The sequence below is a fragment of the Oncorhynchus masou genome, chromosome 31 (genome assembly GCF_036934945.1).
Source record: "Oncorhynchus masou masou isolate Uvic2021 chromosome 31, UVic_Omas_1.1, whole genome shotgun sequence".
Lineage (NCBI taxonomy): Eukaryota > Metazoa > Chordata > Actinopteri > Salmoniformes > Salmonidae > Oncorhynchus > Oncorhynchus masou.
The window spans coordinates 55,088,914-55,161,002 of record NC_088242.1 but is presented as its reverse complement, the minus strand read 5'-3'; the positions used below and the strand labels follow the sequence as shown (position 1 = coordinate 55,161,002).

The window sequence follows — 72,089 nt, the reverse complement described above, 5'->3', positions numbered from 1 at the left end:
CAAAAGATTCAAGTCTCTCGGGGTGCACATCACTGAGGACCTGAAATGGTCCCTTCACATTGACACCGTAGGGAAGAAGGCACAGTGCCTCTTCAACCACAGGAATCTGAAGAAATTCATCATGGCCACTAAGACCCTCATGAACTTCTACAGATGCACCATTGAGGGCATTCTGTCAGACTGAATCACCGCCTGGCTCTTTCGGAGGGCAGTGCCATCAGCCCTACGCACCATCGGGGCTCCCTGCCTGCCCACGTTAAGGACTTCAGCCACCCAGGCCACAGTCTGTTCACTGGGCTACCATCTAGCAGACAGACGGTACAGGTGCATCAGATCCTGGACAGAGAGACTGAGAAACAGTGACGTATATAAGGCCCTCCCCCACCCTCCTTCCGGAAAAGCTGACCACGACTCCATTTTGTTGCTCCCAGCCTATAGACAGAGACTAAAACAGGAAGCACCCACACTCAGGTCTGGTCAACGCTGGTCTGACCAATCGGATTCCATGCTTCAAGATTGCTTCGATCACGTGGACTGGGATATGTTCCACATAACGTTGAACAACAACATTGATGAATATGCTGATTCGGTGAGCGAGTTTATTAGCAAGTGCATCGGTTATGTTGTACCCACAGCGTCTATTAAAACATTCCCCAACCAGAAACCGTGAATTGATGGCAGCATTCGCAAAAAAATTGAAAGTGCGAACCACTGCTTTTAATCAAGGCAAGGTGACCGGAAATATGACCGAATACAAAGAGTGTAGCTATTCCCTTCGCAAGCTAATCAAACAAGCTAAGCGTCAGTATAGGGACAATGTAGAGTCGCAATTCAAAAGAAAAACAAGCCCTGTCGCGGAACCCGATGTCTTGCTCCCAGACAGACTAAACAACTTCTTTGCTCGCTTTGAGGACAATACAGTGCCACTGACAGGGCCTGCTACCAAAACCTGTGGGCTCTCATTCACTACAGCCAATGTGAGTAAAACATTTAAACGTGTTAACCCTCGCAAGGCTGCAGGCCCAGACGGCGTCCCCGGTCCTGTCCTCAGAGCATGCGCAGACCAGCTGGCTGGTGTGTTTAAGGACATATACAATCAATCCTTATCCCAGTCTGCTGTTCCCACGTGCTTCAAGAGGGCCACCGTTGTTCCTGTTCCCAAGAAAGCTAAGGTAACTGAGCTAAATGACTACTGCCCCTTAGAACTCAATTCCGTCATCATGAACTGCTTTGAGAGACTAGTCAAGGACCATATCACCTCCACCCTACCTGACACCCTAGACCCACTCCAATTTGCTTACCGCCCCAATAGGTCCACAGACGACGCAATCGCAATCACACTGCCCTAACCCATCTCGACAAGAGGAATACCTATGTAAGAATGCTGTTTCATCGACTACAGCTCAGCATTTAACACCCTGGGTCTCGACCCCGCTCTGTGCAACTGGGTCCTGGACTTCCTGACGGGCCGCCCCCCAGGTGGTGAGGGTAGATAACAACATCTCCACCCCGCTGATCCTCAACACTGGGTCTCCACAAGGGTACGTTCTCAGCCCTCTCCTGTACTCTCTGTTCACCCACGACTGTGTGGCCATGCACGTCTCCAATTCTATCATCAAGTTTGCAGACGACACTACAGTGGTAGGCATGATTACCAACAATGACGAGACGACCTACAGGGAGGAGGTGAGGGCCCTCGGAGTGTGGTGTCAGGAAAATAACCTCACACTCTATGTCAACAAAATAAAGGAGATGATCGTGGACTTCAGGAAACAGCAGAGGGAGCAGCCCCCTATCCACATCGACGGGAAAGAAGTTGAGAGGGTGGAACGTTTTAAGTTCTTCGGCATACACATCACGAACAAACTGAAATGGTCCACCCACACAGACAGCATGGGGAAGAAGGCGCAGCAGCGCCTCATCAACCTCAGGAGGCTGAAGAAATTTGGCTTGTCACCAAAAACACTCACAAACTTTTACAGATGCACAATCGAGAGCATCCTGTTGGGCTGTATCACTGCCTGGTATGGCAACTGCTCTGCCCACAACTGTAATGCTCTCCAGAGGGTAGTGAGGTCTGCACAATGCATCACTGGGGGCAAACTACCTGCCCTCCAGGACACCTACACCACCCGATGTCACAGGAAGGCCAAAAAGATCATCAAGGACAACAACCACCTGAGCCACTACCTGTTCACCCCACTGTCATCCAGCAGGCAAGGTCAGTATAGGTGCACCAAAGCAGGGATCGAGAGACTGAAAAACAGCTTTTATCTCAAGGCCATTAGACTGTTAAACAGCGATCACTAACATTGGGTGGCTGCTGCCAACATACTGACTCATCTCTAGCCACTTTAAAAATGAAAAAATGTATGTAATAAAGGTATCACTGTGGCACTGTACACAATGCCACTTTATATAATGTTTACATACCCTACATTACTCATCTCATATGTATATACTGTACTCTATACCACCTACTGCATCTTACCTATGCCGTTCGGCCATCACTCATTCATATATTTTTATGTACATATTCTTATTCATTCCTTTACATTTGTAAGGTAGTTGTTGTGAAATTGTTAGGTTAGATTACTTGTTAGATATTACTGTATGGTCGGAACTAGAACCACAAGCATTTTGCTACACTCGCATTAACATCTGCTAACCATGTGTATGTGACAAATAAAATTTGATATTACCAGGGCCCAGTTTTTCAAAGGTTATCTATCCGGATGAATTATTTCGGCTATCGGATAGGATTAAATGCATAGAAATACAATGAATAGAATGGGCGTACCCATTCAATTCAATGATTTGTCCATTCTATTGATTCTATTTATATGCATTAACCCTATCTTATAGACGAAATACAGATAGATAACTTTAAAAAAACTTGGCCCAGGCCATTAGATTGTTGAACAGCCATCACTAGCCGGCTACCTGCCCGGTACTGTCCTGCACCTTAGATAATTTCTTGCACACAAACTCCCAGTCACACACAAGTTCATACACACCTCATACACATGCAGACTCCTGCACTCACATAAACGCATATGCCCATACTCACAACACACAAACATACTCATGCACACAGCCAACGCTGCTGTCCCATGTATACAGAGACATTAAACACTGGACACGTTCCATTTCTTTTATACTGTTTTTCACACTGTATTTATATACTGAATTCTCGGCATAGCTCATTCTAATAAACTCAGCAAAAAAAGAAATGTCCTGTCAGTGTCAACTGCGTTTCTTTTCAGCAAACTCAACATGTGTAAATATTTGTATGAACATTAGATTCAACAACTGAGACATAAACTGAACAAGTTCCAAAGACATGTGACTAACAGAAATGGAATAATGTGTCCCTGAACAAAGGTGGGGTCAAAATCAAAAGTAACAGTCAGTATCTGGTGTGGCCACCAGCTGCATTAAGTACTGCAGTGCATCTCCTCCTCATGGACTGCACCAGATTTGCCAGTTATTGCTGTGAGATGTTACCCCACTCTTCCATCAAGGCACCTGCAAGTTCCTGGACATTTCTGGGGAGAATGGCCCTAGCCCTCATTGCACAACCTTCAATGTATTGTCATAATTATGGCAAATTATTTACGGTCTTTGTTAGGAAGAAATGGTCTTCACAGTTCGCAATGAGCCAGGCAGCCCAAACTTCTGCATATACCCATAATTTGCTTGCACTAAACGCAAGAGAAGTGACACAATTTCCCTAGTTAATATTGCCTGATAACACAAATTTCTTGTAACTAAATATGCAGGTTTAAAAATATATAGTTGTGTATTGATTTTAAGAAAGGATTGATGTTTATTGCTAGGTACATTGGTGCAACGACAGTGCTTTTTTTGCGAATGCGCTTGCTAAATAATCACCTTTTGGCGAAGTAGGCTGTGATTCGATGATAAATTAACAGGCACCGCATTGATTATTTGCAACGCAGGACAAGTTAGTTAAACTAGTAATATCATCAACCATTTGTAGTTAAACTAGTGATTATGTTAAGATTGGTTGTTTTTTATGTCTTAGGCGTCTCACCGTAACGACATTGAAATTTATTGCCCTGGCCACATCTGCAGTCCTCATGCCTCCTTGCAGCATGCCTAAGGCACGTTCACACAGATGAGCAGGGACCCTGGGCATCTTTCTTTTTTCAGAGTAAGTAGAAAGGCCTCTTTAGTGTCCTAAGTTTTCATAACTGTGACCTTAATTGTCTACCGTCTGTAAGCTGTTAGTGTGTTAACGACTGTCCACAGGTGCATGCTCATTAATTGTTTATGGTTCATTGAACAAGCATGGGAAGTGTTTAAACCCTTTACAATGAAGATCTGTGAAGTTATTTGGATTTTTACAAATTATCTTTGAAAGACAAGGTCCTGAAAAGGGACGTTTCTTTTTTTGCTGGGTTTATATCTACTTTACATTGCATTTTCTGTTACACTGTTTGTACACACCGTGTATTTACATACTGGATTCTTGACATAGCTAATATATCTACTGCTGTAAATACTGTATCATTTGCATAGCTTGCATTTGGATTACTGTTAGTGTTATTTGTATTCTTTCTGACATTTCTTGTTTGAAATTTTACTGCATTGTAAGGAGCTAGTAACTCAAGCATTTCGCTGCACCCGCTATAACATCTGCCAAACTGTGTATACGACCAATATACTTTTATTTAATTTTGCATTGCAGGTATCACGGTAAAGGCTAGCCCTGGATCATGACTCTCAGTTCCATTACATTACAAATAAGTCATTGTGCGATGTCTTCTGTACAGGGGAGTTTTGTTAAGCCCCGACACTTGGTCTGAACATTAACACGCATCACTTGAGGTAAGGTTTTGGACGCATAAAGACCTTATCTTTCATATCAGCGAGAAATAAAAATAACACATTTTTAAAAAGTTAAAGTGAAAAGTAATGTAATTGAAAATAATAATTTGTTCTTAACTGACTTGCCTAGTTGAATAAAGGTAAAATAAAAAATAAATGAAATTACCCACCGAGTTCTTAAACTACGACAAGCAATATGGTTCATTGTGACATTAAATCAGTACAATCTACTTTTTAGTTTTATCAAATTACCGCCTTCTTGGACCAATAATTGGGATCATGTATACTGTGCAAATGCCTATACAAATAAAATAGAGCAATGTACAATACAGCGAACTTGGCAAACGAGGCATTTGTTGTATGCACACGGGGGCCGCCATCTTTATTAACTTTCGCCTTTTAGCTATCTAGCATGCTTTGACACCTGTGTGTAATGGAAGCCCCAGTAGGGTCGAGCTGTACCATCATCTCTCAGAGTAGTCATCCCTCAGGGTCTCTAATGCTGCCACCTACTGATATGTCATCTCTCAGTGCAGTGGATCTCTCAGGAAAAGTGGGGGTGTCGATAGGTGAGAGCGTTTAGAAAGGAACCATTATAAGTGGGGGTTTTGAAAGGCGTCTTTTAACACTAGAAGCGCTGGAATTCCATAACTACTAGCACTGCCATGACTTGATATTTCTATTATTATTATTCCAAATATTCAATAATACATTAATGTAAAAAAATACAATTATAAGTTAAGGTAGCCCCGTGTAGGTCAGGTGATAGAGTATTTTGGAGGCGCATGGGCGCCAACGTCGGAGAGTTCTTTTCCCACGAGGGACCAATAATGAAACAAGTATTCAAATGTGTGCACTCACCACTGTACGTTTGTTAAATTACGTAAATGTAACGTTGTCTAGCATTTACATTTTTTACATAACTGAAATTCCTCACTGTCGTCTCTGCAGACCATTACTAATGTCCGATAACCCAAACGGCATATTGAGTGAAACGTGTCGAAACCCCCACTTCTCCATATAGTTAATTTGAAACGTTCACTCTTCGAAAATTCCACTTTTCCTGATAGATGCACTGCACTGAGAGATGACATAGCAGTAGGTGGCAGAGACCCTGAGGGACGACGACTCTGAGATGATGTCGCAGCAGCTGGAACCCTCTCGCCAGAAACGTGGCGTCACTGAAACATACTCTCGGCTGCAACTAAAACAGTGTACAGTAATTTAATATTTTGTATTTGTGAGATTATTTTGATGTGATATGAAAGTATAGGACTTTATGTTTCTATAACCGTATCGCAATTGAGAATCGATTCACGTTTAGATGGAGTATTTGGCTGTTTTGGTCCTTGGACCTTAAGGCTAACAGTAAACTCCATCTTGGGCTAGATTAAGGCTTATCAACATGGTCATGAAAGGAGACACTGCAAAATACACAGTGCATAGGAACATTTACTGAAATAATGCCTATCAGCATTGCAAAGTAGCCTACTGCACCAAATACCTGTTGGATATTGACTCACTGTACATAATATTATGAAATGCTCAGTCTTCTGACTGTACTGCTCTTCTCCTGAAACTACGTATCCCATTATTCTTTTGAAACGCATGCGCACATGGGAACAGGAAGACAATTGTTTGTTAGCAACAGTCGCTGAGGAGTAAAGTGTTTATGTGAAACGGTAACAAATGTGTAGGAAATGAATAGTTAATGGTAAACATTATGCATGCATGCTTTACTATTGGATAGACACTTTTAAACTGGACGATAGCTAACTTGTTAGCTTGCTTATCCACTCTAAAACTAACGTTAGCTAGTTCATTGAGACTTGGCTTCAGACGAGCAGCTTGTTTTTGTACGTACGTAGCCTATTTTAACCTAGCTAGCCTTTGTGAGCTATTTTAACCTAGAAAGAAACATTTAGCTAAGCTAGTAGAACAGTAATAATATGTACGCCTATTCTAGACATTGATAGCAACTAGTTAGTACTGTTAGTTGCATGGTTTTCATCCGACCTTCCTAGCTAAAACAAGCCACAGGAGGCTGTCTTGTTAGTCTTTCATTGATGGATAGCTGTGATGTCTCAACCTTTTGTTTCCAGATTGAACCATGTCAACGTTTGCTGACGAGACTGCAGCAGATGTGCCCGTTAAAGACATCACCCTAAACCTCACTAAGGTTGGAGTGGGATTATCAGGTTATTAATGCCATTACTTGACTTTAGTTTACTTTACTCTACCCTATGGACCTTAACAATTGGGTCTAAACTGGTGGTAACTTACTGGCTCTGTTTGCAGAGATGCTGGTAGCCCAGAATGCCCGGGCGAGGCAGGCGATCTTGCGGGTGAGCAGGGAGGAGCTGGAGGACAGGTTCCTACGGCTCCATGAGGAAAACCTGCTCCTCAAACAACACACACACAAACAGGAGGACAAAATCAAGAGGTGGGAACTGCACCTGGATGTATGCACACACATGCAACACACGCACACACATTTAGCTAAGGTTTCAACCTCAATGCATACCCCTACAGTATCAAACCTTAGAGTTCAACAACTCTTCATGTGGATTTCTGACCCTTGCCTCTGCTCCCATTCTATTGAACTTCAAACTTCTCTTGGCTTTTCACAGGATGGCCACCAAGCTGGTGCGCTTGGTGAAGGACCGTCGGCGTGTGGAACAAGTGGCTGCAGGTGGGGTGCGACCAGGGAGCCGGGACGTGGAGCTGGAGGAGATGATGGAAGAGCTGCAGGAGAAGGTGGACCACTTTGGAAATAAGTGGATGCGTCCGAAATTGCACCATTATTCCCTATATAGTGCACTAGTTTTTACAAGGGCTCTGGTCAAAAGTAGTGTAGGGAATAGGGTACCATTTGGGACATAACCAGTGTTTTCATGAATGTTTTTGTGTGTTATCCTCTAGGATTTCAAATGCGCATCTTGTCGATGTACGTTTTGTTTATTTGCAACCCAAAATTGAGTGTAATTCAATTGTAGGTCCAGGAGCTGCAGATGCAGAATGAGGGCCTGAAGCAGCGCCTGTTGGCCGCCAAACAGCAGCTACAGACGCAGAGCAAACGGCCCACCCCCTATGGCCATGTCCAATCAAGAGTCAATACAGGCCTGCGGAGGCTGAGGGAGGACACGTTCAGCCTGGCTCAGCTACCCCCTGCTGCCCCCAGAGGTGACCTTTGACATTTTACTTTTATACTCTGACACTGAATCCCAAAAGAACTCCTAGTCTTTACTCCCTAGGCATAGATTGGATAGGAAAGCAATATGGCTTTAGCCTCATGTTTGAATTTTGGTGGGAGTTTTCTGTTAGCCTTAACTTTTGTGTCTGTTTGTGTCTCCCAGGCCCTAGAAGTGTGGAGGTGGAGATGAGTGGCAGGGCCCCTCAGGGTCTGCTGCCCAGATACGGACACAGTTTGCTGGACGACGCCAGAGCTGAGATCCGCAACCTGTATGTAATGTTTTTATCAGCTAGCTAGACTGTGAGGGACTGTACTTTTTGCACCATATTAGCAACATCCCCTCCATGATTGCAATGCTCTCTCTCTTATTCTCTTTCTCTCTCTATCCTCCCTCTCTATCTGTCTTTTCCCTCTCTTCACTCAGTCTTTTTCTGTTTCTCCAGTTTTCTATCTCCCCATCTCTATCTCTCTCTCTCCCCTTCCCTCTCGTTTGTCTTTTTTAAAATTCATTTTATTCATATATTTGAATACAACTATTTAAGTGATAATGCACAAGAAGCCGGTGTTTGGAGGATATATTGGCACAGGTGCTGTTAGGGTCGAAACGAAGTCTAGAGCCGGCAAACCATACCAATATATCCTAAAAACTGGTTTCGAGGGCATTTTCACTTTTACATATTGAAATAATTATTGACATTTTTGTAAAAAATGTTATTTTGATGAATTTATTAATGCTATTTCATCCTTCCACAAGATATAGTCCCAACACAAATCTAGGGTTGATACCCAAGCCGGCTGGTTGTTCGTTCTATCGGTCCGGTTGCGAGACAGTCGTTCAGTCTTCTTGATCTGTATCTATTGACGCGACCCAGTCGTTCGTTATAAATGTTCCATTGCCATACTGGCTGGCAACATTCTCATCCCTTGCTTGCTAGCTAGCCAACTACTGCTAACTTAGTCATATCAAAAAATGCAGCCCAAATAACAACAATAGCTGCATTTGCATTTGTTTAAGCTGTTTTCTAGTGACCTTTATTTGGATGCATCCATAACAATGAGCTAATGAGGCATGATTTCACCTGGCATTGAACAACAGTGTCCTGACATTTTCTGAGGAGCTAGCCAACAACACAGCTAACACAATCACTTCAAACTGAAGGTGGAAAGACTGCAAACTAGCTGCACTTCATTTCGTTGGAGCTTTTTTCAATTTACATTTCTTTGAATATATCCATAAAAATTATGCCAGCTGATTCACGAGTTCGACTGGCTGAGAAACACTGCCTGTCGGTCTCGTCCCGACTCCCGACACGTTCATTACTATGGGACACACGGAGGTCAAATTTGAATATTGAAACAATGTTGCAAATGACATGAGAGACAGACAGCAAGGTTTATAGAAATCTCCACTGTTGAAAACTAGATGCTTTTTATAGTGGAGATCAAGTTTATAAATTGTTTGGCTGAGTTAATGAGACATTGGATTGCGCAGTCAGATGGAACAAAGTAAATAGGCATTTTAACATCATATGTTTAGCCGGTGGTAACTTGTGGAATAGACACAGGCTGGAATGTGGTTTTAACCAATCAGCATTCAGGAATAGACCCACCCGTTGTATAAATTATAATAGAGCCCCACAGTGGTGTCATAAAACCTAGTGGTCAAACAGGACAATGGTTCTTATTTATTTGAAGTGTTTCTAAGTGTTTCTAAAATCCCCTATGGGAAAAATCTATGGTGGAAAAATGATTGGAACCATTTCTCTGTTTGACCACTAGGTTTTATGGGTATTTTGACTCATGCTGTGGATCGCCTACAATTTTACACCGAATTTCTTCATTTTTGGCTCTTACATCCTTCTGGCCACTTTTTATATTCTGCTGTGTTTTGTATTATTTACCCATAATGCTCATTGAATTGACTTTCCAAATGACCATTAAATAAAGCTCTGATTGATTAGTTCTACCATGATTCATTGTGTTGGCCAAAAAAACATAGCAAAAAAACAAAAACATCAATACTGCTATTTTACTTTTCAAAATCCATACAGTCTAATTATTGCATCATCATTTATCCCATGATGACGTCACTCCGCCCCCCCGGCCCATCTAAAAGTCATTCATAGTCTTATCTATCAATCACAAAGCCCAGAAGAAGCAGAGTAGCCACCCTGTCCGCAGGCAACACCGCACCAGGGTGTCCTGGCGTCGAAGGAGAGGAGGCCGCAAGTGATAGACAGGCTAGGTAACCTACCTGACTGAACCTCCCGTTTCTCCCTCCCGACAGACCCCTGGTAGTGTAGAAATGTTAGTCTGCTTAAGTTAAAGAGGGCTTTCAACTACACTGAACTAAAATATAAAGGCAACATGTAAAGTGTTGGTCCCATGTTTATGTGCTGAAATAAAAGATTCCAGACATTTTCCATATGCACAAAAAGCTTATTTCTCTCATTTTGTGCACAAATTTGTTTACTTTCCTGTTAGTGAGCATTTCTCCTTTGCCAAGATAATACATCTACCTGACAGGTGTGGCATATCAATAAGCTGATTAAACAGCATGAGCATTACACTGGTGCACCTGGTACTGGGGACAATAAAAGGACACTCAATGTGCAGTTTTGTCACACAACACAATACCACAGATGTCTCAAGTGTTGTGGGAGCATGCAATTGGCATGATGAATACAGGAATGTCCAGCAGAGCTGTTGTCAAATAATTTGATGTTAATTTCTCTACCATAAGGCACCTCTATTGTCGTCTTAAAGAATTTGTCAGTACGTCCAACCGGCCTCACAACCGCAGACCATGTGTAACCACACCAGCCTAGGACCTCCACATCTGGATTTTTCACCTGCCGGATGGTCTGAGACAAGCCACGTGGACAGTTGATGAATCTGTGGGTTTGCACAACCAAAGAATTTCTGCACAAGCTGCCAGAAACCGTCTCAAGGAAGCTCATCCGTTTGCTCGTCGTCCTCACTAGGGTCTTGACCTGACTGCAGTGAAGTAAATGCTGTCCCACTTCATGTGACTAACAGAAATTGAGAAGTTGAGTTTGCCTGCAATGACAACAAGCTCAGTCCGATGATGCTGTGACACACTGCCCCAGACCATGATGGACCCTCCACCTCCAAATCGAATACTGCTCCAGAGTTCAAGCCTCGGTAAACGCTCATTCTTTCGACGATAAACGCGGATCCTACCAGCCCTGGTGAGACAAAACCACGACTTGTCAGTGAAGAGCACTTTTTGCCAGTCCTGTCTGTCCCAGCGATGGTGGGTTTGTGCCCATAGGCGACATTGTTGCCGGTGATGTCAGGAGAGGACCTGCCGTACAATAGCCCTCAGTCCAGCCTCTCTCAGCCTATTGTGGACTGTCTGAGCACTGATGGAGGGATTGTGCGTTCCTGGTGTAACTCGGGCAGTTGTTGCCATCCTGTACCAGTCCCGCAGTTGTGATGTTCAGATGTATCGATCCTGTGCAGGTGTTACACACAGTCTGCCACTGCGAGAACAATCGGCTGTCCGTCCTGTCTCCCTGTAGCGCTGTCTTAGGCGTCTCACAGTAATGACATTGCAATTTATTGCCCTGGCCACATCTGCAGTCCTCATGCCTCCTTGCAGCAGGTCTAAGACACGTTCACGCAGATGAGCAGGGACCCTGGGCATCTTTCTTTTGGTGTTTTTCAGAGTCAGTAGAAAGGCCTCTTTATGTCCTAAGTTTTCATAACTGTGACCTTAATTGCCTATCGTCTGTAAGCTGTTATTGTGGTAATAACTGTTCCACTGGTCCATGTTCATTGAACAAGCATGGGAAACCGTGTTTAAACCCTTTACAATGAAGATCTGTGAAGTTATTTGGATTTTTATGAATTATCTTTGAAAGACTAGGTCCTGAGTTTAGAATATTATATACACACTGCTCAAAAAAATAAAGGGAACACTAAAATAACACATCCTAGATCTGAATGAATGAAATATTCTTATTAAATACTTTTTTCTTTACATAGTTGAATGTGCTGACACAAAATCACACAAATTATCAATGGAAATCAAATTTATCAACCCATGGAGGTCTGGATTTGGAGTCACTCAAAATTAAAGTGCGAAAACCACACTACAGGCTGATCCAACTTTGATGTATTGTCCTTAAAACAAGTGAAATGAGGCTCAGTAGTGTGTGTGGCCTCCATGTGCCTGTATGACCTCCCTACAACGCCTGGACATGCTCCTGATGAGGTGGCGGATGGTCTCCTGACGGATCTCCTCCCAGACCTTGACTAAAGCATCCGCCAACTCCTGGACAGTCTGTGGTGCAACGTGGCGTTGGTTGATGGAGCGAGACATGATGTCCCAGATGTGCTCAATTGGATTCAGGTCTGGGGAACGGGCGGGCCAGTCCATAGCATCAATGCCTTCCTCTTCCAGGAACTGCTGACACACTTCAGCCACATGAGGTCTAGCAATGTCTTGCATTAGGAGGAACCCAGGGCCAACCGCACCAGCATATGGTCTCACAAGGCGTCTGAAGATCTCATCTCGGTACCTAATGGCAGTCAGGCTACCTCTGGCGAGCACATGGAGGGCTTTGCGGCCCCCCCAAAGAAATGCCACCCCACACCATGACTGACCCACTCCCAAACCGGTCATGCTGGAGGATGTTGCAGGCAGCAGAACGTTCTCCACAGCGTCTCCAGACTCTGTCACGTCTGTCACGTGCTCAATGTGAACCTGCTTTCATCTGTTAAGAGCACAGGGCGCCAGTGGCAAATTTGCCAATCTTGGTGTTCTCTGGCAAATGCCAAACGTCCTGCACGGTTTTGGGCTGTAAGCACAACCCCCACCTGTGGACGTCGGGCCCTCATACCACCCTCGTGGAGTCTGTTTCTGACCATTTGAGCAGACACATGCACATTTGTGGCCTGCTGGAGGTCATTTTGCAGGGCTCTGGCAGTGCTCCTCCTGCTCCTCCTTGCACAAAGGCGGAGGTAGCGGTCCTGCTGCTGGGTTGTTGCCCTCCTACGGCCTCCTCCACGTCTCCTGATGTACTGGCCTGTCTCCTGGTCGCGCCTCCATGCTCTGGACACTACGCTGACAGACACAGCAAACCTTCTTGCCACAGCTCGCATTGATGTGCCATCCTGGATGAGCTGCACTACCTGAGCCACTTGTGTGGGTTGTAGACTCCGTCTCATGCTACCACTAGAGTGAAAGCACCGCCAGCATTCAAAAGTGACCAAAACATCAGCCAGGGTGCATAGGAACTGAGAAGTGGTCTGTGGTCACCACCTGCAGAACCACTCCTTTATTGGGGGTGTCTTGCTAATTGCCTATAATTTCCACCTGTTGTCTATTCCATTTGCACAACAGGATGTGAAATTGAGGGTCAATCAGTGTTGCTTCCTAAGTGGACAGTTTGATTTCACAGAAGTGTGATTGACTTGGAGTTACATTGTGTTGTTTAAGTGTTCCCTTTATTTTTTTGAGCAGTGTATATATTTTTTAAATCATGCACACACTTTCCACTGGGATGTTGGGATGTTTTGTGTATGAAAATATGTATACTATATATATTGAAAAGGAAATGCAGAAACATCACATTTAAAACCCAAATATCACATTTTACCTAAGTGTTTCGACCCTTCACTCAGTACTTTGTTGAAGCACCTTTGGCAGCGATTACAGCCTTAAGTGTTCTTGGGTATGACGCAACAAGATTGACACCTATATTTGGGGAGTTTCTCCCATTATTCTCTGCAGATCCTCTCAAGCTCTGTCAGGTTGGATGGAAAGTGTTGCTGCACAGCTAATGCCAGGTTTCTCCAGAGATGTTTGATTGGGTTCAAGTCCGGGCTCTGGCTGGGCAACTCAAGGACATGTCCCGAATCCACTTCTGCATTGTCTTGGCTGTGTGCTTAGGGTCATTGTCCTGTTGGAAGGTGAATCTTTGCCCCCAGTCTGAGGTCCCTGAGCGCTCTGGAGCAGGATTTCATCAAGGATCTCTCGGTACTTTGCTCCGTTCATCTTTCCCTCGATCCTGACAAGTCTCCCAGTCCCTGCTGCTGAAAAACATCCCCACAGCATGATGCTTCCACCACCATGCTTCAACGTAGGGATGGTGCAAAGTTTCCTCCAGACATGAAGCTTGTCATTCACGCCAAAGAGTTCAATCTTGGTTTCATCAGACCGGAGAATCGTGTTTCTCATGGTCTGAGAGTCCTTTAAGTACTGTTTGGCAAACTCCAAGCGGGCTATCGTGCCTTTTTCTAAGGAGTGGTTTCCATCTGGCCACTCTACCATAAAGGCCTGATTGGTGGAGTTCAGCAGAGATGGTTGTCCTTTTGGAATGTTCTCCCATCTCCACAGAGGAACTCTGGAGCTCTGTCAGAGTGACTATTGGGTTCTTGGTCACCTCCCTGACCAAGGCCTCCCCCTCCGATTGCTCAGTCTAAGAAGAGTCTTGGTGGTTCCAAACTTCTTCCATTGAACAATGATGGAGGCAACTGTGTTCTTGGGGACCTTCAATGCTGAATAAATGTTTTGGTACCCTTCCCCAGATCTGTGCTTCGACACAATCGTGTCTCTGAGCTCTACGGACAATTCTCTCGACCTCATGGCTTGGTTTTTGCCCTGACATGCACTGTTAACTGTGGAACCTTATATAGACAGGCGTGCCTTTCCAAATTATTTCAGATCAATTTAATTGACCACAGGGGGATGTTTTTATTTATTTTTAATATATTTTCAAACATTTATAAAAAATAATTGTATTTTTGTCATATATTGTGTAGATTGAGATTTTAGAATAAGGCTGTAAAGTAACAAAAATTGGGGGAAATGAACGGGTCTGAATACTTTAAGCTGGAAAATATGCACTGTAAGCTGGAAAATATGGAGAGTTGTACTTAGTAATGTGTTGTATTGGATTTGTCCTAAACATAGCAATTTGTATTCAGGACAAAAAGTTTATTGCTTTGCCACATTTTTTGCAGTATTGATTTTGTGCCTGTTGCATTTTTTGAAATATTTTTATTCTGTACAGGCTTCCTTCTTTTCTCTCAATTAAGTACGTATTGTGGAGTACCTACTGTGTTGTTGATCCATTCTCAGTTTTCTCCTATAACAGCCATTCAACTCTAACTATTTTAAAGTCACCATTGGCCTCATCGTCAAATCCCAGAGTGGTTTCCTTCCTCTCCGACAACTGAGTTAGGAAGGACGGCTGTATCTTTGTAGTGATTGGGTGTATTGATATACCATCCAAAGTGTCATTTAATAACTTCACCATGTTAAAGGGATATTCAAGACTGCTTTTTTATTTTTACCCATCTACCAGTAGGTGCCCTTCTTTGCGAGCCATTGGAAAAGTTCCCTGGTCTCTGTGGTTTAATTCGTGTTTGAAATTCACTGCTCGACTGAGGGACCTTACAATTATGTGTGTGTTACAGAGAAATCATTTGAAACACTATTGCACACAGAGTGAATCCATGCAACTTATTATGTGACTTGTTAAGCACATTTTTGCTCCTGAACTTATTTAGGCTTGCCATAACAGTGTTTGATTACTGATTAACTCAAGACATTTCAGCTTTTTATTTTTAACTAATTTGGAAAAAATATTTTCACTTTGACATTATCGGGTATGCCAGTGACAAACAAATCTACATTTCATCCATTTTAAATTCAGGCTTTATCACAACAAAATGCGGAAACAGTAAAGGTGTGTGAATATTTTCTGTGGCACTGTGTATATAGATAGGTTGTGTGTGTGTGTATAAACACTCAGTGGCAAGTTTATTAGGTACACCCATCTAGTACCGGGTCGAACCTCCCGTTGCTTCCAGAACAGCCTGAATTCTTTGGGACATGGACACTTTGCTCAGTTGGTATCACGGGACCTAACGTGTGCCAGGAGATGCTGTTCTCTCCACCACCGTTGTACTGCTCCGTCATTTGCCTGCTTGTGATCTGCCTGTTAGTTTGCATGATTCTTGCCATTCTCCTTTGACCTCTCATCAACGAGCTGTTTTTGCCCACAGGACTGCCGCTGATTGGAATTTTTGTTGTTGTTGTTTGTCTTACCATTCTCGGTAAACCCTAGACACTGTCGTGCGTGAAAAGCCCAGGAGGCAGGTAATTGACAAAATAAAGGAAACACCAACAAGGTGTCTTAATAGGGCGTTGGACCACCACGAACCAGAACCGCGTCAATGCACCTTGGCATAGAATCTACAAGTGTCTGGAACTCTATTGGAGGAATGCGACACCATTTATCCATGAGAAATGTCATAATTTGGTGTTTTGTTATTGGTGGTGGAAAACGCTGTCTCAGACGCGGCTCCAACATCTCCCATAGGTGTTCAATTGGGTTGAGATCTGGTCACTTAGACGGCCATGGCATATCGTTTTCATCAAACCATTCAGTGACTACTTGTGGCCTGTGGATATGGTCATTGTCATCCTTTGGGTTCATAGCCTTGGTAGCCAAAATAATGGCCTGCCCAGCAATTTTATACATAACCCTGAGAATGGTGGGATGTTAATTTCTTAAATTACTCAGGAACCACACCTGTGTGGAAGCACCTGCTGTCAATATAGCTCGTCATACCTTGTATACCTTATTTATTCAATTGGTTCCATTATTTTGGCAGTTACCTGTAAAATGTATATTTTTTACTGTTATTGTTGTCATTCTCACTTTGCTTTAGCAACAGTAGCCTTGTCATTCATTCTAATAAAACTAATCTGAATCTTTGTCTGTCAGTGAGAATGTGATTGAGACTCAACGGTCTCACATAGAGGAGATGGACAAAGCTGCAGAGCTGCTGAGGGACCAGCTGAGGAGGAAGGAGAGAAAATTTGAGGAGTCGCTCCTCCACCTGCGAGAGCAGCAGACCACTGGGCAGAGGTAACACACCATGCAGAAGTAGCTACTCTGCATCCTAACAACACACTCCTCAATCAACCACATTGAGCACATACGTTTCAACTTTTGATTGATTTTGTTTTTGGTGGAGATTCACATCAACAATAAGTGGTAGTGTTCACGTACCTCTATATCTCCAGTTGTTTTATCCAGCAACGACACACACACACACACACACACACACACACACACACACACACACACACACACACTATATGGGAATAGTGATCAAAACCATGCCTCTGTGTTGTGGTGTCTCCAGATCTACTATCAAGGACAACGTGGAGATGATCAGGTTGCAGAAGCAGCTTGTTGAGAAGGGCAACGCGTTCACTGTGCTCGAGGGCCGATTCCTACAACTCCAAGAGGTAAAATACAACTGCATGTTCCAGGAGACACTAGTTCATTAGCAATACTCTAGCAATGTCCAGTGTGGATTATTTGGGAAATGCATGTGGCATTAGTACTGCACCAGATTGAGGATTTAAGAAAAATATTTGAGCTGATTAGAAATAAATGTGATTTAGACTATTTTTTTGGTCTCCACCGCACATTCTAATCTTTAGTCGACATGGAAACTTCAAATATCTTGTTCTTTCAGTCACATACTATTCAAACCCAGTCACCATGGAAATGACCACAGTGTTGTGATTGCAGAGTCAGAGGACCCTGAAGGTCAGTCATGAAGCTGTGATGGCCAAGGTGGATGAGTTAATGGGCCAGCTGAAAGACGAGCGACTGAGGAGTCTGGCCCTGGAGAGCCAACTACAGGCCAACTCATTCTCACAGAGAAGGACAGAGGAGGTAACCTTCCGATACATTTGGGGCTGGTTTCCCAGACCCAGATTAAGCCAAGTCCTCAACTAAAAAAAAGCACTTTCAATGGAGATTCTCCACTGAGCATGCTTTATAGTCCTGGACTACACTTAATCTGTCTGGGAAAATGGCCCTTATGGTTTAGTCATTTAGCAGGCACTCTTATCGAGAAACATCTCATGAATCTCATGAAACAATCTCATAACATTGTAGGGACACCCTTGGCTAAACTCTTGGCTAATAAACTATCCTCTTTTTTTAATGAAACACAGTTGCAGGAGCAAATCTTTGACCTGGAGAAGGAGAGAGTGTTGCTGAAGGAGAACTGTGATAAACTGGTGAACAGGTGAGGGGTTGGACACCACGTTTGTACGTTGCTTTGCGTGTTGAAATCCTACATGGAAAAACTCTTCTCTGTATGATCATTTTGTGGATGACATATGGCTTTGTGTTCCCAGTGCTTTCGATGTAAGCCAGGATCAGACATTTAGGATGCGGGAGCAGCAGCTGAAACTACAGATAGCCCAGCTGGAGTTGGCACTGAAGTCGGACCTGACGGACAAAAACGAGATTCTGGACAAGATCAAGGTTGAAAGAGGTAACTGTCGACCAGAACGTTTTGTGTACATTCAGAGACGTTTTTACATTGAAATGTTTTAATGTTGTTACTATTTTAGATATGAACGAAAAATTGAGCCAAGAAAAGGAAGACATTCAGCTTCGGTTCCTGGAACAAAAGCAGCAGTTAGATGAAATAAGGGATCGAATAAAGTTTTACACCAAGGTACAGGAGCCGGTTCTCACTCCATATAAAAATGAATGTGTTTTTTAATGTGTACAACATGGTTATAGATGTGCGTTCATGTTTTTTCTCTTCCAGGAGAGTGAGGTGGCAGAACTCAGTGAGGCACTGATGCTAATCAAGGTAATTGGTCATTTTACCTCAAATCAAATGTATTTAGAAAGCCATTTTTACATCAGTAGATGTCAAAGTACTTATACAGAAACACAGCCTAAAACCCCAAACAACAAGCAATGCAGATGGTAGTAGGTGGCTAGGAAAATCTCCCTATAAAGGAAGAAACCTAGAGGGGAACCAGGCTCTGAGGTGTGGCCAGTCCTCTTCTGGCTGTGCCGGGTGGCGATTAGAGTACATGGCCAGATCATGCTCTTAAGGCAGGGCTGCCCAACCCTCTTCCTGGAGATCTGTAATGTAGGTTTTCAGTCCAACGCTAATTTATCTGATTCAGCTAGTTAAGGTCTTGTTGAGCAGCTAATTAGTAGAATCAGGTGTGTTAAATTAGGGTTGGACTGAAAACACACACTGAAAACCCTAGGTCTCCAGGAAGAGGGTTGGGCAGCCCCAACTGTAAGGTCCACTTTGACCATATGCAGCATCACCATATGTTACTACTCCCATCCACAAGGGGGCACCGTGCATTACAGTTTGCACTGAAATGAACGCCTTTCCTGTTTGTCACTAGTTGCCACAAAGTAAAAATTGGCTATATTGTACAAATGTATGAAAACAAAAAATTGCTCATTTGGTTTTAATTTAAGGTTAGTAGTGTGGTTAATGTTAGGGATCGGGTTAGGTTTATAATCATTGTAAATTGTAGAAATAGGTGGGGTTTAGACAAAATGATGACTTTGTTGCTGTGGTAACTAGTGACAACCATTCTTCCCTCCCTCAGGTGCGTAAGTCCCAGAGGAGTGGTGAGTTGGGCTTCCTGGAGCAGGTGGAGGAGGAGGTGCGTAGTGACACGGAGCACTCCGTGAGGGAGCTGCAGGCCACGCACGCTGAGACCATCCAGGAGCTGGAGAAGACCAGAAACATGCTCATAGTCCAGCACAAGATCAACAAGGACTACCAGGTACGTGGTTATACACAGCATGAATCACTTGGACTACGGTTCGGAAAATAACTAGATATTCCATAACATTTGCAACAAGGACAATTGAATGGTGTCTTACATTACACATACTTTTAGAAATGGTCTTTATTCGTAGTATTTCACTTGATACGGTGACATACTTAAAAAAAAAAAAAAGTGACACCGTATTCTTGTGTCTCAGGCGGAAGTTGAAGCGGTGACGCGTAAAATGGATGACTCCAAACTGCAGTACGAGCTAAAGTTGGAACGCCTTGCCCAGCTGCTGGACATGAGGGCTGCCAAGATCAAGAAACTAGAGGGTGTGTATTTATTCTGTCACGATTATTGTGTGTTGTGGTGATTTTATTGTTATGTCTAGTTTTGTGGTGTTTGGTCGTGTCTGGTTTTGTCTTTATTGTCATTTTAACTGATTTTCTTGTTGTACTGTACTCTCTCCGTTCACCCCGCAGCCCAACTGAAAGACATTGCCTACGGCACCAAGTCACACGTTTTCAAACCCGAGGTCACCGACGACGACGTAGCCGACGAGTTCGACGAGACCGTACACCTAGAGCGTGGAGAGAACCTTCTGGAAATCCACATCGGCATGGCGACCCTCTCCCCAGTCGCCCTGGAGACACTGAGCGACCGCGAGCCCTCCACCTTCTGCACCTACGCCTTCTACGATTTCGAGCTGCAGGCTACACCCGTAGTCAGGGGAGCCCGGCCGGCGTACGGCTTCACGTCGCAGTACGTGGTGAGGGTGGACGATCTATTCCTGCAGTACCTCCACACAGGTTCGGTGACGCTGGAGCTGCAGCTGGCCCGGGGCATGGACTTTACGACTGTGGCTGTGGGGCAGCTCAGGCTGTCGCAGCTCCTAGAGAACGACAGCAAAGCCCATGGGATCGTACAGCTGGTTGGTGAGTGGAGGGGTTTTAATATGGACTTCTTTCTACCAGGGTATGCAACACAGATTCTCAGGTATCTACTGTATATCCAGTACCTACAGTAACTCTGCTCTCTCTTCTCTGTTCCTCAGGTGTGGCTGGCGAGGTGCAGTCATTTGGCTCTGTGGAGTACTGGGTGAGGCTGCGGGTGCCCATGGAGCAGGCCATTCGGCTCTACAAGGAGAGAGTGAAAGCCCTGGGCTACCTCAGCTCTGCTTTCAATGCGGAACAGCAGGTAGCTAGTGGATAATGTAACCAAACTAATCTTTCTTGGACAGACTACGTAAAAGAATTGTACCATACATGCACTACATGGTCAAAAGTATGTGGACACCCCTTCAAATGACTAGACTAGGCTATTTCAGCCACACCTGTTGCTGACAGGTGTATAAAATCGAGCACACCGCCATGCAATCTCCATAGACAAATATTGGCAGTAGAATGGCCTTACTGAAGAGCTCAGTGACCGTCATAGGATAACTCCTTTCCAACAAGTCAGTTCGTCAAATTTCTACCCTGCTAGAGCTGCCCTGGTCAACTGTGAAGTGGAAACGACTAGGCGCTATATCGGCTCAGCCGCAAAGTGGTAGGCCACACAAACTCACAGAACAGGACCACCGAGGGCTGAAGCGCTTAAAAATCGTCTGTACTCGGTTGCAACACTCACTCCCGAGTTCCAAACTGCCTCTGGAAGTAACGTCAGCACAAGACCTGTTCGTCGGTATAGCTTCATGAAATGGGTTTCCATGGCCGAGCAGCCGTACACAAGCCTAAGATCACCATGTGCAATGCCAAGCGTTGGCTGGAGTGGTGTAAAGCTCGCCGCCATTGGACTCTTGAGCAGTGGAAACGGACTAATCTAGGTTTGGCGGATGCCAGGAGACCCCTACCTGTACCAATGCATTGTAGCAACTGTAAAGTTTGGAGGAATAATGGTCTGAGGTTGTTTTTCATGGTTCTGGGCTAGGCCCCTTAGTTCCAGTGAAGGGAAATCTTTGCTACGGCATAGAACAACATTCTAGATGATCCTGTGCTTTCCTGTTTCAGCATGACAATGCCCCTGTGGACAAAGAAAAGTCTATACAGAAATGGTTTGTCAAGATTGGTGTAGAAGAACTTGACTGGCCTGCACAGAGCCTTGACCTCAACCCCATCGAGCCAGGCCTAATCGCTCAACATCAGTGCCCGACCTCACTAATGCTCTTGTGGCTGAATGGAATTAAGTCCTAGAAGCAATGTTCCAACATCTAGTGGAAAGCCTTTGCGGAAGAGTGAAGGCTGTTATAACAGGAAAAGGAGGACCAACTTAATATTAATGCCCATGATTTTAGAATAAGATGTTCGACGAGTAGGTGTCTACATACTTTTGCATCGCATAACGAGCAGCAGTATTTCTGGTGCTTGAACCCAGAACTTAATCTGACCAAATTCGATGAGATTTTAGTTCCGGGTAAACAAGATTCATAACCATACCACAACACAGAACTAGAAAAATGTAATGTCTACCCTATTTTGGTGCTTCAGTGTTGGTGCTTCAATTTCACAAAACTTTAGTTAAAATACTTATTTAATATTTGGCCCATAAATCCTCACTAACCCTACTCTGTTTTTCTATAATCCCTCAGGTGTCAACCTCAACCCTAACCCCCCATTCAGTGTCAGCCGACAGAGGCATGAACTTGAATGAGCTCAACGTCACCGTCCGATGCTGCAGCAACCTGACCTCCCTCCATGCCCACCCACCCAGCCCCTATGTGGTCTACCAGTTCTATGACTTCCCTGACCACGACACCTGCATCGTGAGCGACTGCAGCGAGCCTCAGTTTGAGGACAACATGTCCTTCCCAGTGGCCATGGAGGCAGAGCTGGACAGCTACCTGAAGGCAGGGGCTCTGCTGCTCTACGTGTTCGATGACCACGATACCCAGTGCGAGATGTACCTGGGCAAGGCCAGGGTGCCCCTCCTGTCTCTGGCCCACGACAAGGCCATCACTGGTTAGTTTGGTAGTTAGTCAGGGTGGTTAGTTAGAGCAACTACACTGGTAATTATTGACTTTGAGTGTGTTTGTATGGGTTTAGGTTTGGTAAGTACTTTTATCTATCTTCAAACTGCGTACATTACTTCCATGTTTTGCCTGTTTTATTGAATCTTAATCTCACAAACGACTATTTTTGTTTGAGTGGGACCAGTTGGGCCGTTCCAACCATCGACATCCCCCCTGTGTGTCCACATCTCAGGTACATTTGAGCTGACTGACCCGTCCGGCCTCCCCAGTGGCCATATTGATGTGACGCTGAAGTGGAAGTTCACCTACCTGCCTCCTCCTGGCTCTACCATGACAGTTGAACAGGCCAAGTTTGTACCCAAAGAGAGACCAGTGAAGCTAACAACACGAAAGGTAGAGGAGAAGAAGGTGGAAGTGGAGGAAAAGAGGAAAGAGGAGGAGGAGGGGAAGAAAGAGGAGTTGAGGATGGTGGTGAAGGAAGAGAAAAGGACCAAAGCTCTTCTTCCTCTTCCTACTACTTCAACTGCATCCGAGGTAAGTACAGGTACTATGAGGGTAATGTTAGTTTGGTCTGGGATGGTTTGATGGATTTTGAGGTGGCTTCCAGTACAGAAATAGTATTTACTACAATGTACCGTTTGAAAGGCAATTTGATGGGAAAGGATTGCAGTATGTTTTAGTTACCTTTTTGATTTGTCATGAAATTGTGTTTGATTCTTGTCTCCCAAGATGCCGTTACCAAAACCAAGACTACGGACCTTGGTGAAAGAAAAAACGGCAAGCAAAAAAGTCTCATTCGTAGATGTCACAGCACCCGGAAATCAAGAAGCTGAAAATGTTTCATGTCCCTCTATTTTGCCTGGAACAGAGAAAAGGGAAGTCTCAAAGTTACCGCCCCTAACAAAGGTACTTTATGTCTCTCGTCTCGGAGTTATATGTTATATTAAACACATACCTATTTCTGGGGTTTGGTGACTGGGGTTATTTTGCTTCATGTTATAGTTGAAATTTTAGCTTGTGTGTGTGTATATACAGTTGAAGTCGGAAGTTTACATATTCCTTGAGCCAAATACATTTAAACTCAGTCTTTCACAATTCCTGACATTTAATCCTTGTAAAGAAGTCCCTGTTTTAGGTCAGTTAGGATCACCACTTTATTTTAAGGATGTGAAATGTCAGAATAATAGTAGAGAGAATGATTTATTTCAGTTTTTATCACATTCTCAGTGGGTCAGAAGTTTACATACACTCAATTAGTATTTGGTAGCATTGCCTTTAAATTGTTTAACCTGGGTCAAATGTTTCGGGTAGCATTCCACAAGCTTCCCACAATAAGTTGGGTGAATTTTGGCCCATTCCCCCTGGCAGAGCTGGTGTAACTGAGTCAGGTTTGTAGGCCTCCTTGCTCGCACATGCTTTTTCAGTACTGCCCACACATTTTCTATAGGATTGAGGTCAGGGCTTTGTGGCCACTTCAATACCTTGACTTTGTTGCCCTAAAGCCATTTTGCCACAACTTTGGAGCTATGCTTGGGGTCATTGTCCATTTGGAAGACCCATTTGCGACCAAGCTTTAACTGATGTCTTGAAATGTTGCGTCACTATATCCACATAATTTTCCTGCCTCATGATGCCATCTATTTTGTGAAGTGCACCAGTCCCTCCTTCATTTAAGCACCCCCACAATATCATGCTGCCACCCCCATGCTTCATGGATGGGATGGTGTTTTTCGGCTTGCAAGCATCCCCCTTTTTCCTCCAAACATAGCAATGGTCAAACAATTCTATTTTTGATTCATCAGACCAGAGGACATCTCTCCAAAAAGTACGATCTTTGTCCCCATGTGCAGTTGCAAACGGTAGTCTGGCTTTTTATGGCGGTTTTGGCGCATTGGCTTCTTCCTTGCTGAGCGGCCTTTCAGATTGTCGATATAGGACTGGTTTTACTGTGGATATAGATCCTTTTGTACCAGTTTCCTCCAGCATCTTCACAAGGTCCTTTGCTGTTGTTCTGTGATTCATTTGCACTTTTCGCATTAAAGTACGTTCATCTCTAGGAGACAGAACGCATCTCCTTCCTGAGAGGTATGACGGCTGCGTGGTCCCATGGTGTTTATACTTATACTAATTTTCTGGAATTTTCTAAGCTGTTTAAAGGCACAGTCAACATAGTGTATGTAACCTTCTGACCCACTGAAATTGTGATACAGTGAATTAAAAGTGAAATAATCTGTCTGTAAACAATTGTTGAAAAAAATACTTGTGTCATGCGCAAAGTAGATGTCCTAACCAAATTGCCAAATCTGTAGTTTGTTTACAATACATTTGAGGAGTGGTTGGAAAATGAGTTTTAATGACTCCAACCTAAGGGTATGTAAACTTCTGACTTCAACTTTACACTGGATCTGTAATGAGGCAATTACTGTCTACTGTGAGATTAGGCAAGGGATACATGCATAAGAACGGTGATGTGCTCCACAGGTGGTCACAGGGTCAGCGGTAGCACCAGAGCCTCCTCAGAGCACCACAGAGGAAGAGGATGATGAGGAAGAGTCTCACTTCTCTGAGGGACAGGTGATCGTAGCCAGCTCTCAGTCTACCTCAGACGAATCAGACATTTCCGAGGAGATTCTCGAACAGATGGAAGGTTAGCACCTCACTGATATCAACAACAACACTAGCGGAAACATGTAACAAAAATAACAACCAGTTTCCTTGGTCCAACGATAATGCTAATCATTTGTATCGAGGTCCTATCGGAATTGGGAAGGATATGTTTGTTTTCCCTGCTCTCCCTGTCTTGTGGTTTGGAGTGCAGCTGCTACACTCTGTTTAGATTTGCAACCAATTTTTCTACTTCTTGCGTCAATCTTAATCATATTCCAGCAAGTCCTAATTTACAAACAAAACCCAAACCTGTACTGTAACTCTCTTAAGTATGACTTTAGTGTACAGTACCTACTTTTTAGTCTGAGTTCAGATAGGGTCAGGGCTGCAGGGCTCTTCAGCCTTAATAGCCAAATGTATATTCACATTTTAGTCATTCAGCAGACGCTCTTATCCAGTGCATGCATTTTTGTCCTGGTCCCCCATGGGAATCGAACCCGCAACCCTGCCGTTGCAAGTGCCGTGCTCTACCAACTGAGCCCCACGGGACCAAATCCCCTATGGATCCTTAGGAAACAAATACTTACTATTGTATTCTCATTCAAGTGCAAACAGTCCATGTTATTGTTTGCTGACGTGTTTCTTCACCAGAAAACTCATAAATATTTGAGTTCTGCTGCCAATAGTCTTCAGGCTGGGGATAGCTGAGCCCATCAATGTTAATGCTGACCTTGAGTAGTATGCGAGAGAGTCCCCCTGCCCCCTTTCAATGTTCAGCAGTGGTACATATTACTCAGCCTGCATCAATAAAACTTGCCGTCAACATGTCAATGCCAATAAGAATAGGTGATGTCATGTCAACTGTTATCACTCTCCCCAGTTTCTTTCAAAACACGTATGCAGTGTACACACATACACGCTCACAGCAACACTTATGAATCCCCTCCTTCTCTATTGCTCAGTACAACCCCCCCTCCCCCCATCCACCCTTGCTTCCTTCTGCAACACATCAAGCCTGAAGTGCTCTTCTTGGTTATGACTGAATATTTTTTCTCCCCCCCCCCCCCCAGACATGGAGGCGGCCCCAGTGGCGGAGGACGAGGAACAGAGTGAATCTATCCTCTCAGACAGTGATGACTGCATTGTTCCTGGCCAGTCCTCCATGGGACGGAAGGTGGGTGAAGCAGGGATAGAGGATAGAACCCAGCCTGTTTGCCTTGTACTCTGAGTCCATAGAGGATAGGAGTACAGTACAGTTGGATAGAAAGTACTGTATCAAGGTTATTGGGCTTGTTGTGTTTATATCATGGGAATATAACAGCAGCATCCAAGTAAAAGTTTTTACCCAACAAGTCTAGTTTGCTTTAAGTTATTTGTATTGTTTATGTTGCTAACCATTGTTTGGACAAACCTCTAGTGCTGTAAGTATATTTACTGTGCCAAGGTTCTCTACTGATCATCTTTAACCAGTTTGTCAGATGGGATTATTGATTCTTTATTGGAAGCACAAAACACAAGCATTCATTCATCATTAATGGTGTTGATTTGAACTGTACGGACATGATATCCAGTTCAATATTAGCTGCATTATTATTGTTGATGGATAGGAAAAAAAGATTTCTCACTGATCATCTATCTGGAAGGAGGTGGAGCGATTGTTCTGCAAGTGAGTTACTTGCACATTCCTCTCACATCTGCTAAGGATGTTATTTTAAAGTAAATGTACAATTTACTTCACTATTTTAGATGACTCATTATTTTAGTAGTTTATATTTCAGTACAATTATGTCGGACCCCTTCCAAACATATTAGGAGGTATAAGAAATCATCTCCAGTATATGATAATCTTGAAATCTTCAGTCATTACTGCCCTGGTAGGTTAAGATTCTACTGTGTGTTCTTATAGACCCATCAGCCTAGTAAATGGGATCCACAGCATGAATCTTAGCCAATAGACTTTCAAAAATCCCACCGCGGCTAAAGCCAAAATGATGACCCACCCTTTATTATTCCAGTGGCGTTAGGTTACCGAGTCTTATTACATTACAGCGTCCTGTTTGTCTCTGCAGCCTTCGGAGCGCGTGCGTGTGGAGATCGTGTCTCTGAGCCTGAGGCCTGAGTCGCGGGCAGCAGCAGACTGTTGTGTGGTCAGGTTGTTTGTAGAGTACTCCCTGTTGGACATGCCCTCTGAAGAGACGCCACTGTCCCTGCCCAAACCCTCGCCGGGTAAGACCAGCCACTACAACTACAGCAATGGTAAGGGAATACCAGAGAGTGCCTACACACACACTCACAAATGCTGAACACACACACACACACCGCAGGAGGTTGGTTAACCTTAATTGGGGAGGACGGATTTGTGGTAATGAGTGGAGCGGAATGGGTGGATTGGTATTGAAAGCCATGTGTTTGATGCCGTTCCAGACATTATTATGAATCACTGTCAGGAGAAACAAGGCATGGCTTACTGGAAACCATGTGTTTGATGCCGTTCCATTAGCTCCGTTCCAGACATTATTAAGAGTCGTCATAATGGTGGAAAATAAGTATTTGGTCACCTACAAACAAGCAAGATTTCTGGCTCTCACAGACATCTTTAAGAGGCTCCGCTGTCCTCCACTTGTTATCAGTATAAAAGACACCTGTCCACAACCTCAAACAGTCACACTCCAAACTCCACTATGGCCAAGACCAAAGAGCTGTCAAAGGACACCAGAAACAAAATTGTAGACCTGCACAAGGCTGGGAAGACTGAATCTGCAATAGGTAAGCAGCTTGGTTTGAAGAAATCAACTGTGGGAGCAATTATTAGGAAATGGAAGACATACAAGACCACTAATAATCTCCCTCGATCTGGGGCTCCACGCAAGATCTCACCCGTGGGATCAAAATTATCACAAGAACGGTGAGCAAAAATCCCAGAACCACACGGGGGGACCTAGTGAATGACCTGCAGAGAGCTGGGACCAAAGTAACAAAGCCCACCATCAGTAACACACTACGCCGCCAGGGACTCAAGTCCTGCAGTGCCAGACGTGTCCCCATGCTTAAGCCAGTACATGTCCAGGCCCGTCTGAAGTTTGCTAGAGAGCATTTGGATGATCCAGAAGAAGATTGGGAGAATGTCATATGGTCAGATGAAACCAAAATATAACTTTTTGGTAAAAACTCAACTCGTCGTGTTTGGAGGACAAAGAATGCTGAGTTGCATCCAAAGAACACCATACCTACTGTGAAGCATGGGGGTGGAAACATCATGCTTTGGGGTTGTTTTTCTGTAAAGGGACCAGGGCGACTGATCCGTGTAAAGGAAAGAATGAATGGGGCCATGTATCGTGAGATTTTGAGTGAAAACCTCCTTCCATCAGCAAGGGCATTGAAGATGAAACGTGGCTGGGTCTTTCAGCATGACAATGATCCCAAACACACCGCCCGGGCAACGAAGGAGTGGCTTCGTAAGAAGCATTTCAAGGTCCTGGAGTGGCCTAGCCAGTCTCCAGATCTCAACCCCATAGAAAATCTTTGGAGGGAGTTGAAAGTCCGTGTTGCCCAGAAACAGCCCCAAAACATCACTGCTCTAAAGGAGATCTGCCTGGAGGAATGGGCCAAAATACCAGCAACAGTGTGTGAAAACCTTGTGAAGACTTACAGAAAACATTTGACCTCTGTCATTGCCAAACAAAGGATATATAACAAACTATTGAGATAAACTTTTGTTATTGACCAAATACTTATTTTCCACCATAATTTGCAAATAAATTAATTAAAAATCCTACAATGTGATTTTCTGGATTTTTTTCTCTCATTTTGTCTGTCATGGTTAAAGTGTACCTATGATGAAAATTACAGGCCTCTGTCATCTTTTTAAGTGGGAGAACTTGCACAATTGGTGGCTGACTAAATACTTTTTTGCCCCACTGTACATACACACACACACACACACACACACAAATACTCAGTCACTCTTACTGAGCCCTTGCCAGTGTAGGATTTCAGCTACAGATTAAGTAGCTAAAGAGAAACTGACAGGCTTGATGGAGCAACTCTGACATGTTTCCTCCATTGAGTCTGTATGTGTGTGTGCTTGGAGTGTCAGATGTGATTCAGTAAGCCATGCCTTGTTTCTCCTGACAGTGATTCATGTGGACATAGAGAACAACAAGTCCAGACGGGAGATTCTAAGGGGGGTGCTCGAGGGACGCAACCCCCAAATGGAAAGGTAAGAAAAAGGTTGTTAAGAGTGTGTGTCGTTTGTCCATTGCATGCGCATGCATGCTGGTAGTAAAAAAGGAGGCGTAGCTGAGATTTCCCTTTAACATTATGCAACATTACTGTCAGCTAGAAAATAGCCTAAATGAATAGACCAGATAGTGATGAGTTATGTGCTTCTCTATGGTGTCGCTGGTCATGGAAGGCAAGAAGATGAGGACAGGACTGTTCTAGACGGAACGGTTCTAGAAATGACAGTCTGTAGCTCTAGAAATGTACACACCGTTCCAGAGATTACATATTAACCTTGCCTGATCACTAACCTGCTGTGATTGATCCCGTCTGACCTCTGGTGTGTTGTGATTGGCCAGTATCAGGTTCACGGTGGTGAGCGAGCCACCGGAGGAGGAGGAGCAGGAGAAAGAGTGTGAAGATGTAGGCGTAGCCTTCTTCAGGATCCCTGACATCCTGGAGCAACAGCAAGACCTGATTGAGACCAGCCTGAACAGTGAGTATTGTGTAGGAAACTGTGTCTTTATGTCAACTTGTGCAACAGGAAGTAAAATATTTGTGTTTTTCTCACCCCCAACCCCCTCTTTTTATGTGTGCATCTCTCTCTATCACTCTTTCGCTCCTTCTATTTGACTTTTACTTCCTCTCCCTCTCCACTCCCCTCCTTTGTCTCTCTTTCTGAGTGTGTAGTTGTGGATGTGCAGGACAGCAGTGTGGTGGTGGGCAGTCTGTGTGTGTCTGTAGAGGGACTGGAGGCACTACAGTCTATCATGGAGGACGCAGACCATGACTACACACCCCTCTCCTCACTGGAACAAAAGGCAGAGGGTTAACTCGCAACGGACATTTTACTAGTGTGAACGACTTGGGTGTTTAGCTTTGCACACCACAAGACTGCGTCAGCTCATTGAGCTACAGCCTAGGCATTAGCTAGCACAAGTCTTCTGGTCTCAGACAAGGTTACTCATCACATAAAAATGCTTCACCAAATCACAGCTGTGACACTAGAAATCAGTGGAGGCTGGTGGGCGGCGCTATAGGAGGACGGGCTCATTGTAATAGATGGGATGGAACGGAGTCAAACTTGTGGTTTCCATATATTTGATTTAATTCAATTCCAGCATCTACAGTGAGCCTGTCCTCCTATAGCTCCTCCCACCAGCCGACTGCTAGAAATACATTTTACTGCTGCTTACACAAGCATCCATCACTTCACTTATTTCTTCCGGGAGCAACAAGAAGTAAAACTTGGAATGTGTAATGGCTAAATGTGGTCTATGGAGACACTTTTCTATGTTCTAATACTGTTATGTATGCAAATGAGTCATTTGCAAATTATACAGTATTTAGGTATTGTATTTTATTTAAATATATTTTTTATAGTTGAAAGGGATTATTTTATGAGGCAGTATGGCACTCCATGCCAGTGGCGTGATGTGTGAAATTGTGTTGGTAAAAAACGGTGTATTTATATGGCCTTGTGACATTGGCTCTGGTTATAATTGGATAATTAGCACGAACCAGGAGTAATGTACGGACTGTGAAAACGTGTACCTCAAAAATATATTTTATATCTGAAATGAGGGTGTTCAGTAGAGTTATAGAATGTCCAAAGCATTGAGCAATATCTTATTTTTTACCTGTGTTAGAATAATAAAGAGTTTAGTTTCTAAATTACCTTATTTTGTTGTATTGATTCCTAACCTTCATTTGTTTAGTTTTAAAGATTGCCAGAACAACAACTATTTGCAAACATCCTTTTGGCATGTGAAGTATTTGGCAGGATTTAATATTGCAGGGTTCACTGGATCTGATAACATTTGCTCAATTTCCTGTGACATATTAAATATCTGCCCCCAGAGGTCAAGGCAATTGAGTGACCACTAATTTGTGTGTTATGAAGCCCTTTGAAAAGAGGATCATAGTCCTATAAGAAAAATCCTAACATCCTGCTCAACGCTTGTCGTTGTAAGCAAATTAAGTGTTGATTACACCATAGAAGAATTGTATCCAAAACCTGAAAAAGTATTTTGTGGTTATCAAAGGGATGTTGATTTACACTACAGTACCATCTAGTGTTCATTTGATGCATCTCATCTAAGACTATATTTTAAAAAGTAATATTTACATTTACATTTTAAGTCATTTAGCAATATGCATACACTGTGTAGAAAATGCAGTCAGTGACTGTCCTTTCCCATGCCACAGATTGCATAGGTATCTAATCTAGGGGGCAATGCTGTGTGCAGTGGCATGTTTTTCAACAAGGAGTTGCCAAAGAAATAAGATGCCATTTTTTTAACAATGTAGGTTAAATTGGAGGCAATGCTGTGCAACAAAAGAAACCCATATCTCTACAAGAGGATTCATTGTTTTTAAAGTTTTTTGTTACATCTACAATTCCAATCTGCCTAGCTGCATGTTGTTACAACATAGTTGTTAAAATGTGTTGACTGGCACGTGGTGGTAGTTGCTACAAATGAACACCAATCTGGTTTATTGGGCAGAAGAATTGGGAAAGTTATCGGATTTATATTTTACGCAGTGATGACCCGTCATTCAGGGCAGCTGGGGCAGTTTGCAAACAACGGGGAAAAATAAATCATAGTTATAAAGCCGCATACAAACATGGTCTAATTTTTGCTTTCTTGAGTAAGGCAGCAATTCCAGTGGGTCAGAAGTTTACATACACTAAGCTGACTGTGCCTTTAAACAGCTTGGAAAATTCCAGAAAATGTCAGAAATTATGTCAGAAGCTTCTGATAGGCTAATTGACATCATTTGAGTCAATTGGAGGTGTACCTGTGGATGTATTTCAAGGCCTACCTTCAAACTCAGTGCCTCTTTGCTTGACATAATGGATAAATCAAAAGAAATCAGACAAGACCTCAGAAAAGAGTCTGGTTCAGCCTTGGGAGCAATTTCCAAACACCTGAAGGTACCACGTTAATCTGTACAAACAATAGTACGCAAGTATAAACACCATGGGACCATGCAGCCGTCATACCGTTTAGGAAGGACATGCGTTCTGTCTCCTAGAGATGAACGTACTTTGGTGCGAAAAGTGCAAATCAATTCCAAAACGACAGCAAAGGACCATGTGAAGATATTGGAGAAAACCGGTACAAAAGTATCTATATCCACAGTAAAACGAGTCCTATATCGACATAACCTGAAAGGCCGCTCAGCAAGGAATAAGCCACTGCTCCAAAACCACCATAAAAAGTCAGACTACCGTTTGCAACTGCACATGGGGACAAAGATCATACTTTTTGAAGAAATGCCCTCTTGTCTGATGAAAAAAATAGAACTGTTTGGCCATATTGTCCATCGTTATGTTTGAAGGAAAAAGGGGGAGGCTTGCAAGCTGAAGAACACCATCCCAACTGTGAAGCACGGGGGTGGCAGCATCATGTTGTGGGGGTGCTTTGCTGCAGGTGCACTTCACAAAATAGATGGCTTTTGAGGCAGGAAAATGATGTGGATATATTGAAGCAACATCTCAAGACATCAGTCAGGAAGTTAAAACCTGGTTGCAAATGAGTCTTCCAAATGAACAACGACCACAAGCATACTTCCAAAGTTGTGGCAAAATGCCTTAAGGGCAACAATGTCAAGGTATTGGAGTGGCCATCACAAAGCCCTGACCTCAGTCCCATAAAAGGTTTCTAGGCAGAACTGAAAAAGCGTGTGCGAGCACGGAGGCCTACAAACCTGACTCAGTTACACCAGCTCTGTCAGGAGGAATGGGGCCAAAATTAACCCAAATTATTGTGCGAAGCTTGTGAAAGGCTACCCGAAACATTTGACACAAGTTAAACAATTTCAAGGCAATGCTACTAAATACTAATTGAGTGTATGTAAACTTCTGACCCACTGGGAATGTGATGAAAGAAATAAAAGCTGAAATAAATAATTCTCTCTACTATTATTCTGACATTTCACATTCTTAAAATAAAGTGGTGATCCTAACTGACCTAAAACAGTGAATTTTTACTAGGATTAAATATCAGGAATTGTGAAAACTGAGTTTAAATATATTTGGCTAAGGTGTATGTAAACTTCCGACTTCAACTGTATACTGTAGCTAAGAAAGTAATGCTAAGTGTATGTTGTGTAGTAAACTGTTAGTAGCCTCACCCTAATAATTTGGTCCTTTTCCCCTCCTAATTTTGCCTACTGTTCTGACTTGGTGGTGCACATGTAGCCTATAGCCTGTTGTAGAGAAATGTAATCATCGAATATTGTAAGAGCTTTCATTGTCTTCTTATATACCCCCTTTATTTATCCTATGGTTCTGACTTGGTGTACAGGAAGAATATCTTAAGAATGTTGCATGTTCTGAATTCTGTCACAGTTTGTTTCAAAAGTGCTGAACAAATAGTTATATTTACTATGTCCGTCCTAGCTCGCTCATAAATTATGGATTGCCTCGTCTCCTTATGCCATATTTTCTACATCTCAATTGTCAGTAGAAACCACATTTGTTTAAGCAAGTCAGCCATATCAGCTATGTTTTTTTTAAAGGGCAGTAAATGAGGCTGAATGAACTGTTTAGCTGCCAGACAAGGCAAGGCAGTGGTAAGGTGTTGGGACAGCTTTATGTAGGGCCTAACAGTCTGTGGGTACCGTTTGTCACCGTTATAGGGCAATTCATGTATTGTTTAGTGTTGTGTGGTGTAATGGCTTTGCTGGCATGCGTCTAAAAATATATATTTTTGCGCCACCAAAATGTACATGCTAAAATCGCCAGTGGTTTGGTTTACGTTGTTGAACATGGCATGAATGATTAAAAAAATCTCACAATCTCAAAAAAACAGGTATGAATGATATAATCAGCCGGAAGTATTATTGCATTGAATGACTGGTATTCATCCATTAAAGGTTGGAAACGCATTTTTTGTGGGCGGAAACCCGCAGTACGGTTGATATCGTATTCACCAAGCAAATACCGTCAACAATGTCACGTTTTCTATTGCTCATGTACTCTACGCAAGTCTTTTGCGTAATCTGCTACGCAAGATAGTAGCTTTCACTCAAAGGACATTTAAATGGCTACACTGTATAGCACCTACTGTATATTGGATCGCACAATACGAATAGTAACATTGTTTATATGTACGTTGTAACAAACCGCGCTTGAGTCGACTGCTTTGCAACTGCGTTGTAATTTGGACCCGAATCTATTTGCTGTGTACCCGTTGGAACAGTCAAAATGAACGAGGAGGAAGACTTTTTGCAGAAAACAAGGCAGGGGTTTGAAGATCTCTGTCGAGCTTTGAATATGGACGAGGAGGCGAGCAACGAAGCATGGAAGAGCTACGAAAACATAAGCAAAAATTACACATTAGAGGTAAATATGTTTTGCTTTGTATATTGTACAGTAATATACATTTAGCCATTTTGGCAACCGGTTTACCACAGGCTTCACTTGCAGAATAGCATTGCCTCTACCTTTCACGACCGACATTTTACGTCGTCTCATTTCATATTTAAAGACGCAGCTTGTATTACGTTTGTAGTTTTACATAAATATTTGATATAAAACTCCATTATTTGTGATATTTTTCTGTGGAAAGGGGAGGAATTTACCGGTCTGTGTCAGTTTTAGAGGCGGACCAATCTCATGGTTTAGAATAGGACAAGGTTAACTGGGGTCAGAGGTTCCCAACCTTTCCCCCCCAGGGCGCCCTTTTTCACATTTAAAAAAAAGTCACTACAAAATTTTGTTTATCGAGATACCTTATACTAAATACAACACCAGCTTGATGTTTTAATTTTGTTTGAGGGACCAAGGAAAAGGGTTTTGTTTTTGTAGCTAATTTCCTGCAAACTACAAGACATCATGCCATCTTTTAGGTTGGCTCTTTATTTAGGTAGGCTCTTTATTGATGCTTACTGTAAATAAACTCTAGACCCTATTTCCCCAAATGATATTCCGCTACCAAATATGTTTAAGATAATTTATATGAACCCTCTATTTAATGATGCATATCCTCTTTTACATAAAGTGAATAGATCAATTGATAGCGACAGAGTCACACATTGTATAAGATTGCTTCCCATGCAAAGGCCCATTTCTTTGACTCCTTGACTTTAGAAGGCTGTTGCTCATCTTCTGAATCTCATTGAGACAAATATATTCCCCCATGTGCATTAGAGTCAAGTCTTCCTCTCTCATTTTACCTCTTGTTTTTAGCTTAAAGCATCGTAGATTTATTATTTTTTAGATCAGTATAAAAACAAACAAAAAATGACTCCTCAAATCAAGGAAGGTCCTGCACCTCCCAACGGAACATTGCCGCCCCATATGGGGGGCGCACCCTCTAAGTTGGCAACCCCTGGTCTAGAAAAGGGGGCGCTGCTCTTTGGTCCTAACACTGAATGATCCAGCTTACTTGATATTTTTTTTAAATATGGTATAGTTATGAATATCAGGGTTGTTATAATAAAGTCTGCATTGTGCATGTGCCTTATTCACAAACCTTTCCTCATAAGGGTTAGCCATCTGCTGTATCTGTGTATGGTTTATTTGGAGGTGGTTTGACAGAAAATTAGGAATAGGGATTACAGAAGAAACCACTAGAGGGGAGAATTTCTAACATGGCATATCTCCTCTCTGGCCCCACCAGCTCTAACTAGTATCCTTAATAGTGAGATAGAGCCTGGGACAGAAAAAGTAACACCCCCCTCTCTCTCTCTTTCTCCATCCCCCTTTCTTACAGGGCAGTGAGCTACACTGGTTAGCCTGTGCTCTCTATGTGGCCTGCAGGACAGCCATACCAACGGTGGGTAAGGGCACCGCGGAGGGAAACTATGTCTCTCTGACCAGGATCCTCAGCTGTTCAGAACAAAGGTGTGTATGCCCAGGCACTAGTCCCTATGGTCCGGTTTCCCGGATACAGATTAAGCCTAATCCTAGACTAATAAAGCATGTTCAATGGAAATTATACATTGAACGTGCCTCTTAGAAAGACTAGGCTTAATCTGTGTCCAGGAAACTGGACCTAAATGTGCCCCACTTCATATATAACTTACTAAAGGACTTTCACACAAAGTCCTCCATACATTTGCATAACAGTTCATATGGTTTCTTGCTTAGTTCTTGGATTCTGATTCCAACCTGGTTATTTGTGAAATGCTGAACAAGGAACCACACATTTACTAACAACATAATTGTCCTATGTAATATATAATTTATTGAACTGGAAAATACTGTCATTTCTCAAACAGTTGCCCTGTTTCTGATTGCAGCCTCATTGAGTTCTTTAACAAGATGAAGAAATGGCAGGACATGGCAAGTCTGCCCCAAGACTTTTGCCAGAGCACGGAGAAGCTGGAGAGGAATTTCACAATTTCCGCCGTCATCTTCAAGAAATATATCCCCATATTCAAAGCCATCTTTAAGGCACCCTCTGACGACCCACCCAGAGTCCACAGGAGCCGCAAACAAAGGTGAGTTAGTTGTTGATACTGTAGCTCGCTATGAAGTTCTGACACCTCACTATTTTCTACAATAGTTTGACCGCTCTTGAACAAAGCCAAGTAGATGTGTGCACTCACTACTGTAAGTTGCTCTGGATAAGATCATCTGCTAAATGGCTAGAATGTACAAATGGAATTGTTTCCATCCTGGTGCCAGCCAGATCGTGAGATCTCTGAGCACAGCGGTCAGTCTCCTTGACCAGACTGACCGCCGACTTATTCTGATTTAGGCGCCATCCCTGCACCGTCGCTGAAGTCTTCAACTTCTGCTGGATTCTGTTTGTCAACGCTAAAGGTGAGTACTTCTGTTTCGTTCATGGCAAAAGACAGGACAAGAGGGGGAGGACAGAGGGGAAAGGACTAGGGATCAGTGGGCTCCTGAGAAAAGGATAGTTCGAAGGCTATGTGAAGTGATCACTATTTGGTTACTCACAAAGTATAACTGACAAGGGCTAGCTACTCTACATTGGGCACTGGGCATGCCAAGGACTGCACTGTTGTTGGCATCAGCAGGAGAACAGAGGCCAGGGCAAATAGATGTCATTTTTCTAGCTCCTTAATCCTTAATAAGAACTCAAAAGACACGCACGCATGCACACACACAACCAGATCAGTCCCCTCCTGTGCTCCCTGTTCACCCACGGCTGCGTGGCTGCGCACGACTCCAACACCGTCATTAATTTTGCCTGCAACACGGCGGTGGTAGATTGCGTCACTGGTTGGTGTGGCAACTGCTCTGCGTCTGACCGCAAGTTGCTACAGAGGGTAGTGCATACGGCCCAGTATATCACTGGGGCCGAACTTCCTGCCATCCATGACCTCTATACCAGTTGGTATCAGAGGAAGGCTCTGAAACTTGTCAAAGACTGCAGGCACCCAAGTCATAGAGTGTTCCCTCTTCTACCACATGTCAAGTGGGTACCGGAGCACCAAGTCTGTGACCAAAAGGCTCCCAAACAGCTTCTACCCCCAAGCCATAAGACTGCTGAACAGTTAATCAAATTGCCACCCAGACTATTTACATTGCCCCCTTTTATTATTTATTTATCTTCATTATTTTGCACTGACATCTTTGCACTGGCTCTATGCACACTCACTAGACTCTACACTCTTAGAAGAAAAGGTGCTATCTAGAACCTTAAGGGGTTCTTCAGCTGTCACCGTAGGAGAACCCTTTGAATAAATATGTTTGGTTACAGGTTAAACCCTTTTGGTTCCAGGTAGAACCCTAGTGGGTTACATGTAGAACCCTGTCCCCAGAGGGTTTTACATGGAACCCAAATGAGTTATACCTGAACCAAAAAGGGTTTTGCTTGGAACCAAAAAAGGGTTATTCTATGGGGACTACCGAAGAACTCTTTTGGAACTCTTTTTTTCTAAGTGTCCTCACACATACTACACTGAATTTGATTTGACTAGTTTTGTTAATTGAATTAGGTGAAAGGTGACTTTGGTAAGTATACTGTGATATCCATTGTTCTTTGGGCGTAGTTGAAATAATCCAAATCGAGGTTTGAGGCTACCAGCACTACTCTGCTGTCAACACGAGACATCTCTATCTTTCCTATCAATTCATTTCAACAAGCTTTATTGTTAGGACCAGATCATTGTGTCAAACTATCTTTGTGTCTTAGAAAAGCAGTGTAAAATCCTACTTATTATGATTATTTCAATGTCTCTTCTCTTTCCCTCCCCTGCCAGGAAACTTCCCTATGATCAGTGATGACCTGGTAAACTCATACCACCTGCTGCTGTGTGCTCTGGACCTGGTTTTCTCCAACGCTCTGCTGTGTAACACCAGGAAGGAGCTGCTCAACCCCAACTTCAAAGGTGACCTCCCGGCCCAAACCGGTATCCCCTCCCTATCCTCCCATCTCTCACCTATGCATACAGTACATTCGGAAAGTATTCCTACCCCTTGGCTTTTTCCACATTTTGTTACGTTATCAATCTACACACAATACCCCATAATGACAGGTGATAAGTGATAATAGGTTTTTAGAAAAAATGTTGTACATTTATTATTATTATTTTTTAAATACCTTATTTACATAAGTATTCAGACCCTTTGCTATGAGACTAGAAAATGAGCTCAGGTTCATCCTGTTTCTATTGATCATCCTTAAGATGTTTCTACAACTTGATTGGAGTCCGCCAGTGGTGAATTCAATTGATTGAACATGTTTTGGAAAGGCACACCTGTTTATATAAGGTCCCACAGTTGACAGTACATGTCAGAGCAATAACCAAGCCATAAGGTCGAAGGAATTGTCCGTAGAGTTTCTAGACAGGATTGTGTCGAGGCACAGATCTGGGAAGGGTACCAAAACATTTCTGCAGCATTGAATGTCCCCAAGAACACATTGGCCTCCATCATTCTTAAATTGCAGAAGTTTGGAACCACCAAGACTCTTCCTAGAGCTGGCCGCCTGGCCAAACTGCGCAATCGGGGGAGAAGGGCCTTGGTCAGGGAGGTGACCAAGAACCCGTTGGTCACTCTGGCAGAGCTCCAGAGTTCCTCTGTGGAGATGGGAGAACCTTCCAGAAGGACAGCCATCACTGCAACACTCTACCAATCAGGCCTTTATGGTAGAGTGGCCAGACAGAAGCCCCTCCTCAGTAAAAGGCACATGACAGCCCGCTTGGAGTTTGCCAAAGGGCAATTAAAGGACAGACCATGAGAAAAAATATGATCTGGTTTGATGAAATCTTTGGCCTGAATGCCAAATGTCATGTTTGGAAGAAACCTGCCACCATTTTTTCAGCGACAGGAACTGGGTGACTAGTCAGGATCAAGGGAAAGATGAACAGAGCAAAGTACAGAGAGATCCTTGATGAAAACCTGCTCCAAAGCGCTCAGGACCTCAGAAGATGAACCTTCGACCCAGTCTAACAGGACAACGACCCTATGCACCTAGCCAAGACAACACCGGAGTGACAAGTCTCTGAATGTCCTTGAGTTGCCCAGCCAGAGCCCGGATTTGAACTCGATCGAACATCTCTGGAGAGATGAGAGATCCAACCCGACAGAGCTTGAGAGGAGGATCTGCAGAGAAGAATGGGAGAAAAAATGGCAAAAAAACTGTTTGTTTTGTCATTATGGGGTATTGTGTGTAGATTTATGGGGGGGGGGGGGGCAATGTAATCCATTGTAGAATAAGGCTGTAACGTAACAAAATGTGGAAAAAGTCAAGGGGTCTGAATACTTTCCGAATGCACTGTATATACCCTCCCTATCTTCCTATAGATAACAACATTCATAGTATCCAACCAGTATCCGTGCATGTGTACGTGTGTGCAGGCATGCATGCATACATGTGTGGTTACTCACATGATCCGTACGTAGAGTATGTTCAATCTGTCAGGACCCGGTTACGAACCTGGGTCTCCGGAGTGAGAAACAGTCACTTAACCAACTGAGCCACGAATAGTCAGCAGAACCCAGAAGATGAGGCAGACACAGCAGTACTTAAGACGGTGTATTTAATAAAGTAAAAAGGAGAAGTCCTTCAATACAAAAATGGCAAATCCAAAAGGTGGTAGGAATAGCACAAAAAAAGCCTCAAGAGATACTCAAAAACAAAAACAGAATTCCACAAGAGCATCCACCGGAATCGACAAGAATACACAGAACACTAGGGCTGGGTGCTAACATACAAACACAGAGCACAGAACTGAGGGAAACTAAGGGTTTAAATACAATCAGGGGAAACGAGGCACAGGTGCAAATAATAATGGGGAACAAGGGAAAAAACATAAGGTCAAAAAGCACAATGGGGGCATCTAGTGACCAAAACCCGGAACAACCCTGGCCAAATCCTGACACAATCTCTGTGGTCCTTTTCCGTTTTACTGCATAGTTACTGTAATACCTTATAACTTGCATCTAATGCAGGAAGCTGCTATGTCTCGTCTGATCTACAGGCCTTCCTGAGGACTTCAACAGTAAGGACTACAAGCCTACTGCAGGGCCTTACTGCTTCATAGAACAGCTGTGTGAACTGCATGATGGCCTGGTGCTGGAGGCCAAGGGGGTCAAGGAACACTTCTGGAAACCGTTCATCAAGAGGCTCTTCCATAAGAAGGTTAGGCACACACACCTCAGTCCTACACACACACACACACACACACACACATACACACACCGTAGTCCTACACAATCTACTTGTCTGCCTTGTCTCATCATGGATTTTCTGTGTCATCAACAGATTCTCAAAGGGAAAGAAGATAGCTTGACTGGCTTCTTCGATCCTATGAATTTTGGAGACAGTTTGTAAGTCAATCCTTATCTTGTCTCTCTTCACAGAGCAGATATTGATAGACTTCTGATTAATATTCAACCTTTCATATACACTGAGTATACAAAACATTAAGAACACCTGCTCTTTCCATGAAATAGACTGACCAGGTGAAAGCCATGATCCCTTATTGATGTCACTTAAATCCACTTCAATCAGTGTAGATGAAGGGAAGATAGGTTAAATAATGATTTTTAAGCCTTGAGACAATTGAGACGAATTTAGGCTGTTCTGAGGGTCAATGTGTTCCTAGTGTTCGGTATTTGTGTGTGTGTGTGTGTGTTTGTCTAGTGCGTCCATGGGGCGTGTGTACGAGGAGCATGTTCTAGCCACAGGGGGTCTGGATGAGAGGATCTTCCTGGGAGAGGGGGCCAATGAAGACATTGGCACACCAGGCCCCTGTCTCTGTGTGGGAGTAAAGAACCAGGACGCCTCCGCATACAGACTCTACAGCAGTCTGACTGTAAGACGCGCACACACACACACATTATTATACTATTATTATACATTATTGCTTGTTATGTATGAAATGTGCTGTTGTTATTATGATTACTGTAACACACAAACACACATGCACGTCTTGTGTCTGAGTTTGGATTCAATGCAAATGTACAGTAATCCCTTTGCTATGTCCCCTTTGTGTGTCCTGTAGGCCTCGGCCTTGAAGGTGTCTACTCCCCTGACGGGTCTTAAGTATGTCCAGGACAACTGTCTGGGCACGCCGGTATCTACAGCCATGCAGAGTGTTGGCCGTCTCCACAGCCTGCTCACAGGACTCAAACACCGCCCCAGTGGCAGACTCACAGACTTACTGAGGTATTGCACACAATACAAATAATCAAATATATTCTAAGCTGCACACAACCACACCAGTGGCCCAGAACATTTTTAATGGGGTAGCCAAGGTGGAGCACAGACCCAGTTTTGTGGGGCCAAAACATTTTTAACCTTAATCGAAGCAAGGTGGATTTTTAAAAAATATTTATAATTCTGATGGTTCAGCGCATGAAATGCTTCAGCTTAGGTTTGGTACATTTCCCTGTTCAATAAATCATAAATCAATTAAACCAAAAGCCTTGTTACAGTGTTTGCATTCAAGGTTGTGATTTTATATAAGGGTATTAGCATACCGTAGTAAATTCTCTTGAAAGTGCCATCCAAAGTGCTTATTATACCGTGACATTTAGGGGGTCTCTATTTTTTTTAACAGGACCTCCTATGTGTGTACTTTGTTTTTGATGGACTTCATGGTAAAGACATGTAATTTAACTGTAAAAATGTGTTACCTTTTTAATGTGTCATGAACACAACCAGTCAGGATGTTTTCCCCCGATTGTCTTAACAAATCACTTCAAAATGTAGGTTACCTGTGCACTTTCGTCTACTCCAAAATAAGTCTAGCATCCGAACTGTGCACCCACCACTTGAATGGAAAGGGACATCCTATTACAAACACCATCAGTGTAATGACATTCAGCCTATATAGTGGTGTGTATTCATGGATGCCAAAGGAAGCCAGGTGTCCCCCAAAAATGTTACAATAAAAAAATTAAACCTTTTTCTGATGCGATTTCTCATTTGTGTCTATCCATGTTTCATCATTCTCCTTCGATTTGCAAGAGGCTGAGTCTAATTCACCCAGAGAAAGCATCCGAGCGAGGCAAACAGCGCCCCTCCATCTTAGTATCTGTAGCCCATGTATCTGATGCTGTCTGGTCAAAAATAATATGACATGTCATACTCTTTTTGGCCAGATGGCATCAGATACATGAGCTACACATACAAAGACAGAGGGGCGCTGTTTGCCCCTGCTCGTATTGTATTCTTTCTCAGGTGAGATTGATGAGTCTTGCTGAAGGTGTGCATCTTTGTCAAAATTATCAATATATTCAGAGACAACCAAACTCAAAATCTCTGGGGGGGGCCACTTGGGTGGCCAGTCAGATTCCACATTCTGTGTGTGTGTGAACCACATACAGATTGTTATTATTTAGTGTTTTATGTATTGGAAAGGCCTTAACTTTTCAAATACTCACCCATCCTTATATTGTTACCACACAGAAGAGTTCAGTTGTTAATTTTCATTTCAGGTTGTTAGTATTTGAGCCATGAAAGGTGTTATAACAGTTTTGGGGTGTAAGTATGAGTTTGGAGGGTGATTTATCAGTAACTGTCTCTGTCTCGTTCCAGGGCGTGTGCCAGAGACCCAAGTGAGAACATCTCCACTAGGCTGAAGGACATGTGCCAGGTCTTTTGTCAGCACTTTGAGGGCAAAGGGGAGGAGAACGCAGGACTGGGGAAAGACATTGCAGTGAAGTACTTCCGCCTGGCGGAGGCGCTCTACTATAAAACCCTGGAGGCCGTCATTGACCAGGAGAAGGAGAGACTGGGCGACACGGACCTCTCTGTGAGTCCCACCTGCGCTGCCCTGCTAGCTCAGCTCAGTTTGCTGTAGCTAACTAGAAATTGCACACACATTTCCCATTGACGTCAAAGCATGATTTATGCAAAGGTCCAAGTTACGGTATTGTATTTTCAGTTCACATATACACTGAGTGTACAAAACATTGGGAACACCTGCTCTTTCCATGACAGACTGACCAGTTGAATCCAGGGGAAAGCTATGATCCCTTATTGATGTCACCTGTTAAATCCACTTCATTCAGTGTAGATGAAGGTGAGGAGACGGGTTAAAGAAGGATTTTTAAGCCTTGAGACAATTGAGACATGGATTGTGTGTGTGCCATTCAGAGGGGAATGAGCAAGACAAAATATTTCAGTGCCCTTGAATGGGGTATAGTAGTAGGTGCCAGGCACACCGGTATGAGTATGTCAAGAACTGCAACGCTGCTGAGTTTTTCACGCTCAACAGTTTCCTGAGTGTATCATGTATCGTCCACCACCCAAAGGACAACCAGCCAACTTGACACAACTGTGGGAAGCATTGGAGCCAACATGGGCCAGCATCACTGTGGAGCGCTTTAGATACCTTGTAGAGTCCATATCCAGACAAATTGAGGCTGTTTACAAGGCAAAACGGGGTGCAACTCAATATTTGGAAGGTTTTCCTAATGTTTTGTACACAGTATATGTTTAAATTGGGCTCAATGTTGAGATATTGCATGTTATGACACTTTCATCTTTGCCAGTCCTGCTTGTAAAATATGTAAAATAATTTGTTCTCTATGGTGGATGAGCAATAAACCCTTTGTTCTGTTGTGTGTCCTTAGGGTATTCTGGAGCAGGATGTGTTCCAGCGCTCTCTGCTGGCCTGCTGTCTAGAGATTGTCATCTTCTCCTACCGACCCCCAGGGGACTTCCCACGAGTCATACACATCTTCCAGCTCCCCGCATACCACTTCTACAAGGTACATGCTTGTACTTATATCTGTATGTGTGATTGTCCTAGTCACGATTGTGTGTGTTAGTCATGAGTGTGTTTTATTTATTTTATTTTTATTTCACCTTTATTTAACCAGGTAGGCTAGTTGAGAACAAGTTCTCATTTACAACTGCGACCTGGCCAAGATAAAGCATAGCAGTGTGAACAGACAACACAGAGTTACACATGGAGTAAACAATTAACAAGTCAATAACACAGTAGACAAAAAAAGGGGAGTCTATATACAATGTGTGCAAAAGGCATGAGGAGGTAGGCGAATAATTACAATATTGCAGATTAACACTGGAGTGATAAATGATCAGATGATCATGTACAGGTAGAGATATTGGTGTGCAAAAGAGCAGAAAAGTAAATAAATAAAAACTGTGGGGATGAGGTAGGTGAAAATGGGTGGGCTATTTACCAATAGATTATGTACAGCTGCAGCGATCGGTTAGCTGCTCAGTTAGCTGATGTTTGAAGTTGGTGAGGGAGATAAAGGTCTCCAACTTCAGCGATTTTTGCAATTCGTTCCAGTCACAGGCAGCAGAGTACTGGAACGAAAAGCGGCCGAATGAGGTGTTGGCTTTAGGGATGATCAGTGAGATACACCTGCTGGAGCGCGTGCTACGGATGGGTGTTGCCATCGTGACCAGTGAACTGAGATAAGGCGGAGCTTTACCTGGCATGGCCTTGTAGATGACCTGGAGCCAGTGAGCCATGGTGGCGAAGTAATTACAATATAGCAATTAAACACTGGAATGGTAGATGTGCAGAAGATGAATGTGCAAGTAGAGATACTGGGGTGCAAAGGAGCAAGATAAATAAATAAATACTGTATGGGGATGAGGTAGGTAGATAGTTGGGCTATGTACAGGTGCAGTGATCTGTGAGCTGCTCTGACAGCTGGTGCTTAAAGCTAGTGAGGGAGATATGAGTCTCCAGCTTCAGAGATTTTTGCAGTTCGTTCCAGGCACTGTGATAGACTGCATCCAGTTTGTTGAGTAGATTGTTGGGGGCTATTTTATAGATGACATCACCGAAGTCAAGGATTGGTAGGATGGTGAGTTTTGCGAGGGTATGTTTGGCAGCATGAGTGAAGGAAGCTTTGTTGTGATATAGGAAGCCGATTCTAGATTTAATTTTGGATTGGAGATGCTTAATGTGAGTCTGGAAGGAGAGTTTAGAGTCTAACCAGACACCTAGGTATTTGTAGTTGTCCACGTATTCGTAAGTCAGAGTTGTCCAGAGTAGTGATTCTGGACGGGCGAGCAAGTGCGGGCAGTGATCGGTTGAATAGCAGGCATTTAGTTTTACTTGCATTTAAGAGCAGTTGGAGGCCACGGAAGTAGAGTTGTATGGCATTGAAGCTCGTCTGGAGGTTAGTTAACACCGTGTCCAAAGAGGGGCCAGAAGTACACAGAATGGTGTCATCTGCATAGAGGTGTATCAGAGAATCACCAGCAGCAAGATCAACATCATTGATGTATACAGAGAAGAGAGTCGGCTTGAGGATTGAACCCTGTGGCACCCCCATAGAGACTGCCAGAGGTCTGGACAACAGGCCCTCCGATTTGACATGCTGAACTCTGTCTGAGAAGTCGTTGGTAAACCAGGCGAGGCAATCATTTGAGAAACCAAGGCTGTCGAGTCTGCCAATAAGAATGTGGTGATTGACAGAGTCGAAAGCCTTGGCCAGGTCAATGAATACGGCTGCACAGTACTGTCTCTTATCGATGGCGGTTATGATGTCGTTTAGAACCTTGAGCGTGGCTGAGGTGCACCCATGACCAGCTCTGAAACCAGATTGCATAGCGGAGAAGATATGGTGGGATTTGAAATGGTCGGTAATCTGTTTGTTAACCTGGCTTTCGAAGACCTTATAAATACAGGGTAGGATAGATATAGGTCTGTAGCAGTTTGGGTCTAGTGTGTCACCCCCTTTGAAGAGGGGGATGACCGCGGCAGCTTTCCAATCTTTAGGAATCTCAGACGATACGAAAGAGAGGTTGAACAGGCTAGTAATAGGGGTTGCAACAATTTTAGCAGATAATTTTAGGAAGAGAGGGTCCAGATTGTCCAGCCCGGCTGATTTGTAGGGGTCCAGATTTTCTTTCAGAACATCAGCTATCTGGATTTGGGTGAAGGAGAAATGGTGGGGGCTTTGGCGGATTGCTATGAAGGGTGCCGGGCAGTTGACCGGGGTAGGGGTAGCCAGGTGGAAAGTATGGCCAGCCGTTGAGAAATGCTTATTGAAATTCTCAATTATAGTGGATTTATCGGTGGTGACAGTGTTTCCTAGCCTCAGAGCAATGGGCAGCTGGGAGGAGGTGTTCTTATTCTCCATGCAGTGTCCCAGAACTTTTTTGAGTTAGTACTACAGGAAGCAAATTTCTGTTTGAAAAAGCTAGCAGCCTTAGCTTTCCTAACTGCCTGTGTATATTTGTACCTAACTTCCCTGAAAAGTTGCATATCACAGGGGCTATTCGATGCTAATGCAGATGTTTTTGTGCTGGCCAAGGGCAGACAGGTCTGGAGTGAACCAAGGACTATATCTATTTCTAGTTCTAAATGTTTTGAACGGGGCATGCTTATTTAAGATGGTGAGGAAGGCACTTTAAAAGAATAGCCAGGGATGAGGTCAATGTCATTCCAGGATATCCCGGCCTGGTCGATTAGAAAGGCCTGCTCGCAGAAGTGTTTTAGGGAGCGTTTGACAGTGATGAGGGGTGGTCGTTTGGTCGCAGACTCATTACGGATGCAGGCTATGTGTGTGACAAGACAGTATGTAACTTTCTCCCCTTTTTGTCTGTGTGTGTTTGTGCATGCGTGCTTCCGTGCGTGCGTTCATGCATATCTGTGTAATATATCTCAGGTGATTGAGGTGCTGGTACGGGCAGAGCAGGGCTTGTTCAGGGAGGTAGTGAAGCATCTCAACCAGGTGGAGGAGCAGGTCCTGGAGAGCCTGGCCTGGAGGGGGGGGTCCCCGCTGTGGGACAGCGTCAGGGAGGCCAAGAACCAGCCACCAGCCTGCCAGGAGGTAGGACATCCACAGCACCCCTCCTTATCCCCACCCTACTCATCACGTACACATGCCGAATCATTTGGCCCCAAAGTAACTCTGAAATCAATGTCTTGAAAAGGGAGGACTGGACTGAAATCAGAACAAAATAACAATCTTTCTCATTGATGTTCAGGTGATGCCACCGCAGCACCTGGAGGATGGGAACGGAGACAGCAGTGCTGGCAGTGCCCCTCTCTTCCCTAACAACCATGGCACTGACCTAAGCACCAACAGTGGTGGGAAAGGTTAGTCATTTAGCTTGTTAGCTAGTCAGGAGGTCAATTTGTCTGTCAGTTGTGCAATAACTCATTTAAATAGTCAGTCAATCAACAGGTTGTAGTCAGTTGGTTACCTCCTCCCTCCCCCTCTCCTCTCCCCACTTCGCCCCAGGTGTTTCTCCCTCTCCCACCACCCTGTTGGACCGCTACAGCTCCCCGCCCACGGGCTCGGCCAGGAGACGGCTGTTTGTGGACGCTTCCTTCGATACCCCATCGGACCCCTCCTCCACCACCACCACCACCACCGTCAGGACCTCCCAGGCCATCGTCACCACCACCATCCCTGCCGGACAGACAGTGGTCACTATGGCAACGGCCACGGTTACCGCTAACAACGGACAGACGGTCACCATACCTGTGCAAGGTGACGTTTGCAGATTCATTACTGTACAGTATGACATTATGGTTTTCTGTACACCTTTGCCCCTACTGCCAAATGATGTAACTCCTATATGCATTGTATAGTGGGGTTTCTGACTGATGCAGGTTATTAATGAGAAATCTCATGCCCTCTGACCTCTGCAGGAATAGCCAATGAGAATGGGGGCATCACCTTCATCCCTGTCCAGGTGAGTGTGACGGGACAAGGCACGGCCATGCTCCAGCCCCTGTCTGCCCAGTCCCTGACTGGCACTTTGACCAGCCAACCACAGACCACCACCACCCTGAACAGTCCTGCCCCACAGGGCAGCCCCGCCACCAGTAAACCAATCAAGAAGCTGGCAGCCCAGGTCCTGTCCACTAACAAGCCTCAGAAAAAGGGTTCCCTTTCGCTGTTCTTCCGCAAGGTAAGGGCACAGAAACATAATCTCCATTTGTCACTGAATTTAAAGGGATAGTTCAGGCACGTTAGAAATATAACTCATCTCATCTTTTAAATAGGGAGGAAGTATACTGAACAAAAATATAAACGCAACATGTAAAATGTTGGTCCCATGTTTCAAGAGCTGGAATAAAAGGTCCCAGAAATGTTCCATATGCACAGAAAGCTTATTTCTCTCAAATTTTGTGCACAAATTTGTTTAAATCCCTGCCAGTGAGCATTTCTCCTTTGCCAAGATAATCCATTCACCTGACAGGTGTGGCATATCAAGAAGCTGATTAAACAGCATGATCGTTACACATGTGCACCTTGTGCTGAGTTTTGTCACAACACAATGCCACAGATGTCTCAAGTTGAGGGAGCATGCAATTGACATGCTGACTGCAGGAATGTCCACCAAAGCTGTTGCCAGAAAATGTAATGTTAATTTCTCTACCACAAGCCGCCTCCAACAGTGTTTTAGAGAATTTGGCAGTACGTCCAACTGACCTTACAACTGCAGACCACATGTAACCACGCCAGCCCAGGACCTCTACGTCCGGCTTCTTCACCTGCAGGATCGTCGACAGCTGATGATACTGAGGAGTATTTCTGTCTGTAATAAAACCCTTTTGTGGGTTAACACTTATTCTGATTGGCTGGGCCTGGCTCCCAAGTGGGTGTGCCTATCCCCTCCCAGGCCCCCCCATGGCTGCACCCCTTTCCAGTCATGTGAAATCCATATATTAGGGCCGAATTATTTTATTTCAATTGACTGATTTCCTTATGTGAACTGTAACTCAGTAAAATCTTTGAAATTGTTGCATGTTGCGTTTAAATGTTTTGTTCAGAATAGTTTAAATCCATCATAGTATTCTATTTCTGACCTCTGTGCCATATGCGGCCAGTTTCAACCCTACCTTTTAAGAACCCCACAACTGTAGCATTTCTTACCATGAATGATGGATTTTTGCATGAGTTTAAAGACTTAAAACCTGGTACTGTTTTGTGCCTGCTCTGTACCACCAACAGGTGTACCACATGGCCAGTGTGCGTCTGAGAGACTTGTGTGCCAAGCTGGACATCTCTAGTGAGCTGAGGAGGAAGATCTGGACGTGTTTTGAGTATTCCCTGGTGCAATGCACAGAGCTCATGATGGACCGACACCTAGACCAGCTCCTCATGTGTGCAGTTTACGTCATGACCAAGGTAGGGTTAGAGTGTGTGTGGGGGGGATGTCAGTCCCTCCAGGATTTCATCGAACTTTGTTTGTGATCGTTGGGGGCCAAAATGCTTGATTTTGCTGTGGCAATGTGAAAGGAGGGAAACATTTGTTGACGTTTTGCTTGATTGAACCATTTATGCGGTAAAAGTGTTGTGATTGGTTAAAATTGCGAGCCCTCTTTTTGTAGTGTGGTGATCCGACAGTTATATGCGATAATATTGCGATGATTTGACTGTTTTATGTAGTAATAGTGTGGCGATTGGTCAAAATTGAGCAGAATCGCAAAATCCTGGACGGATTGTGATTGTTTGTGTGGGAAGCGGGATATGGATGTGCGTGCGTGCATGCATGCGTGCGTGGTGTTTATAAACTGTGGGTGTGTAAGGTCGCAGGAAGTGTGTCTAGCATGCTGTGTGAATGTGTTTCTACTGTTGTGCAGGTGACCAAAGAGGACAAGTCTTTCCAGAACATCATGAAGTGCTACCGCTCTCAGCCCCAGGCCAGCAGCAGCGTGAGTACTGTTAGTAGGGCCTTATGCAATGATGTACTGTGCATTCGGAAAGTATTCAGACACGTATGTGTGTGTATATATACGTACCAGTCAAAAGGTTGGACACACCTACTCATTCATCCCCTCCGACGAATAATGGCGCCGGAGGGAATGGCTGCCTAACTAACTGTGCTATTTAAAAATAAAATAATAATAAATAAATTGTTGTCTTGTTTGTAACTTTTTTTAAAATTATTATTTTGTACATAATGTTGCTGCTACTGTCTTCTATGACTGAAATGAGCTTCTGGACATCAGATCAGCGATTACTCACCTCGAACTGGACAAAGATTTTTTCTTCAATGAGTCCAACGCGAAGGATATACTGCTTTCTCAAGACCAGACCCAAACTCCTGACATTTGCGTGAAGAAAAGATGGAGAAAAAGGGGGCGGAGGTCGGGCTGCCTTCTGATAATTCGTAGGCAAGTGAGTAAACTTCCGCTACCGTCTGTACTTTTGGCCAACGTGCAATCGCTGGAAAATAAAATGGATGATCTACGATTTAAGAATATTCTACCAACGGGACATAAACTGTAATATCTTATGTTTCACCGAGTTGTGGCTGAACGACGACACAGATACTATAGAGCTGGCTGGGTATTCCTAACAGCGGCAGGACTGAGAAGCTACGTCTAGTAAGACAAGGGGCAGGGGTGTGTGTCTGTTTGTAAATAACAGCTGGTGTGCGATTTCTAATATTAAAGAAGTCTCAAGGTATTACACGCCTGAGGTAGAGTACCTCATGATAAGCTGTAGACCACACTAGCAAGAGACTTCTCATCTATATTATTCATAGCTGTCTATTTACCACCACAAGCCGATGCTGGCACTTAGACCGCACTCAACGAGCTGTATAAGGCCATAAGCAAACAGGCGCTCCTAGTGGCTGGGGACCTTAATGCAGGCAAACTTATCCATTTTACCAAATTTCTACCAGCATGTCACGTGCAACCAGAGGGGTGAAAAAACTCTAAACCACCATTATTCCACACACAGAGACGCATACAAAGCTCTCCCTCGCCCTCATTTTGGCAAATCTGAACATAATTATATCCTTCTGATTCCTGCTTACAAGCAAAAGCTAAAGCAGGAAGTACCAGCGACTCTCTCAATACGGAAGTGGTCAGATGACGCAGATGCTACAGGACTGTTTTGCTAGCACAGACTGGAATATCTTCCGGGATTCAGCCAATGGCATTGAGGAGTATACCACCTCAGTCACCGGCTTCATCAATAAGTGCATCGATAATGTCATCCCAACAGTGACCGTACGTACATATCCTAACCAGAAGCCATGGATTACAGGCAACATCCGCTTCGAGCAAAACACCATCATTAAGTTTGCTGACGACACAACAGTGGTCACCTGATCACCGACAATGATTAGACAGCCTATAGGGGGAGGTCAGAGACCTAACAGTGTGGTGCCAGGACAACAACCTCTCCCTCAATATGATCAAGACAAAGGAGCTGGAAAAGGAAACAGGAAAAGGCGGGCTGAACAAGCCCCCATTATCATCGATGGGGCTGTAGTGGAGCGGGTCGAGAGTTTCAAGTTCCTTGGTGTCCACATCACCAATGAACTATCATGGTCCAAAGGTGAAGAAGGCACAGGAACACCTTTTACCCCTCAGGAGACTGAAAATATTTGGCATGGGTCCCGAGATCCTCCAAAATATCTACAGCTGCACCATCAAGAGCATCCTGACCGATTGCATCCCCGCCTGGTATGTCATCTGCTCTGCATCTGACCATACATAGGGTGCTACAGAGGCTAGTGCCTATGGCCCAATACATCACTGGGGCCAAGCTTCCTACAATCCAGGACCTCTAAACAAGGCAGTGTCAGAGGAAGGCCCAAAAAGTGTCAAAGACTCCAGTCACCCAAGTCATAGACTGTTCTCTCTGCTACCGCACGGCAAGCGGTACCGGAGCGCCAAGTCTAGGACCAAAAGGCTCCTTAACAGATTCTATCCCAAGGCATTAGACCGCTGAACAATTATTCAAATGGCCACCGGACTATTTACATTGACACGCCCACCCCTCCCTTTGTTTTTACACTGCTGCTACTTGCTGTTTATTATCTATGCATAGTCACTTTACCCCTACCTACATGTCCATAATTACTTGACTAACTTGTACCCCCGCACATTGACTCTGTACTGGTACCCCCTGTATATAACCTTGTTATTTTGTATTACTTTTTATTTTTACTTTATTTAATAAATATTTTCTTACTTTAGTTTATTTAGTAAATATTTTCTTAACTTTTTCTTGAACTGCATTGTTTGTTAAGGGATTGCAAGTAAGCAATTAACTCTTTTATTTGGAGCATGTGACAAATAACATGGGATTTGATTTGAAGTGTTCTTTATTATTGCTATTTTCTACATTGTAGAATAGTAGTGAAGACGTCAAAACTATTAAATAACACACATGGCATCATGTAGTTTTTTTTATTTTTATCGAAATATATTTTCTATTTTAGATCCTTCAAAGTAGCCACCCTTTGCCTTGATGACAGCTTTGCACACTCTTGGCATTCCCTCAACCGGCATCATGAGGTAGTCACTTGGATTGCATTTCAATTAACAGGTGTGCCTTGTTAAAAGTTAATTTGTGGAATTTCTTTCCTTCTTTAATGCATTTGAGCAAATCAGTTGTTGTGACAAGGTAGGGGTGGTATACAGAAGATGGTCTTTTACCAAATAGGACTAAGTCCATATTATGGCAAGAACAGTTCAACAACATGTTTTTGGTTAGTACATGATTCAATGTGTTATTTCACAGTTTTGATGTGTTTACTATTATTCTACAATGTAGAACACAGTAAAAGTAAAAAACCCTTGAATGAGTAGGTGTCCAAACTTTATATATATATATATATATGTGTGTATATATATATGTGTGTGTGTGTGTGTATATATATATATATGTGTATATATATGTGTGTGTGTGTTTACCTCACATATAATTTAAAAGTATGTATTAAGGTGTCTGTAATAGAATGAACTTAGCGAAAACAAATGTAGACATTAATAAAGGCAGTTCTATAGCTTCCAAAATATTTTTGACAATGGTGTGGGAGTGGCAAGATGGATGTGGGTTGGCATCAACACAGCGCCCCTATCAGTCTTCTAGTGTATAGCTCTTATGTCTTGGGCCAGGAGATTTTCCTGACCTGACTAGGAAAAACTTCAAGCCCTAGTTTGAGGCTATAGTACTGTGACAGCGTCACTGTTTCTTCCCCCTTTGGACACTGGATTATGTTCACAAATAGTGCTAATGCTGTCAAGGAACCACTCAGAGGTGGCACCACAGGTCCCAGAGTTGTGTGGCATTTTTTTGTTATATCTAGGGCCCTTAGTTTTTCCTGATCTGGTAACCTAACCAGGTAGAACTCTGGACCTTACACGGTATGACATGATTAATCTGTTGTAAAATTGTTTAATACGGGCTATGATTGATCAGAGCTTTTCCATTAAGGTCACATGGTTTTAAAAAAACTCCTGGAACAACTCCTAGCCTCGGAGTGGATGAAAACCCTGTCAAACTGCAGCAACCTTGAACCTGTTCATATGAATTATATTTTAAAGAAGGACAAGGGGGGGTTCTTATATGCAGACAGTGAAAACAACATGATTGGAAAATAAAAATCACAGTGCTGAGCTTGCTTATGCAGGTTTGCATTGTAAATCCTGCCCTATGCAACTGTAGGCCAAGTAAGAAATGTTCTCAGACTGTAGGCTAGGCAATAGACTATTTTCCAGTACACGACACACTGATGTCCCAAACTCCTGCGCACGACTCTTGGTGGCAGTAAGAAAGCCATCGCAATCTGCGCCCATTCAACATTAGCCTAGATTTAAATTTTTATTACTTCTCATACACATACAATGATGTCTTGCTTGAAATAACTAGTTTGGATGCAGCAGTTGAAAGCTAGAATGCTAATGCTCATTGATATATGCTTAAGCAAAAGCTAGCCAAAGAGGCATTTTACTGGTTGAAGTGTTTTAAAAAAAAAGTATAATGCAGTTGATTTACAATGATGACACACATATTATATTAGGCAGGACATTCAATCAAGCCTTAAAATCCAATGTAGTGTGAAATAATCAACACCTAAATAGAGGCTTCTTTTGCTGGCGTTCTATTAGAACTCCCCCTTGTTCTGCCACCATCTTGCGCGCATCACCCTCATGCTGGAATGTTTGCAAAAACAGAAACAGCTGCTGTTGTTAGTAGCCTACAGTTGATTAGACTGAAAAATGGTCTCCTTTCTATGTAATACAGCGTGTAAGATTGCTAATGTTTAGGTGTATAGGCTGCTACATTTATGTAAGAGTTTCTGCTTGTGTCTGTCAGGGGTGATGCTTGCTAAATAAATACTGGAGGAAAGTGGAGAGAGCGCCTTGGGTGTTGTTCCCGGCCGGCGTGACCTGCGATTTCCATGAATCTGATTGGTCAAGACACGCAAAGAGCCTACAGCAGCACTCCAATGTGAAGGACAGATAAATTGTGTGCAAATTTACAAATCATGAGTCAAATCGGTCCAAAAAACAGCACTTTTCCTCCTTCTTTAATGCTTTGCGTCGTTGTATTAAACTGATTGAAAAGTACAAATTACACCTCACCACACATTTTCCGGCAGCCCTGGAACCACTGGTTGTGTGTGATTTTCTTTACCAGGTCTACCGGAGTGTGTTGATCTCTGGGAAGAAGAAACGTCTCTCGGGCAGCAGTGTGGGAAACACACAGAGCTCTCCCACAGACAACAGCCAGAAGCAGGGTAAGAACACACACACACATACTGTGTTAGATCTGGGTTACATGTTGAGACGCAAACTCTTTCCTGGACCTCTTCTCCCCTCCCTCGGTCTATTTCTCCCCTCCCTCACTCTTTACCCCCTTCAGGGAGTGGAGACAGCAGCCCGGTGCCCATGTGTTCCACCAGCACCCTACCTGCCTCGCAGCCTGGCAGCATTCCTTCCACCCCCACCCTGGACCCCTCCACCTCCTCATCCCTCCCTCCCTCCCAGGAGCAGGATAAGGAGGGGGGAGTGGTGGGGGAGGAGGAGCGAGGAGACCTCATCCACTTCTACAACCGGGTCTACATCAAACAAATGCGTCACTTTGCCCTCCGCTACTCGCCCAGTTCGCCCTCTGCAGGGGTGAGTGAGTGAGAGGGAGGGAGGAGCGGGTGTGGGGAGCTTGGGATGGGGGTTGCAAGGGAGGAAATGAGAGAAAGATGGGAAAGGGAGAGATGAAAGAGGAGAAAAGTAGGAGTTTTGTTTACAAACTTAGAAGAAAAGAGAATCCCGCACACTGCTCTTGCTAGTATCTTTACAAACTTCACTCTATTCTGAAAACCTATTGGTTAAAAGCAAGAGAGGATAGAGGGAGAGGAAAATTATATTAACAAATTTAATGTATGTTTTGAATAGGTATCTGTCTATGCTCTTATAATGTTTTTGTGACAGGTGCAGTCTCCTCCCCTGTGCCCGTACCCCTCCCTGAGGACCAGCTCCCCTCGCAGGGTCCTCCTGTCCCACAACCACTCGATCTACATCTCCCCCCACAAGACTACTGGAAGCCCCCCCACCCCCTCCACTACCGCACGGGACAAGATCTTCTACTACATCTGCAGCAGCCCATCCAATGTGAGTCACAAGTACATACACATACTCATGCACACAATGTATGCTGGTTAAAGTTGATTCAGGACAGTACTTTTCAAACCTTGACAGTGAGTCTTTAATCATACCATACCTGACGTGTGATGATGATGAACCCCCCCTGACCTGTGTCTATGATTTCTATCTCTGTCTGTGCAGCGCCTGGCGGAGATCAACAGTATGATCCGCACCGGGGAGACGCCCACCAAGAAACGCAGCATGCAGCTTGAGGAAGAGCCATCGCCCAAGAGGGTGTGTCCGGACAACCAGACGGCCCTGCTCCGCAGATTACAGGACGTGGCCAACGACCGTAGCACCTCCCACTGAGGCAGGAGACAACCCCTTCAGACCACACCACAGGCTGAAGTCGCTAGTCACTAGATGGTCATGATAGAAAGGAACATTTTGGCAAGATAATAAATATCAACATTTTATGAGCATATATTTATTTTTCACTTAGGGGTAAGGACAGGCGTAAGGTTAGGGGGAGGGTTCAGTTGTTAGTGTTCATGGTCAGTGGTTGGTAGTTCTTATGATTTGTGTCTAGAAAGTACCATACTTCTGTCCATGGCCAGATTGTGATGAACGACTCAATTATTTTATCACCATGGCAATAAGACTTGTTGGTTGTTTTAACAACAAAACCGATGTGTGCGCGATTATGGTGCAGAACAGACGGGGTTGGCTTAATTGTTGACATGTCAACTATATTCTGTCTCCAATGTTTATTGAAAACATATATACAGTTGAAGTCGGAAGTTTACATACTTAGGTTGGAGTCATTAGAACTCGTTTTTCAACCACTCCACAAATGTATTGTTAACAAACTATAGTTTTGGCAAGTCGGCATGACACAAGTAATTTTTCCAACAATTTTTTACAGACAGATTATTTCACTTATTCACTGTATCACAATTCCAGTCGGTCAGAAGTTTACATACACTAAGTTGACTGCGCCTTTAAACAGCTTGCAAAATTCCAGAAAATGTTGTCATGGCTTTAGAAGCTTCTGATAGGCTAATTGACATCATTTGAGTCAATTGGAGGTGTACCTGTGGATGTATTTCAAGGCCTACCTTCAAACTCAGTGACTCTTTGCTTGACATCATGGGAAAATCAAAAGAAATCAGCCAAGACCTCAGATAAAAAAACTGTAGACCTCCACAAGTCTGGTTCATCCTTGGGAGTAATTTCCAAATGCCTGAAGGTACCACGTTCATCTGTACAAGCAATAGTACGCAAGTATAACGCGTTCTGACGCTTTCTGTCTCCTAGAGATGAACGTACTTTGGTGCGAAAAGTGAAAATCAATCCCAGAACAACAGCAAAGGACATTGTGAAGATGCTGGAGGAAACGGGTACAAAAGGATCTATATCCACAGTAAAACGAGTCCTATATCGACATATCCTGAAAGGCCACTCAGCAAGGAAGAAGCCACTGCTCCAAAACTGCCATTAAAAAAAAGACTACGGTTTGCAACTACACATGGGGACAAAGATCATACTTTTTGGAGAAATGTCCTCTGGTCTGATGACACAAAAATAGAACTGTTTGGCCATAATGACCATTGTTATGTTTGGAGGAAAAAGGGGGAGGCTTGCAAGCCAAAGATCACCATCCCAACTGTGAAGTACTGGGGTGACAGCATCATGCTGTAGGGGTGCTTTGCTGCAGGAGGGACTGATGCACTTCACAAAATAGATGGCATCAAGAGGAAGAAAAATTATGTATGTATATTGAAGCAACATCTCAAGACATCAGTCAGGAAGTTAAAACTTGGTCACAAATGAGTCTTTCAAATGGACAATGATCCCAAGCATACTTCCAAAGTTGTGGCAAAATGGCTTAATGTCAACAAATTCAAGGTATTGGAGTGGCCATCACCGAGCCCTGACCTCAATCATATAGAAAATTTGTGGGCAGAACTGAAAAAGCGTGTGCGAGCAAGGAAGCCTACAAACCTGACTCTGTTACACCAGCTCTGTCTGGAGGAATGGGCCAAAATTCACTCAATTTGCTTGTGGAAGTCTAAATAATAATTGAGTATATGTAAACTTCTGACCCACTGGGAATGTGATGAAATCAATAAAATCTGAAATGAATAATTCTCTCTACTATTATTCTGACATTTCACATTCTTAAAATAAAGTGGTGATCCTAACTGACCTAAGACATTGAATTTTTACTTGGATTAAATGTCAGGAAAAACAGTTTAAATGTATTTGGTTAAGGTGTATGTAAATGTCCGACTTCAACTGTACATTTGCACAATGAGCACTTGTTGTCTCTCAAATGCATTGTTAGTTGTTGGTTACCTAGCTAGTAAATTTTAGCCATAGACACCTCAAAACAAGACATCCAAGAACAAATTAAAAGTAGCTGATACAAGCCACCTACGGTTCCCCACATGGCAGCTTCTTGTCATTGTTGCTATCTATCTGGCCATCCAGAATCACAGCACCACACATACATTTTCTTGATATCAGCTAACCCATTTATATATTTCTACACATATCCAGAGTCAAATAAATGTATTTTGTCTAAATACACAGCAAAAACAGAATGGACTGTCAGTGTTGTGGTGCTTTGCAAATTTGCATATATGGTGGAGTATGCTTCAAAAGTCTATTCTAATAAATATTGTTACTAACTTGCTCATGCCTAGAATTTAGCTGCTCAATATGCTATGCATGAATGCCTTTCATTGTTTTGAGATTATTCTGGAGACAAAATGCATCCATTACATCATCTGTCATGTAGAAATAAGTTTTTTTTTTTTTTGAGCCAGAAGAGAAAGCACTTGACAATGACCATGTTCTTAAAATACTTTGTACACCGTTTCAAAAATAAGTATTTTAATAAGCTTTTGTAATACCGGAAAAGATGACACGATGTCATCAAGTCTCCCGGGTTTCTTTTCCAAAGTCAGAAAAACATTTTCTTTTTTAAACAGTTGAGCTTTTATATACTTAATTTTATGCTCTTATTTGTTATCTTTGTGTGAAATCTGTCAGATATTTATGCTACTTTTTTAACTTGAGATATGTTAGAAAGCAACTATAACTATCCCTTAACAATGACGAGTAGTAGAATCACTGACAACAATATTTATTTTCAGTCTCATGTAGCTACCATTAATTCTAATGTAATCCTTTTAGTATCCAATCTATTTGATATTTGTGTTAGTCACAATGGTATGTTATCGTTTTGTTAATCACCAATTTAGAAAAGAAAAAAAAGAAAGCATATTTTATCGTGAGATTCTGTTTCTGAATCGATTCATTTAAGCTATACAGTACATGTACATGTCTTTGTTTAACTTGTCTAGCTGGTAAAAACAACAAAAAAACATCCTTGGAAATAAATATATATATTTAGGAGTCATACAATTTTTTCATTCACCTTTTTAAAGGCAACCTCTGTGGACCTCAAAAGTGTCATCAGAAGATTTATGTTTATGATTTTTAGTAAGTTATATTTTCACCACTAGATGGTGCTGCAAGAATGACAGGTCTTTACAAAGTACAGCATCACTATGTCAACACCATTGTTTAGTGGCCCATGCCAAATTGGCCACACTGTATTGTATGTAATTGTAGACTTCTAATATGTGTGAGAAGTATACAGGATGACAGGGATTGTGCTTCTGTGAATGTGTCTTTGTTGTTACTTTTTTCAATTAGGCATTCAACAGTCTCCACATTTACATATGCCAATGTTTTCACGTGTTTTGTGGTGCTACTGCTTTTGTCTAGCAATATCATGAGCCAATTATGTGTAATCAGATCCTAGTAATAAGCATTTTCTCTACAAAGCATTCAATTTGTATGGGGCCAATCTGACCACCGCTGGAAAGAATAGCCAGGGTTGTAGCAGCTTTCAGCAGGACCCTGGCCAGGTCATAAGCAACATACCATCTTTTAACTTCAATGGCACAGAACGTAAAACAACCCGTTTGTGCTCTTGAATGGAAGCATGTCAAGGTTACAATAACCCAAACATAGTAAAGCTTGTTTGGAGGTTTGTTAACACAGTGTCCAAAGAAGGGCCAGATGTATACAGAATGGTGTCGTCTGTGTATTGGTGGATCAAAGAATCACCCGCAGCAAGAGCAACATCATTGATATATACAGAGAAAAGAGTCGGCCCAAGAATTGAACCCTGTGGCACCCCCATAGAGACTGCCAGAGGTCCGGACAACAGGTCCTCTGATTTGACACACTGAACTCTATCTGCGAAGTAGTTAGTGAATCAGGCGATGCAGTCATTTGAGAAACCAAGGCTGTTGAGTCTGCCAATAACAATACGGTGATTGACAGAGTCGAAAGCCTTGGCCAGGTTGATGAAGACGGCTGCACAGTACTGTCTTTTATCGATGGCGGTTATGATGTCATTTAGGACCTTGAGCATGGCTGAGGTGCTGCGGGGGTGCAGAGCTGTTGGCCATTGTTGGGGTAGCGAGGTGGAAAGCATGGCCAGCTGTAGAGAAATGGATTTATCGGTGGTGACAGTGTTTCCTAGTCTCAGTGCAGTGGGCAACTGAGAGGAGGTGCTCTTATTCTCCATGGACTTTACAGTGTCCCAAAACCTTTTGGAATTAGTGCTGCAGGATGCAAATTTCTGTTTGAAAAAGCTAGCCTTTGCTTTCCTAACTGACTGTGTATATTGGTTCTTGATCTCCCTGAAAAGTTACATATCGCTGGGACAATTCGAAGCTAGTACAGTACGCCACATGGTGTTTTTGTGCTGGTCAAGGGCAGTCAAGTCTGGAGTGAACCAAGAGCTATATCTGTTCTTAATTCTACATTTTTTGAAAGGGGCATGCTTATTTAAGATGGTGAGGAAAGCACTTTTAAAGAACAGCCAGGCATCCTCTACCGATGGGATGAGGTCAATATCCTTCCAGGATACCCGTGCCAGGTCGATTAAGAAGGCCTGTCGCAGAAGTGTTTTAGGGAGCGTTTGACAGTGATGAGTGGAGGTCATTTGACCGCGGACCCATAACGGATGCAGGCAATGAGGCAGTGATCGCTGAGATCCTGGTTGAAAACAGCAGAGGTGTATTTCGAGGGCAAGTTGGTCAGGATGATATCTATGAGGGTGCCCGTGTTTATGGGGTTGTACCTGGTAGTTTCCTTGATAATTTGTGTGAGATTGAGAGCATCTAGCTTAGATTGTAGGACGGCCGGGGGGGTGTTAAGCATATACCAGTTTAGGTCATTGGGGTGTTTTGTTGGAACTTTAACAAAGCTCTGTCCTCTGCATCAAAGCTACCTGTTTTAAAGACATGTTTAATGCATCCAACTGTAAGGCATTTACACCAGAGCGAGATATCCCATTCCCTCATGTTTTTTCTGCTTCATATACAGTCAATGACCTTAGCCACATGTCAAACTCATTACATGGAGGGCCGAGTATATGGGGGTTTTCACTCCTCCCTTATTCTTGTTTGATGAATTAAGGTCACTAATTAGTAAAGAACTCCCCTCACCTAGTTGTCTAGGTCTAAAAGAAAGGAAAAAGTAAAGCCCGCAAACACTAGGCCTTCCTTGGAATGAGTTTGACAGCCCTGAACTAAGCAGACCAGACCTAGCTGCTATCGCATTGATGTGTATGGGAGAGCCACCCCTGGCTTAAGAAGACTGAAAATGTGACCATTTTTTCAGCCTGGTAAATAGCCCGAGTAAGACATCTTCATTTATCCCCCATCTTTGTTTACAACAAAACGGGATGAACGGGGATGTCACAGGTGTGACTCATTTCGGGGTTGGGAGGAGGGGGGGGGGTTCTACCTTTACGCTGCTGCTCAATCCAGATCCAAATCTGTCAATTTTCCAGCTTTTGACATTGAGTGGAGTTAGTAGAGTATACAAGGTAAAATTTCTAAATGTGTTAGTGCCTCAGCAGTTTTCCTCTGGTTATGTTAGTCAATGACAATGAGAGGCGTCATGCCCATAGGGGCCACAGGGGCACGTACGCTCTCAGATTTTTCCTGTTTACATATACATGTATTTTCCCCTGTAATACTATTAGCCACTGGCTTGAGCGAGCACAGATAGGTTCCCAATCTCCCAACCTTATTACTCGACCAACCAAGAAGCCATCTCAGTCTATCAATCAAGTTAGAGTAGCTAGCTTGTCTATCTTAGCTAGCATGCCTGCTGGAAAGGTTGGATGAAAAGCAAGCAATAACTAACATTCCTTTCAGTCTTTTACCCAGATTTTTAAAAATCTTTTTTTTTTAAACCACAAGTCAGGATATAGACAGAGGTATGCATAGATATGCAGAAAATAAACAGTTTTCTTTTGTACATATAAATACAGTAGACATAATGACCCTCCACGAGCCATCCTCACGTACTTTGTGTCCCCTCAGATGTTTGATGTGTATGACAGCCCTGATGACAATCACTAATGAAAAGGGTTAAACCATATGTAAACATTATTAAAGTGACCTGTGTTCCATGTCTATGTACATTGCACCTTCGAGGCTACTGTGCTGAGTTGAGTATCCGAGTGGTAGTTGCTGAGGTCCTTGATGATCTTCTTGGCCTTCTTGTGACACCGGGTGCTGTTGATGTCCTGGAGGGCAGGCAGTGTACCCCGGTGATTCATTGGTCAAACCGTACCCCCCTCTGAAGAGTCCTGCGGTTGCAGACTGTGCAGTTGCTGTACCAGGCGGTGATACAGCCCGACAGAATGCTCTCTATGGTGCATCTGTAAAAGTTTGTGAGGTTCTTAGGCGCCTGATCAATTTCTTCAGCCTCCTTCTTCACCAAACAGTTTGTGTGGTTGAACTATTTCAGATTGTCAGTGATGTGTACGCCAACAGAGATGGCCTAGGAAACTTTGCAGTATTTAGAATTTGTATGTGTTATTTCTTACAATGTTACCCCAGGAAATCTTAGGTTTTGTTACATACAGTCGGGAGGAACTATTGGATATAAGAGCAACGTCAACTCACCAACATTACGACCAGGAATACGACTTTCCCGAAGCAGATCCTCTGGTTGGCCCACCACCCAGGACAATGGATCAGATTCCAGCCGGCGACCCAAAACAACCGTGCCGTAGAAGGGGCAGACAGAGCGGTCTTCTGGTCAGGCTCCATAGATGGGCACACCGCTCCCAAGCATACTACTCGCCAATGTCCAGTCTCTTGACAACAAGGTAGACAAAATCCCAGCAATGGAGACATCCAGAGAGACATCAGAGACTGTAACGTTCTTTGTTTCACAGAAACATGGCTCACTCGAGACACGCTATCGGAGTCGGTACAGCCACCTGGTTTCTTCACGCATCGCGCCGACAGAAACAAGCATCTCTCTGGTAAGAAGAAGGGCGGTGGTGTATGCCTTGTGATTAATGACACGTGGTGTGATCATAACAACATACAGGAACTCAAGTCCTTTTGTTCACCTGACTTAGAATTCCTCACAATCAAATGCCGACCGCATTACCTACCAAGAGAATTCTCTTCGATCATAATCACAGTCGTGTATATTCCCCCCAAGCAGACACATCGACGGCCCTGAAAGAACTTCACTCAACTCTATGTAAACTGGAAATCACATATCCTGAGGCTGCATTTATTGTAGCTGGGGATTTTAACAAGGCTAATCTGAAAACAAGGCTCCCTAAATTCTATCGTCATATCAATTGCGCAACCCGGGCTGGCAAAACTCTGGATCATTGTTATTCTAACTTCCGCGATGCATACAGTGAAGGAAAAAAGTATTTGATCCCATGCTGATTTTGTACGTTTGCCCACTGACAGAAATGATCAGTCTATAATTTTTTATGGTATGTTTATTTGAACAGTGAGAGACAGAATAGCAACAAAAAATCCAGAAAAACACATGTCAAAAATGTTATAAATTGATTTGCATTTTAATGAGGGAAATAAGTATTTGACTCCTCTGCAAAACATGACTTAGTACTTGGTGGCAAAACCCTTGTTGGCAATCACAGAGGTCAAACGGTTCTTGTAGTTGGCCACCAGGTTTGCACACATCTCAGGGGGGATTTTGTCCCACTCCTCTTTGCAGATCTTCTCCAAGTCATTAAGGTTTCGAGGTTGGCGTTTGGCAACTCGAACCTTCAGCTCCCTCCACAGATTTTCTATGTGATTAAGGTCTGGAGACTGGCTCGGCCACTCCAGTACCTTAATATGCTTCTTCTTGAGCCTTTCCTTTGTTGCCTTGGCCATGTGTTTTGCGTCATTGTCATGCTGGAATACCCATCCACGAGCCATTTTCAATACCCTGGCTGAGGGAAGGAGGTTCTCACCCAAGATTTGACGGTACATGGCCCCATCCATCGTCCCTTTGATGCGGTGAAGTTGTTCTGTCCCCTTAGCAGAAAAACACCCCCAAAGCATAGTGTTTCCACCTCCATGTTTGACGGTGGGGATGGTGTTCTTGGGGTCATAGGCAGCATTCCTCCTCCTCCAAACACAGCGAGTTGAGTTGATGCCAAAGAGCTCAATTTTGGTCTCATCTGACCACAACACTTTCACCCAGTTGTCCTCTGATTCATTCAGATGTTCGTTGGCAAACGTCAGATGGGCATGTATACAGTATGTGCTTTCTTGAGCAAGGAGAACTTGTGGGCCCTGCAAGATTTCAGTCCTTCACAGCGTAGTGTGTTACCAATTGTTTTCTTGGTGACTATGGTCCCAGCTGCCTTGAGGTCATTGACAAGATCCTCCCATGTAGTTCTGGACTGATTCTTCACCGTTCTCATGATCATTGCAACTCCACGAGGTTCGATCTTGCATGGAGCCCCAGGCCGAGGGAGATTGACAGTTCTTTTGTGTTTTTTCCGGAAAATCGGAGAACCGGAGATTTGCGGAGAATCTCACCAACTCTTTTCACCTCACCAAGCTGCTTGGCGATGGTCTACAATCTTGTCCCTGACATCCTTGGAGAGCTCTTTGGTCTTGGCCATGGTGGAGACTTTGGAATCTGATTGATTGATTGCTTCTGTGGACAGGTGTCTTTTATACAGGTAACAAACTGAGATTAGGAGCACTCCCTTTGCTCCTAATCTCAGCTCGTTACCTATATAAAAGACACCTGGGAGTCGGAAATCTTTCCGATTGAGAGGGGGTCAAATACTTATTTCCCTCATTAAAATGCAAATCAATTTATAACATGCGTTTTTCTGGATTTTTTTGTTATTCTGTCTCACTGTAAAATAAAATACAACAATAGACTGATCATTTCTTTGTCAGTGGGCAAATGTACAAAATCAGCAGGGGATCAAATACTTTTTTCCCTCACTGTATAAGGCCCTCCCCCGCCTCCTTTCGGAAAATCTGACCACGACTCCATTTTGTTGCTCCCAACCTATAGACAGAGACTAAAACAGGAAGCACCCATGCTCAGGTCTCTTCAATGCTGGTACGACCAATCGGATTCCACGCTTCAAGATTGCTTCGATCATGTGGACTCGGATATGTTCCGCATAACATCGAAAAACAACATTGATGAATACGCTGATTCGGTGAGCGAGTTTATTAGCAAGTGCATCGGTGATGTTGTACCCACAGCGTCTATTAAATCATTTCCCAACCAGAATCCATGTATTGATGGCAGCATTCACGCAAAACTGAAAACTTGAACCACTGCTTTTAATTAGGGCAAGGTGACCGGAAACATGACCGAACACAAAGAGTGTAGCAATCAAACAAGCTAAGCGTCAGTATAGAGACAAAGTGGAGTCGCAATTCAACGGCTCCGACACGAGAGGTACAGTGGGGAGAACAAGTATTTGATACACTGCCGATTTTGCAGGTTTTCCTACTTACAAAGCATGTAGAGGTCTGTAATTTTTATCATAGGTACACTTCAACTGCGAGAGACGGAATCTAAAACAAAAACCCAGAAAATCACATTGTATGATTTTAAGTAATTAATTTGCATTTTTTGCATGACATAAGTATTTGATACATCAGAAAAGCAGAACTTAATATTTGGTACAGAAATCTTTACAGAGATCATACATATCCTGTAGTTCTTGACCAGGTTTGCACACACTGCAGCAGGGATTTTGGACCACTCCTCCATACAGACCTTCTCCAGATCCTTCAGGTTTCGGGGCTGTCGCTGGGCAATATGGACTTTCAGCTCCCTCCAAAGATTTTCTATTGGGTTCAAGTCTGGAGACTGGCTAGACCACTCCAGGACCTTGAGATGCTTCTTACGGAGCCACTCCTTAGTTGCCCTGGCTGTGTGTTTTGGGTCATTGTCTTGCTGGAAGACCCAGCCACGACCCATCTTCAATGCTCTTACTGAGGGAAGGAGGTTGTTGGCCAAGATCTTGTGATACATGGCCCCATCCATCCTCCCCTCAATACGGTGCAGTCGTCCTGTCCCCTTTGCAGAAAAGCATCCCCAAAGAATGATGTTTCCACCTCCATGCTTCACGGTTGGGATGGTGTTCTTGGGGTTGTACTCATCCTTCTTCTTCCTCCAAACCCCGCGAGTGGAGTTTAGACCAAAAAGCTATTTTTTGTCTCATCAGACCACATGACCTTCTCCCAGATGGTCATTGGCAAACTTCAGATGGGCCTGGACATGCGCTGGCTTGAGGAGGGGGACCTTGTGTGCGCCACAGGATTTTAATCCATGACCGCGGATTGTGTTACTAATGGTTTTATTTGAGACTGTGGTCCCAGCTCTCTTCAGGTCATTGACCAGGTCCTGCCGTGTAGTTATGGGCTGATCCCTCACCTTCCTCATGATCATTGATGCCCCACGAGGTGAGATCTTGCATGGAGCCCCAGACCGAGGGTGATTGACCGCCATCTTGAACTTCTTCCATTTTCTAATAATTGCACCAACAGTTGTTGCCTTCTCACCAAGCTGCTTGACTATTGTCCTGTAGCCCATCCCAGCCTTGTGCAGGTCTACAATTTTATCCCTGATGTCCTTACACAGCTCTCTGGTCTTCACCATTGTGGAGAGGTTGGAGTCTGTTTGATTGAGTGTGTGGACGGGTGTCTTTAATACAGGTAAATAGTTCAAACAGGTCCAGTTAATACAGGTAATGAGTGGAGAACAGGAGGGCTTCTTAAAGAAAAACTAACAGGTCTGTGAGAGCCGGAATTCTAACTGGTTGGTAGGTGATCAAATACTTATGTCATGCAAATAAAATGCAAATTAAAAATCATACAATGTGAGTTTCTGGATTTTTGTTTTGGATTCCGTCTCTCACAGTTGAAGTGTACCTATGATAAAAATTACAGACCTCTACATGCTTTGAAAGTAGGAAAACCTGCAAAATCGGCAGTGTATCAAATACTTGTTCTCCCCACTGTATGTGGCAGGGTCTACAGTCAATCACGGACAATCACTGTCCCAGACAGACTAAACAACTTCTTTGCTCGCTTTGAGGACAATTCAGTGCCACTGACACGGCCCGCTACCAAAACCTGCAGGCTCTCCTTCACTGCAGCCAACATGAGTAAAACATTTAAACGTGTTAACCCTCGCAAGGCTGCAGGCCCAGACAGCATCCCCGGCCGCGTCCTCAGAGCATGCGCAGACCAGCTGGCTGGTGTGTTTGAGCACATATTCAATCAATCCTTATCCCAGTCTTCTGTTCCCACATGCTTCAAGAAGGCCACCATTGTTCCTGTTACCAAGAAAGCTAAGGTTACTGGCTAAATGACTACCGCCCTGTAGCACTCACTTCCGTCATCATGAAGTGCTTTGAGAGACTAGTCAAGGACCATATCACCTGACACCATCTCATATGTATATACTGTACTCTATACCATCTACTGCATCTTGCCTATGCCGTTCAGCCATCACTCATTGATATATTTTTATGTACATATTCTTATTCATTCCTTTACACTTGTGTGCATAAGGTACGTAGTTGTTGTGAAATTGTTAGGTTAGATTACTTGTTAGATATTACTGCATGGTCAGAACTAGAAGCACAAGCATTTCGCTACACTCGCATTAACATCTGCTAACCATGTGTATGTGACAAATCAAATTTGATTTGATTTGAGGATGTGGATAGGGGCGTGCTACCTCTGCTATCTCCTGAAGTCCACGATCAGCTCCTTTGTTTTGTTGAGGTTGAGGGAGTGGTTAATTTCCTGGCACCACTCCGCCAGGTCCCTCACCTCCTCCCTGTAGGCTGTCTCGTCATTGTTGGCAATGTTGTGTCATCTGCAAACTTGATGATTGGGTTGGTGGCGGTCGTGGCCACAAAGTCATGGGCAAACAGGGTGTACAAGAGGGGGCTGAGCATGCACCCTTGAGGGGCCTTGTGTTGAGGACCAGCGTAGTGGAGGTTGCCTACCTTCACCACCTGGTAGCCTCCCGTCAGGAAGTCCAGGACCCAGTTGCAAAGGGCAGGGTTCAGACCCAGGGCCCCAAGCTTAATGATGAGCTTGGAAGGTACTATGGTGTTGAAGGCTGAGCTGTAAAAATTAACAGCATTCTTACATAGGTATTCCTCTTGTCCAGATGGGAAAAGGCAGTGTGCAGTGCAATTGCATCATCCATGGATCTATTGGGGCAGTATACCAATTGCAGTGGGTTTAGGGTAAGGTGGAGGTGATATGAGCCTTAACTAGCCTCTTTAAGCACTTCATGATGACAGAAATGAGTGCTACGGGGCGATAATCATTTAGTTCAGTTACCTTCACTTTCTTGGGTACAGGGACAATGGTGGACATCTGAAAGAAATTGGGGGGACAACAGACTGGGATAGGGAGAGATTATGTCCATAAACACTCCAGCCAGCTGGTCTGCGCTCTGAGGACGCGACTAGGGATGCCGTCTGGGCCGGCAGCCCTGCAAGGATTAACACGCTTAACTGTCTTACTCACGTCGGCCATGGAGAACAAAGCTCACAGTCCTTGGGGTGGCCCGAGTTGGCGGCACTGTGTTATCATCAAAGTGGCGAAGAAGGTTTTTAGCTTGTCTGGGAACAAGACGTCGGTGTCCATGACATGGCTGGTTTTCCCTTAATAATCAGTGATTGTCTGGAGTCCCCTTTGTCTCTGTACTGATGTTTTGCATGTTTCATTGCCCTAACGAGGGCATAACTGGACTGTTTTTATTCAACCATATTTCCAGTCACCTTTTCTTGGTTAATTGTGGTTGTTTGCACTTTCAATTTTGTGCGAATGCTGCCATCTATTCACGGTTTTTGGTTTGGATAGGTTTTAATTGTCACAGTGGGAACAACAGCCCCTAAACACTTCCTGATGAACTCAGTCGCCGTGTCAACGTATATGTCAATGCTATTCTCAGAACATACCCGGAACACATCCCAGTCCACATGATCAATACAATCTCGAAGCTTGGATTTCGATTGGTCAGACCAGCCATGTAAAAGACCTTAGCACTGGTACTTCTTGTTTGAGTTTCTGCCTATAGGAAAGGAGGATCAGAATGGAGTCGTGATCTGATTTGCCGAAGGTAATGTGGGGGAGGGCCTTGTAGCCATCCCGGAAGGAAGAGTAACAATCGTCTAGAGTTTTGGAAGTGAGTCTCCCAGTTCCTGCCGCTGAAAAACACTGTACACGGCTGTGACAATTACCGAATAGAATTCTGTCTGGAGGTAATGCAGTCGGCATTTGATTGTGAGGTATTCTAGATCGGGTGAACAAAAGGGCTTGAGTTCCTGTACGTTAGCACAATCACACCATGAATAGTTAATCATGAGACATACACCTCCACCTTTCTTCTAGGAAGGTTATTTGTTATTTGTTCCTATTTGCGCAATGTACTGAGAACAAGGTACTGTTTTTGTTTGCCTCTACTTTAGGCTGTCAAGACTAGGGTTGCAAAGGGTCAGAAACTCTCCAGTAAAGTTAAGCCCTGGAATTTGGGGAATTTTGCTAAAATTCATCAAAAAGGTTAGCTCATAACAGTGAAGCTTTGTTGTGGGATACACATAAGGCAATTCTATATATTGTGGGATATGTTGGTTAAACTATCCCCAATTCAATGGAATTACAACCCTCTGCATGCACAGTGCAATCTTCCATCACATGTACAGCTGATTCTCAAGATCTTGCACACTAATGAGATGCTATTGAGCCCACACTACTACACTGTCTGAGCCAAGGACTACATGCTTTCTTGTAAGTTTTAATTTCAATACTGGGTGGGGTGAATATATTTTATATGACATACATGATTTTTTTGGTAACTAATTAATAATAGCCTACAGCAAAGTGTGTTTAAATAATTTCTAATTTGTTAACATTTTCTGCTAGTTAGGTTTTGCTACCATTTCATTTTAAAACATGTATCTTACAAATGAGTTGTTTAATCTAACTTTAATCTAACTTAATCTTAACTATTTATCTGTACAAGGAATTATATATATAGTGCCTTGCGAAAGTATTTGGCCCCCTTGAACTTTGCGACCTTTTGCCACATTTCAGGCTTCAAACATAAAGATATAAAACCTGTATATTTTTGTGAAGAATCAACAACAAGTGGGACACTATCATGAAGTGGAAAAACATTTATTGGATGTTTCAAACTTTTTTAACAAATCAAAAACTGAAAAATTGGGCCTGCAAAATTATTCAGCCCCCTTATGTTAATACTTTGTAGCGCCACCTTTTGCTGCGGCTCCATCCATCTTCCCATCAATTTTAACCATCTTCCCTGTCCCTGCTGAAGAAAAGCAGGCCCAAACCATGATGCTGCCACCACCATGTTTGGCAGTGGGTATGGTGTGTTCAGGGTGATGTGCTGTGTTCCTTTTACGCCAAACATAACTGGCTTGTGGCAAACTTTAAACAACACTTTTTATGGATATCTTTAAGAAATGGCTTTCTTCTTGCCACTCTTCCATAAAGGCCAGATTTGTGCAATATACAACTGATTGTTGTCCTATGGACAGAGTCTCCCACCTCAGCTGTAGATCTCTGCAGTTCATCCAGAGTGATCATGGGCCTCTTGGCTGCATCTCTGATCAGTCTTCTCCTTGTATGAGCTGAAAGTTTAGAGGGACAGCCAGGTCTTGGTAGATTTGCAGTGGTCTGATACTCCTTCCATTTCAATATTATCGCTTGCACAGTGCTCCTTGGGATGTTTAAAGCTTGGGAAATCTTTTTGTATCCAAATCCGGCTTTAAACTTCTTCACAACAGTATCTCGGACCTGCCTGGTGTGTTCCTTGTTCTTCATGATGCTCTCTGCGCTTTTAACGGACCTCTGAGACTATCACAGTGCAGGTGTATTTATACGGAGACTTGATTACACACAGGTGGATTGTATTTATCATCATTAGTAATTTAGGTCAACATTGGATCATTCAGAGATCCTCACTGAACTTCTGGAGAGAGTTTGCTGCACTGAAAGTAAAGGGGCTGAATAATTTTGCATGCCCATGATTGTGTCCCACTTGTTGTTGATTCTTCACAAAAAATACAGTTTTATTTCTTTATGTTTGAAGCCTGAAATGTGGCAAAAGGTCGCAAAGTTCAAGGGGGCCGAATACTTTCGCAAGGCACTGTATTTTTACTCTAATCTTTACAGGAAAATGCCACGGGCACTATCTGATGTGTGGAGACATTTCGCTGCAGCTAATGTAGAAGGAAAAGCTGTGTACATTTGCAAATACTGTGCCAAATTATATGTGAAGAATACAACAAAGATGCAGAATCATCTTGCCAAGTGCATAAAGTTCCCTCCACACTCACAATGAGCAACCTCTGACAAAAGTCCTTCTACTTCTTTTTATGGTGAAAATTATGAATCAGACACCTTATTGATAGCAACAGCTCATGGTCCTCCTCAAATCAGAAGTTTCTTTCCTCAATGGAGGAACGTAGTCAGAGAAATGCTTTGGGATGGAGATGCAATATGGCAGTCGTACCAACAGATCTC

General features: G+C 43.5%; 2 protein-coding genes across 6 annotated transcripts; both read left to right on the top strand.

The window, feature by feature from the left end:
- Positions 1-5,981: 5,981 nt before the first annotated feature.
- Positions 5,982-31,125, top strand: rpgrip1l (RPGRIP1 like). 3 transcript variants are annotated; one of them, XM_064951355.1, is made up of 26 exons: positions 5,982-6,068; positions 6,957-7,052; positions 7,153-7,297; positions 7,485-7,611; positions 7,851-8,037; positions 8,211-8,316; positions 16,813-16,956; positions 17,237-17,342; positions 17,632-17,778; positions 18,063-18,136; positions 18,249-18,388; positions 18,468-18,574; positions 18,671-18,715; positions 19,485-19,664; positions 19,867-19,984; positions 20,135-20,587; positions 20,707-20,849; positions 22,240-22,609; positions 22,853-23,154; positions 23,350-23,526; positions 25,102-25,267; positions 26,298-26,401; positions 27,297-27,483; positions 29,362-29,446; positions 29,808-29,944; positions 30,139-31,125. In XM_064951355.1, exons 2-26 carry the CDS (start codon positions 6,965-6,967, stop codon positions 30,279-30,281), a joined length of 3,981 nt encoding a protein of 1,326 aa, XP_064807427.1. In that variant the 5' UTR covers positions 5,982-6,068; positions 6,957-6,964; the 3' UTR covers positions 30,282-31,125. The 3 variants fall into 3 exon arrangements, with proteins under 3 accessions (XP_064807427.1, XP_064807425.1, XP_064807426.1); XM_064951353.1 differs by lacking the exon at positions 5,982-6,068 and adding an exon at positions 6,467-6,536; XM_064951354.1 differs by lacking the exon at positions 5,982-6,068 and adding an exon at positions 6,495-6,568.
- A 3,354-nt stretch (positions 31,126-34,479) lies between these two features.
- Positions 34,480-58,866, top strand: LOC135524138 (retinoblastoma-like protein 2). Of its 3 annotated transcripts, XM_064951352.1 has the most exons (22): positions 34,480-34,801; positions 36,174-36,304; positions 36,703-36,903; positions 37,164-37,228; positions 38,635-38,763; positions 40,858-41,018; positions 41,142-41,206; positions 41,523-41,694; positions 41,884-42,047; positions 43,422-43,638; positions 44,462-44,599; positions 47,489-47,653; positions 47,811-47,922; positions 48,068-48,319; positions 48,481-48,524; positions 48,642-48,743; positions 49,790-49,966; positions 50,422-50,493; positions 55,226-55,325; positions 55,451-55,707; positions 56,017-56,196; positions 56,371-58,866. In XM_064951352.1, exons 1-22 carry the CDS (start codon positions 34,664-34,666, stop codon positions 56,536-56,538), a joined length of 3,210 nt encoding a protein of 1,069 aa, XP_064807424.1. In that variant the 5' UTR covers positions 34,480-34,663; the 3' UTR covers positions 56,539-58,866. The 3 variants fall into 3 exon arrangements, with proteins under 3 accessions (XP_064807424.1, XP_064807423.1, XP_064807422.1); XM_064951351.1 differs by having other exon boundaries at positions 48,481-48,743; positions 56,023-56,196; XM_064951350.1 differs by having other exon boundaries at positions 48,481-48,743.
- Positions 58,867-72,089: the final 13,223 nt, after the last annotated feature.

Coding starts and splice junctions, on each gene's coding strand:
- LOC135524138 (XM_064951350.1), top strand. CDS start 34,664: ATGAACGAGGAGGAAGACTTTTTGCAGAAAACAAGGCAGGGGTTTGAA. Junction 37,229..38,634: donor TCTGTTTGTCAACGCTAAAG/GTGAGTACTTCT, acceptor CTCCCCTGCCAG/GAAACTTCCCTATGATCAGT. Junction 38,764..40,857: donor GCTCAACCCCAACTTCAAAG/GTGACCTCCCGG, acceptor TCTGATCTACAG/GCCTTCCTGAGGACTTCAAC.
- rpgrip1l (XM_064951355.1), top strand. CDS start 6,965: ATGTCAACGTTTGCTGACGAGACTGCAGCAGATGTGCCCGTTAAAGAC. Junction 7,612..7,850: donor TGGAAGAGCTGCAGGAGAAG/GTGGACCACTTT, acceptor ATTCAATTGTAG/GTCCAGGAGCTGCAGATGCA. Junction 23,527..25,101: donor AGTTACCGCCCCTAACAAAG/GTACTTTATGTC, acceptor TGTGCTCCACAG/GTGGTCACAGGGTCAGCGGT.